This window comes from Apiospora phragmitis, assembly GCF_038363925.1.
Source record: "Apiospora phragmitis strain CBS 135458 chromosome Unknown utg000010l:1.0-9815664.0:1.0-9183399.0, whole genome shotgun sequence".
Lineage (NCBI taxonomy): Eukaryota > Fungi > Ascomycota > Sordariomycetes > Amphisphaeriales > Apiosporaceae > Apiospora > Apiospora phragmitis.
In genome coordinates this window covers 1-66,016 of record NW_027117409.1, presented here as the reverse complement: position 1 = coordinate 66,016, position 66,016 = coordinate 1, and the positions used below count along the sequence as shown (strand labels likewise).

At 55.5% G+C, this 66,016-nt stretch overlaps 20 protein-coding genes across 20 annotated transcripts; 9 read left to right on the top strand and 11 right to left on the bottom strand.

Annotated features, from left to right (window-relative positions):
- Nucleotides 1-2,616: 2,616 nt before the first annotated feature.
- Nucleotides 2,617-6,166, bottom strand: PG994_009860 (uncharacterized protein; the record flags this gene model as incomplete). Its single annotated transcript, XM_066861269.1, has 4 exons — nt 2,617-3,240; nt 3,282-3,395; nt 3,428-5,243; nt 5,310-6,166. 4 exons carry the CDS (start codon nt 6,164-6,166, stop codon nt 2,617-2,619), a joined length of 3,411 nt encoding a protein of 1,136 aa, XP_066710379.1.
- Nucleotides 6,167-8,958: 2,792 nt separating this feature from the next.
- PG994_009859 (uncharacterized protein) lies at nt 8,959-14,305 on the top strand (the record flags this gene model as incomplete). The annotated part of the gene is made up of 3 exons (XM_066861268.1): nt 8,959-12,496; nt 12,563-13,230; nt 13,310-14,305. 3 exons carry the CDS (start codon nt 8,959-8,961, stop codon nt 14,303-14,305), a joined length of 5,202 nt encoding a protein of 1,733 aa, XP_066710378.1.
- A 2,410-nt stretch (nt 14,306-16,715) lies between these two features.
- PG994_009858 (uncharacterized protein) lies at nt 16,716-19,400 on the bottom strand (the record flags this gene model as incomplete). The annotated part of the gene is made up of 1 exon (XM_066861267.1): nt 16,716-19,400. The coding sequence occupies one exon, from the start codon at nt 19,398-19,400 to the stop codon at nt 16,716-16,718; it is 2,685 nt and encodes an 894-aa protein (XP_066710377.1).
- A 5,035-nt stretch (nt 19,401-24,435) lies between these two features.
- Nucleotides 24,436-26,711, top strand: PG994_009857 (uncharacterized protein; the record flags this gene model as incomplete). The annotated part of the gene is made up of 2 exons (XM_066861266.1): nt 24,436-25,794; nt 25,893-26,711. 2 exons carry the CDS (start codon nt 24,436-24,438, stop codon nt 26,709-26,711), a joined length of 2,178 nt encoding a protein of 725 aa, XP_066710376.1.
- Nucleotides 26,712-27,357: 646 nt separating this feature from the next.
- PG994_009856 (Arginine--tRNA ligase) lies at nt 27,358-29,402 on the bottom strand (the record flags this gene model as incomplete). Its single annotated transcript, XM_066861265.1, has 5 exons — nt 27,358-27,775; nt 27,842-28,068; nt 28,137-28,850; nt 28,913-29,050; nt 29,124-29,402. The coding sequence occupies 5 exons, from the start codon at nt 29,400-29,402 to the stop codon at nt 27,358-27,360; spliced, it is 1,776 nt and encodes a 591-aa protein (XP_066710375.1).
- A 2,195-nt stretch (nt 29,403-31,597) lies between these two features.
- PG994_009855 (uncharacterized protein) lies at nt 31,598-33,580 on the bottom strand (the record flags this gene model as incomplete). The annotated part of the gene is made up of 4 exons (XM_066861264.1): nt 31,598-31,901; nt 31,945-32,075; nt 32,101-33,361; nt 33,429-33,580. 4 exons carry the CDS (start codon nt 33,578-33,580, stop codon nt 31,598-31,600), a joined length of 1,848 nt encoding a protein of 615 aa, XP_066710374.1.
- A 1,886-nt stretch (nt 33,581-35,466) lies between these two features.
- PG994_009854 (uncharacterized protein) lies at nt 35,467-36,357 on the top strand (the record flags this gene model as incomplete). The annotated part of the gene is made up of 2 exons (XM_066861263.1): nt 35,467-35,871; nt 36,079-36,357. 2 exons carry the CDS (start codon nt 35,467-35,469, stop codon nt 36,355-36,357), a joined length of 684 nt encoding a protein of 227 aa, XP_066710373.1.
- A 180-nt stretch (nt 36,358-36,537) lies between these two features.
- On the bottom strand, nt 36,538-36,777 carry PG994_009853 (uncharacterized protein; the record flags this gene model as incomplete). The annotated part of the gene is made up of 1 exon (XM_066861262.1): nt 36,538-36,777. The coding sequence occupies one exon, from the start codon at nt 36,775-36,777 to the stop codon at nt 36,538-36,540; it is 240 nt and encodes a 79-aa protein (XP_066710372.1).
- Nucleotides 36,778-36,836: 59 nt separating this feature from the next.
- On the bottom strand, nt 36,837-38,395 carry PG994_009852 (uncharacterized protein; the record flags this gene model as incomplete). Its single annotated transcript, XM_066861261.1, has 4 exons — nt 36,837-37,411; nt 37,859-37,870; nt 38,037-38,278; nt 38,340-38,395. The coding sequence occupies 4 exons, from the start codon at nt 38,393-38,395 to the stop codon at nt 36,837-36,839; spliced, it is 885 nt and encodes a 294-aa protein (XP_066710371.1).
- A 1,124-nt stretch (nt 38,396-39,519) lies between these two features.
- Nucleotides 39,520-40,741, top strand: PG994_009851 (uncharacterized protein; the record flags this gene model as incomplete). The annotated part of the gene is made up of 4 exons (XM_066861260.1): nt 39,520-39,725; nt 39,781-39,876; nt 39,942-40,573; nt 40,632-40,741. The coding sequence occupies 4 exons, from the start codon at nt 39,520-39,522 to the stop codon at nt 40,739-40,741; spliced, it is 1,044 nt and encodes a 347-aa protein (XP_066710370.1).
- An 821-nt stretch (nt 40,742-41,562) lies between these two features.
- Nucleotides 41,563-42,367, top strand: PG994_009850 (uncharacterized protein; the record flags this gene model as incomplete). The annotated part of the gene is made up of 2 exons (XM_066861259.1): nt 41,563-41,685; nt 42,107-42,367. 2 exons carry the CDS (start codon nt 41,563-41,565, stop codon nt 42,365-42,367), a joined length of 384 nt encoding a protein of 127 aa, XP_066710369.1.
- Nucleotides 42,368-44,885: 2,518 nt separating this feature from the next.
- On the bottom strand, nt 44,886-45,143 carry PG994_009849 (uncharacterized protein; the record flags this gene model as incomplete). The annotated part of the gene is made up of 1 exon (XM_066861258.1): nt 44,886-45,143. One exon carries the CDS (start codon nt 45,141-45,143, stop codon nt 44,886-44,888), a length of 258 nt encoding a protein of 85 aa, XP_066710368.1.
- Nucleotides 45,144-45,775: 632 nt separating this feature from the next.
- On the bottom strand, nt 45,776-46,698 carry PG994_009848 (uncharacterized protein; the record flags this gene model as incomplete). Its single annotated transcript, XM_066861257.1, has 2 exons — nt 45,776-46,557; nt 46,659-46,698. The coding sequence occupies 2 exons, from the start codon at nt 46,696-46,698 to the stop codon at nt 45,776-45,778; spliced, it is 822 nt and encodes a 273-aa protein (XP_066710367.1).
- A 776-nt stretch (nt 46,699-47,474) lies between these two features.
- PG994_009847 (mfs monocarboxylate transporter) lies at nt 47,475-48,814 on the bottom strand (the record flags this gene model as incomplete). The annotated part of the gene is made up of 4 exons (XM_066861256.1): nt 47,475-47,576; nt 47,654-47,981; nt 48,017-48,679; nt 48,765-48,814. The coding sequence occupies 4 exons, from the start codon at nt 48,812-48,814 to the stop codon at nt 47,475-47,477; spliced, it is 1,143 nt and encodes a 380-aa protein (XP_066710366.1).
- A 427-nt stretch (nt 48,815-49,241) lies between these two features.
- On the top strand, nt 49,242-51,563 carry PG994_009846 (putative Zn(II)2Cys6 transcription factor; the record flags this gene model as incomplete). The annotated part of the gene is made up of 1 exon (XM_066861255.1): nt 49,242-51,563. One exon carries the CDS (start codon nt 49,242-49,244, stop codon nt 51,561-51,563), a length of 2,322 nt encoding a protein of 773 aa, XP_066710365.1.
- Nucleotides 51,564-51,612: 49 nt separating this feature from the next.
- On the bottom strand, nt 51,613-53,424 carry PG994_009845 (glutathione S-transferase; the record flags this gene model as incomplete). The annotated part of the gene is made up of 5 exons (XM_066861254.1): nt 51,613-52,026; nt 52,147-52,223; nt 52,291-52,567; nt 52,611-52,735; nt 53,274-53,424. Coding segments are annotated over 5 exons (1,044 nt in total), but the record flags the coding sequence as incomplete, so codon positions are not given.
- A 1,444-nt stretch (nt 53,425-54,868) lies between these two features.
- Nucleotides 54,869-57,557, top strand: PG994_009844 (uncharacterized protein; the record flags this gene model as incomplete). Its single annotated transcript, XM_066861253.1, is given in 2 exon segments — nt 54,869-56,956; nt 56,973-57,557. The coding sequence occupies 2 exon segments, from the start codon at nt 54,869-54,871 to the stop codon at nt 57,555-57,557; spliced, it is 2,673 nt and encodes an 890-aa protein (XP_066710363.1).
- Nucleotides 57,558-57,758: 201 nt separating this feature from the next.
- Nucleotides 57,759-58,891, bottom strand: PG994_009843 (uncharacterized protein; the record flags this gene model as incomplete). Its single annotated transcript, XM_066861252.1, has 2 exons — nt 57,759-58,398; nt 58,437-58,891. The coding sequence occupies 2 exons, from the start codon at nt 58,889-58,891 to the stop codon at nt 57,759-57,761; spliced, it is 1,095 nt and encodes a 364-aa protein (XP_066710362.1).
- Nucleotides 58,892-59,762: 871 nt separating this feature from the next.
- PG994_009842 (fad NAD binding oxidoreductase) lies at nt 59,763-61,169 on the top strand (the record flags this gene model as incomplete). Its single annotated transcript, XM_066861251.1, has 1 exon — nt 59,763-61,169. The coding sequence occupies one exon, from the start codon at nt 59,763-59,765 to the stop codon at nt 61,167-61,169; it is 1,407 nt and encodes a 468-aa protein (XP_066710361.1).
- Nucleotides 61,170-61,945: 776 nt separating this feature from the next.
- PG994_009841 (uncharacterized protein) lies at nt 61,946-63,775 on the top strand (the record flags this gene model as incomplete). Its single annotated transcript, XM_066861250.1, has 3 exons — nt 61,946-62,234; nt 62,302-62,794; nt 62,857-63,775. 3 exons carry the CDS (start codon nt 61,946-61,948, stop codon nt 63,773-63,775), a joined length of 1,701 nt encoding a protein of 566 aa, XP_066710360.1.
- Between the last annotated feature and the right edge of the window lie 2,241 nt (nt 63,776-66,016).

The following is a 66,016-nucleotide window of genomic DNA, read 5'->3' as shown; positions in this document are numbered from 1 at the left end:
TCCGACATCCGACTCTGTGGGGACTCCGACTGGGGAAATGAGAAATACACAGAGCAACATACACAGAGCAACAGGAGCTACTGCTGGCAACAAGGGAGAGGCAGAAAACGGCATCGACAGAGCTAGCCATTAGTTAATGTTTGATTTTAGGAGCAGCGGGAAAAGTACAGCCCGTATCATGTCCTTCCCGCATGGGCGATCTACTCAAGCATCGTCTGGCGCGAGGCTTGGAGGTAAGCACCGTAAGCTGCTGGGCATCTCTTGGAAAAAAAACGAACCAAAAGACTTGGCTTGAAGATTCCCGCACTTGGCCATCACATAAGCCTTTTCGGCATCCATGCAATGGCAATTGAGGTTGTTTGATTTGTGAGGTGAAGGTTACACAACTAATTTATTACATACATCCGGGTTGGAACTGTCTGTGTCCAATGTTGACCGCTGACCTTGAGCAGTCTCGTCCATGACATGATGATATCATCTCACCGACGCGAGTGGATCCTATCAAATCAGAAACGAACGGCGGAAAAGGAAAAAAAGACAGAAAGCGTTCGAGCAGGCTCGAGGTGCGAGGGTTTTAACGAGCAGGCGCTTATCCCCCTTGGGCCCTTGTCCCGGTCCAGTCCCAGAGCCTCCCAGAATCCCCACTGACTTGCGCAGTGCTCAGAAGTCAGAATAAGACGAAACCCGCTGTTTTGCGGTCCTCCTTCGCTTCGGGCTGTTTTCCCCAGTTCGTTGCGAATTGACCACAGGAAGAGCCCATCTGCCCATGGGGCGAGGCAGCGAGGAGAGAAAATGCTCCGGGGATGGCGGCGCATTAATCAGAATATCAAGCTCGCAAGATATTCTGGTTTGGAGGTACGTACATTTTTGAGTGCTTTTGCTTTTGGTTCGAGGACTGCCGGCTGGTCGGCGGCTGACACGTTTTACTCGGTCTAATCTTCAATCGGTCGACCGTCTCCCCAACAACTCGAGTCGCATTCCAATTTGCATTCTGTCCATTTCATCCAGTTCATGTATTAAATTTGCGCCAGAAAGAGTCTCCGAACTCACTGAACATGCAAAAGGGCAAATGCCATTTCCCTTTTCCCATCTCCTCTCCATGTGTTCATGTTTCCTGTATTGAACCCAGCCACCAACCAGCTGCCCTGGCAAGCCTGGCAAGCGGCTTACCTAGAGCAGTCGCCAAGAGCAGCCTCCAGAAAGCTTAGGCCGTCTTGGCCTCGCGAGTCGCGAATCCTTATAATTCTTCATCCCGCGAACTTTTCGCTGATCCCGCCACTATTCCCGGCCCTGGCTCCTTGGCTGCTTGGCTGCATTCGGTCGGTGGATGGAGAAAAGAGTCCAAACAATAGGCCGCTAGCACTTGACAGGATTTGAATCTATCTCCATTTCCCATACTACTTTCCCAGTAATAGGAGCTTGATGGCGACAAGAGTCCAAGCGAAAAAGACCCCTAGGTTAGCTCTTGACAGGAATTGAACCTGTCTCCATTTCCCATGCTAATAATGGCAGCTTGATCCTGGCAACGATCAGCCTAGCCCATCTGTAACCCACCGAGGCCACTGGCACTATTTCCGTGTCCCTCGGCTGCTCGCGCTCCTAACGACAAAATGCACATAGCTAGATAGGTAACTTTCAACTTCATTGACTCCATCTATTGTCCAGATCACGTAGAAAGGCTAGGATACATTCCGAGCTTCTAATCAAATGGATCCTCCAGTGCTTGAAGTAGCGCACACTATTAATACTACTGCCACTATTTACGTAAACAGACAGCTGTTCTCGCTCCTTTGCGACAAAACTGCTCAAAAAATTGGATTATCGTCCCTTGATTAATTGACTCTGTATACACGGAGTATTTGTTCATGAGAAGTGAGAAGACGGAATGCATTCCGAGCCCCTAACCGAATGGATCCTCCAATGCTTAAAGTAGCGTCCGTTTCATCTAAACGAGCCGCCTGACTGACTACCACTTGTTCACCGTATGACTTGTCGGTCAAGACTCTCAAGACTATTAAGATCCTTCGGATGAAAACCGTACCGTCTTGAAAGTGTTCGTGATGTGTATAATAACTATGGAAGGGCTATAAAGTACAGTAACCAAATGCGCTCCTCGCAACCTAGGCCATTACTCGACCAGACAGTCTTCGCTATATAACGACTACCTATAGTTAAGCGATAGCCAACCAACCATGCGCGGCCGTTTCCTTTCTCCGCCTCGCTTGGGATAAGCCTAGAAGGAACATGGGAAAAAAGGAAAGAAGATGGAAAATTGCATGTCATCGCTCGGGGGTATATGTCAGTCAGTCAGTAATCGTGAAAAGAGTGATCCCAAAGCCTTCTTCTTCGTCCCGGTATAGACCATGAACAAGAGCCTTCATCCCAGTATGCGTGTGTGGTGCGTGAGTGTGTGTGTTTACCTACTCCCCTCCTGTCTTTCCCCCCAGCCTATGCCTTTTTCCCACCTCCCGTAGTAGTAGTAGTCCCGTCTCGTCTCATCCTTGCATCATTACGACGGGCACGTGTTCTGTCCCATCTTCTCGAAGTCATGACATGCATATACATCATCCTATTCGCCGACTGTCCTATCCTTCCATTTCGAACTTTGTGTCAACTTCACAGCTCGTCTCGGATATGGTCAATCGTCTCCTTGACGTACTCCGTCATGGAGCTAGCCGAGTCAGCCACGTTGCTGGCAGCCGACGCGGCAGCTTCCGTGGCCTCGCTCATGGCGCTCGAGGCCGTCGCACTCGCCGCCCCGTATACACCCGCCAGGCGTGCAAATACCGACTCGGTCACCGTGGGTTCCTTGCCCACGATGAGCTCGGACACCAGGGAGCTCACGACCGAGTACTGCGCTGCCGCCGCTTCCGTGGCAGAGCCGGCGTATTCTCCCGCAACCGAGTTGGCGGACGACAGGGAGTCGGCGGCACGGTCGCCCGCATTGGCGGCATAATCAGCGGCAGCACCGGTCGCCGAGGCAGCATAGTCGCCCGCCTGCGAGGCGTAGTCACCCGCGGCGGAGTACAGGTTCTCGTACCAGGGCGTCGGGGTGGGCGCGCCGTAGACCTGAGAACTGACTTGGCTCACGAGGTAGTCCCAGTTGGCAGCAACCGAGTCACCGGCCGAGGAGGCAGTATCACCCGCAGCCGCGGCAGCCGACGCCGCCGCTTCACTGGCCGCCGAAGCCACCGACGAGGCAGACTCGCCGGCGACCGAGGCCACGGAGCTGGCAGTACCCTGTACGTCGGTAGGGTGGGCGTCGCCGTCATGGAGCTCACGGCCGTGGAAGCAGCCGAGAGGAATTCGTTGTAGCGGGCATGTGCGACACCGAGTCCGGCATAGTAGTTGTGCTTGGCCTGGTCCAGCATCTTCTCGACGCGCTCGACGGGGTGCTGGGCGTGGGCTCGGCGGCGCCGATGGCCACCTTGGCGTTCTCGAACTGCTCGCCGGCCCAGCTAACCGAGTCCTGGTAGTTTTGCTGAGCGATAGACTGGACCCTCTCCCAATCGACCGACGGCATCGTAGGCATCGCGGGCATGTCAGGCATCCACTTGGTCGTGGGTGTTCCGTAGATGCCCTCCGAGGCGGCCGTTGCAGCGCTTTGGAGGCGCGAATTGGCAGTCGCCAGGGCGTCAAAGTAGCCTTGGGACACGGAGCTGAACATTTGCTCGTGGGCTGGCTTGGGCGTGCCGCTGACCTGCCCAGAGACGGCCGACATGGCGCTCGAGTACTTGTCGGCAGCTTGGGCGATGGCGCTGGTGTAGGCCGCCTGCGCAGCCGAGGTGACGCTCGCAGCCGCGTCCGTCGGGAGGGCAGACTTGACGTTGGAAAGGATGGGCTCGGCGTCTTCGTCGTCGTCCATGATGGGCTGTCGCGAGGGAACGGATTGGGCAGCGGCGCCGAACATGGCAGACTTGACGCTAGGGGTGGCTGAACCGGCCGAGGAGCTGGGCAAGTCGGGAGAGGCAACGATGGATTCCTCGGCTTGCTCGGGACCGTCAACTACCTCGGAAGTAGGGAGAGGCTCGACGGACTCGGCGGCGTTGGTGCCGGTGCTGGCCGACTTAGAAGAAGACAGGTCAGAAGCACTCTCAGTGGGCTCAGAGGCCATGCTTTCCATGCGTGGGACGGCCGAGGTCTCGGTATCAACTGCGTCATCTGATGCGGCGCCCTTGGATGGCTTGACAGCACTCGAGGCACCTTCGCTGATAGCTTCACCTGCGGACTCGACGCTCTCCTTGACCTTTCCGGCAGCCGAGTGCATAACCTCTTCAGCATCAGCTGCCGCCTCCTTCAGTGCCTCAGCGGCCTTCTGCTGCGCGGCCTCGGCCGCCAGTTTCATGGTGCTGGCGTCAAAGTCGTCGGTGTAGTCGCCGGCAATGGCCTTCCAGGCCGCCACCTGCTTCAGGCTGGCGAGCTCCTGCGCCGCCTCGGCCGCGACGGCCATGCCCTCGTTCTCGATGTCGGTGCCGGCGGTCTGGACCTTCGGGAGGGCGGGATGGGTGATGACCAACACCTTGAGGTCGTCGGTCCACTCGTCGAGGCGCGCGCGGAGCTGGTGGTACTTCTGCCAGTCCTTGTAAGTGACGCCGTCCATCCAGGCCCACTTCATGCCCAGCTTCTGCAGGGCCAGGTCGCGGATGCTCTCGAGGATGCTGATGTGCTCCTGGGCGATGGCGGTCACGGCCGTCTCGGTCTCCTCCTCGTACGTCTGGCGCCATGTGCGGATGGCCTGGGCCTGGTCTCTAATCTTCAACCCGGAGGCTCGCACGGCAGCGGCGACTTCTTCCTCGAGCTGAGATGCGTCGGTCTTGGCGCCGGCGTCTCTGTGCTTCTCCAGAATGCTGATGAGGTTCTTCTTCAGGCCGCTCAGCTCGGTCTTGACGGTCTCGTCGAGCTTCGACAGGTGGGACTTGCCGACCACGCCGGCTTCCTCCTGGATTAGTCTGTCGGCAATCTCCTGGACTCGGCCCTCGATCTCTTCGGCAGATTCCTCGGCGGCCTTGGTGAACTTTCCTTGCCACAGCTCCAGATCTTCGGCGACCGTCTTGGCGGCAGCCTCGCGAACATCTTCCTTGGACGGTTCGGCCGCGTCTGTGTCGATCTTCACCTCGACAGAAGGTTCGGCCTCAGGCTCGACAGATGAGGCGACAAACTCGGGCTCGGGAGTGGCTTCGGCGGCTTTAGTGGTGGCGGTCAAAGAAACGGAGACGGTTGGCTTCACAAAGGCCGACTTGACGCTGGATATGTCATCATAGTTAGTAACAGTCGTATATACTAGAACTAAATCCAGGGGAGTCTCTTACGGCTCGGTCTCGTCACTGAAGGTCTTGACCCTCTTGTCCTGGTGGCGCCCGAGACGCTCCATAATACGTGCCACCTGCGGGTCGACGGTTTTGATGTAGACATTCCTGACGCGGGGCCAAACCACACCGTCGAGGAAGACGTAAGTCTTGTTCCATGCCCAGAGGGTGGTCGGGACGGCCGTGTCGACCGTAAAAGTCGAGGCCATGTCGTAGCCCTGCAGAGCGTACGGCTGGACAAAGACATAGGCGGGGAGCATGACGTCGTGGTACGTCTGCTGGGCGTTGTTCTTGGCGATATTGTAGTAGGGCGCAACAGCCTCGGAGACCTTGGTGACATGCGGCGCGGCGTTCTTGTCGTACTGGACCTTAGCCAAGGCCTGATACTTGAGGAGCTGCGGCTGCACCGTCTTCTCCCACTGGGCGAGACCCAGAGTCTGGGCCTTCTCGAGCTGGGGCCCGCCATACTTGACGGCGTAGGTGCGCGCGGGGGTGATGACGGAACGGTCGACGGTGTTGTAGTAGGGCTTAGCGAGCTCGACGTAGGGAGCGGCGTAGGCGTCGTAGTACGGGGTCAGGTGCGGCGAGACGACCTCCTTGAGCTGGAAGTAGGGCTTGCAGACCTTGGGGGACGACTCGGTCAGGTCCTGTATCGAGGCCGGGCAGCGGAACAGGATGCTGATGATCGAGTACCAGGTCAGCAGCCTCGCGGTGATGCTGATGATGCGCGCGAGGAAGCCATTCTTCTTGTTGGCGCGCTTGATCGGAGGTGTTCGTTGGCGCGTCGCTGTGGATTTGCCGTTCATGTGGGAAAGGCCGTTGAGCGAGCCATTGGTATGGCTGTTCGTCTTTTCCACCATGATGGATGGGTGGAGGCAACAGCTGGCAGACGAAGGATGGATGCTTGTTTTTTCCCTGATCTCAAAAAAAGAAGCTAGTCTGTATAGCAGGTAGTTCTTTGATCTGCACAGGTAGCCCTCGACGAGATTTGAGAGCAGCTGCAGAGATTTCGAACCCGTCAAATTTGGGAAAGATGGGCGGGAGAAGTAGTTGACAGAAGTCCAAGTTGAAGTGCCTCGCTCGGGTCGTCTGGTGATGCCAGCAAAGCAAAAAAGGAGCGGATAAGATAGCGAGAGAGCAATCAGTCGATGGTGCGACAATGCTGGACGGCAGGGAAAGGGTGGTGTGGCAGTGGGTTGTTGCTGCCGGGGAGAGTCTTTGTCAGTTTCCGGAGCAGGCAAGGTAACCTTGGAGGTCAAGGTACTGTTAGGAGAGGAAGAGCTTCTCAAACCCCCTCTTTCTGATCCTGACCAGGTAATAATAATAATAATAATACAATTGTCGGAGCAACGATTATTCTGTGCATGTAGGGTATGAAGCAAGGAGTTCGGTGACAATAACAATTGAACCAACAATCACGAAAGAAGAGTCCCAATCATCTCGCATTCGTCATCTGTGTTTTCTTGTTCGGGCCAAACAAGCTGGAGCTCTCTCACCTTGGGAGGCCTGGAATTGACGAGGTATGACGCAGTGGGGCGTTCGCCAAAGCTGGAACTCCACAGATTGGCTTATGTTCACTACGTCGAAAGAACTGGGGTAGAGGGAGCACTTGGGATTAGGTGCATATAGATGATGTAGCTACTGTTGGTGATTGATTGATATAGGCTGGGTGTGCACACGCGAGGAGTTCGGGGAATGTGTTGAGGCCGCATGCAGGTATGTGTAAGTGACACCTGTAGAACTGTTTCAGGAACACTAAACTCTGACTGACCTTGATCAGAGACGCAAAGCCCGGCTGTAACCTTTGGCTTCGGACTGGAGCTATGACTTAGGTACTATCGACATACAGCTATGTTCGCTTACTGCCTGCTGTTGGCTCGCAGAAGTGGGCGACAAGCTGAGGGTACGTGCCGAGGTTCGCGAGAGACGAAGAGACGGATGCCAAAAAGCAGGTATCTCGAGGTTGGGATACCAAACTAGAAGGATAGAAAAGCAAGGCCTGCTTGATCTTGATTTATCTATTCTCACTTCCCACCTTCATCATCCCTTCATGTTATCTTCAGCTTCTCCCTAGCCTTGACGGTTGCAGCCTTTAGCGTGAGACCTTGCCGACACAGAGACGTCATTAGCCTGTGCTGCCGACCACTCTCACCCACCCAGTTTCTCTTGCTACCACCGATCCAACTCGATTTTTGATACGCCAAGCTCGGTGAACTGCATGTCGTGGGTGGCCAATAGTTCACTCGGGGTAGATGCCGTCAGATAACGAACATGTTCAATTCGACTAACAAGCTGACATGATTTGAAGGTTCGGAAGCATGCCCTGTCCTAGTGGTTACGGATTCTTGTTGAAACCGAATCCCATCTCATTTTCTAGAACCATACTGCTATATTCTGATACTCTTACCCGATGTTTCCCCAGGCTGTTGAGTGTTCTGGACCAGTGTGCCCGCATGAGAAGCGATCTTGACTACTGCTGTGCTACATGTTCTGCTTCAACGCAACGGTGTCGACCCCACGGATGCTGGAATAACCTGGAGCCCGAACAGTAGGGGCTTTGATAAGACCCCCGACAATGTCACCACCCAAATACAGACAGATATAATACAGGCTGGGAGAAGAAAAAGGTGAGATCTGGCTACACATGATCATACTATTCGAGTGTTAGGAGTGTTGCCAGCAAGTCGAAATGTATGGCTTTTGGTAGGTACTAGATCTGGTTCTGGAGTACTGTCAAAGGCACCCCTATCGCGACATAAGAACCTCTCCATGAGACTCAACTAGGGTTGCGTTTACTCTTTTGAGCTCATGTTTGCTATGGCTAATTGGTAATTTGCTCTAGATCCTTCCTCCAGTACAACAACATGCAGAAATTGCAGGTCAAAGTTGGAATCTGCCTCAGTGTGGTGGTTGTTGGTTGGCCTTGCAAGGCTGCACTGCTGTACATGTGGCTGGGCTTACGAGGCAATCCGAGAGGCCAACAGGCCTAAGGCTGATTGACAACTGGCCCCTGCCCCGCCTAAGTAAAGCCATCAATCAATTGTAGCCCACTACGGCCATGACAAAGATCTACAAGACCACCTGTAGATTTGTAGCCATCCCGATTGAAGACTGCACCTACTACTGATTGATCCGACACATTTTCATCATTCTGCATGTCTTTTGCACCACCCGCCCTTTGTCTCAGGTGGAAGTCGACGAAATAACACTTGCCAACACGCACAAAAAAGGTTTTCTTTTCGGAAAACGCCTGTCTGCTCGATAGCAATTCCAGCCCAACCAGACATAACCTCCACGGCAGCGGCTCTCTGCGCCTCCATTGATGGTTTTCCCGACTTCATGACGCGGCCCGCTGGCCAAGCTCCCTTGCGATATTACACACGACGATACAGCACGGCCCGACCCAACCCCCCTCAAAAGAACGAATAGACGCCCCGGCAGGGCGAAACAGTGGAAAAAGCCGGCACCATGGATAACTGGCCCCCTGCCATCGACCCCGACCCGGCCGAGTTCCCGAACACCATCAAGCGAAGACGCACATCAACCGCTCCATCCGACAGCATGGAGGGGACGCCACCGACAGAAGGCAATCCGCCGGCATCCCCTTCCTCCAAGTCTCAGATCCACACGGCCAACGACTCGGTCGTCGGCGATGTCGACACCTGCCGAATATGCAGAGGGGGAGGGAAGCCCTGGCGAGCCGCTCTTCTATCCTTGCAAGTGCAGCGGCAGCATCAAGTTCGTCCACCAAGACTGCCTGATGGAGTGGCTCTCGCACTCACAGAAGAAGCACTGCGAGCTCTGCAAGACGCCCTTCCGCTTCACCAAGCTCTACGCCCCCGACATGCCCAAGAGCCTGCCCTTCTACGTCTTCGCCAGCCACATGGCCAAGTACCTCTTCCGCAACATCTTGGTCTGGCTGCGCGCTACCCTCGTCGTCAGCGTCTGGCTCGGCTGGCTGCCCTACCTTATGCGGTCCGTCTGGTCCTTCCTGTTCTGGATCAGCGACGAGGGCTTCGGCCCAGGCCCCTCCACCTTCGAGGCCATCCGGAACCTGACCACGGCGCAACGGAACATGGTCGCGTCTTCGGTTAACAGCCAGGGGCTCGCGACGACAACTTGCCCAGCGGGGCCCATGTTCCCCGCCACCACTACGGCGGCTTCGCGGGGCGACATTGCCGAGCAGATCCCGAGACTGCTAAGGGCGCTGGGCGTATCCTCACAGCCGCACGCCAACTCCAGCAACACCTTCGTTTCCGCCATTTCTCGCATAGTCTTTGGAGGCGCTAGTCTGGCCAGCGAGGGCTCCTTCGAACCGCCGTCCAACATGACTAGTGCCGTCCAGTCTGGCGTCTCCGCTCGTCAGTACCCATACTCATCGCTGCTGAGCGAGGTCGGTTTCTTGAAGAATCTCACAAGGAACGCCGGCGTCAACCGAACCGTCATTGCTGTACTCGAGGGTCAGATCATTACCGTCTTGGTCATTGTATGCTTCATCCTCATCATCCTCGTGCGCGATTACGTGGTCCAGCAACAGCCCGAGATCAACATGAGGGCTGCGTTTGCGGCTCAGGAAAACAATGGCGGCCCCGCTCCCATGATGCCACCTCTCCATCACCACCATCATGGAGAAGAGCACGAAGCCGATGACGAGAACGAGGCGGGGGATAATGATTCCGTCATTGCTCATTACGACGAAAGGGACGACGAGCTCCTCGGCGGTGGCGCCCAGCAGAACGACACAAGAGAACCCCGCGACCCACAACAAAGACCTATTGCTCCTTTTAGACGGCGTTTGGCGCGGCAAAACACGACTGGCGAGCCAGAACGGGCCCAGGATGCGGCGGCCGGCCCCAGCCTGGACCAGCGGGCCCTCCAACAACAATTGGACGAGGCGACCCAGGTCAGCCAGTATCTGCGTATATGGCGCGAGGCCGACGGAGACCGCGAAAAGGTTCTCCGCATGATCCGCGATGAGGGGCTCGAGGAGAGACTCGAGAGCTACGTGAGCGCTACTTTGTCTACGGGACGGTCTACCGCCAGTACGACGCCCGGAGAGTCGCCCCATGGTCCGCCCCCGCATGACTTTGCCGGGCCGGCTTCCGATCAGACCCCTGATGAGGACAAAGATGTGAAGGGCAAGCGCAAGGCGACCGACGAGGGTCAAGAGGAATCTCGTGCCGAGCGTGGCGACCCTTCCTGGTGGCACTACGGTGCTGTCAACACTGGTGACAGCGGAGAACCGGAACGAGTTCTGCCATTATCAGATGGGCCAGCTTCCGATCAGACCCCTGATGAGGATGTGAAGGGCAAGGGCAAGGCGACCGAGGATCATGAGGATTCGCCTGCTGAGCGTAGCGGCTCTTCCTGGTGGCACGGCGATTATAATGATGTTAACACTCGCGACAGCGGGGTACCTGTAGTTCTGCCATTATCATTACCCTCAAATCGACCTCGTGCGATATCCGACGGCCCTCAGCAACACAACACCGTCAACCCTCTGGCCAACAACACATGGTCTTTTGCCAACCTTCTTCAGGAGCCTGCGACAGCGGAACGGGATGATACCGAGCAAACTTCGTCGGGTTCTGGTCAGATTACGTTTACTCCTTCTTCTGGCAGCTCCGTCGCCAACTCGGATATTCCTGGCCAGCAGCCTACAGCCAATGAACCACCTCCAAGGACATTGGAGGACCATGCTGAGGCCCTCGGGACCCCATTCAATTTCGCCCGCGGGAACGAGCCGGAGACCCCAACTGCTGGGGAGAACGATGGTGCTGATCACGAAACTGCCGGTGGCGCCGCCGAGCGTCTCCCTGGTGAGCTACGACAAGTCCAGGGTAACGCTGCCCGACAACCCGGCGGACTTGTGAATCGCGTAGCCGACTTCATGTGGCGCGACATTGAGGACGTGGATGATGCGGATACCCTCGAACCCGATGCCGTCGAGCTGTTCCTAGACAACCAAGATGCGCCGTTCGTTGAGGCCAACCATGGCGGTGACGATCAGAACCTTGACCCTGGTCCCGTTGAGCTGGCACCCGACGTCGTGGAGGCCGCCGCCGCCGCCGGTCTTGACCCCGAAGCGCTCGAAGACGCCGAGGACTTTGAAGGCATCATGGAGCTCATCGGCATGCGCGGCCCCATCGCGGGTTTGTTCCAGAATGCCATCTTCTGCGCGTTCCTAGTCTCCATGACCATCTTCTTCGGCATCTTCATTCCCTACAACGTTGGCCGAGTCGCCGTATGGGTGGTGGCGAACCCGTCGCGTCTTCTCCGCATCGTCTTCAGCTTCTCCAAGTTCATTCAAGACGTGGTGCTCTTCCTCGTCGGCTTCACCATGACGGCGGTCCTGGATCTCTGCAATCTGCTGCGGGCCCTCTGGAAGATCAACGAAGGCCGCGAGTTCCTGCGCTCCGCTGCCGCCGATGCCCGCGTGCTGACCAACAGCTCGTTCAACCGCCTGGCCGAGATGTTCGCTGGAGACGCCCCCTGGATCTCGCCCAGCGAGATGCGCAACTTCTCCGCCATCAGCCACCACGCCCTGATCGACGTCAAGACGCAGTGCCACGAACTCCTTTCTGCCTGTGGGACTGGCTTGGTCTATGTTCTTGGGGGCGACTACAGTGCCAAGTTGTATGCCGCCAAGTCTGCTCTGGGCGCCGCTGCCCCCGAGGCGCTGGACTGGCTGAAGAACGCCACAGCCCAGATCACGCAGCCCAACTCGTGGGTCATTAACCTCAACCTGCCCAACAACACGGCCCCGGTCGACCCTTTCCTGGCGTTCTGGGGAGCCAAAGACCGGACGTATGCCATTCTGGGCGGTTACATAGCCATGACATTCCTGGCCGGCCTCTATCTGGGACGCGGCACCCCGTTCTCCTCAAGCCAATCTGCCCAAGAGTGGGAGGCATCCATCATCGATGCGCTGAACCAAGCTAGCGGCGTCATGAAGGTCATCCTCATCATCAGCATCGAGATGCTCATATTCCCCCTGTACTGCGGTCTCCTGCTCGACTTTGCCCTGCTGCCGCTATTCGAGAGCGCCAGCTTCAAGTCGCGGCTCCTCTTCACCTACAACTTCCCCCTCACGTCGATCTTCGTGCACTGGTTCGTGGGTACAGGCTACATGTTCCACTTTGCCTTGTTCGTGTCCATGTGTCGCAAGATCATGCGTAAGGGCGTCTTGTGTAAGTTCATGTCCATGCTATCTTTCTACTTCTTGCCTAGGTTCCAACGCTGACTCTCCTTGCTAGATTTCATCCGAGACCCGGACGACCCCGAATTCCATCCCGTACGAGATGTACTCGAGCGCAGCGTGACCACGCAGCTGCGTAAGATCCTGTTCTCCGCTTTTGTTTATGGAGCGCTCGTGGTCGTCTGCCTGGGTGGCGTGGTATGGGGACTGTCTCTGGCCCTGCCGAATGTCCTCCCCATCCACTACTCGTCCAACGAACCAGTCCTCGAGTTCCCCATCGACCTCCTGTTCTACAACTTCCTCATGCCGCTGGCGGTCAAGTTCTTCAAGCCCAGCGACGGCCTTCATGCCTTGTACACATGGTGGTTCCGAAGATGTGCCCGGACGCTGCGCTTGACGTGGTTCCTGTTTGGTGAACGCCGCATCGACGAGGAGGGCATTCTGAAACTGACCGAGGGCGAGGTGGCGGATTCCGCACCGTGGTACCGGAAGCTGTTCCTCGAAGTCAACAAAGACGACGAGGTGGTCCCCAAGACCTGGCGCGACACTTTTGAGGGCGGACACGCGAAGCCAGCCTCGGAGATCAAGATGGAAGAGATGCGCCTCCTCAGCCAGTCCAAGGCAAAACTCGTCGAGTCGGGCCAGATCATACCCGACGGTCGCTTCGTGCGGACGCCCGCCTCGGACCAGGTTAAGATCCCCAAGGGCCAGCCCGTCTTCTTTGCCGTGACGGCCCGCAACGACCGGCTGGACGGCAAGACGGAATTGCCCGAGTCGGACCTCTACTCTAGGCACCAACTACCAGTTCGTCTACCTGCCGCCGCACTTCCGCGCGCGCGTCTTCCTCTTCATCCTCTTCATCTGGATATTCGCCGCCGTCACGGGCGTGGGCATCACCATCGTTCCGCTCGTCTTCGGGCGGTGCATGTTCAAGATCCTCATTCCGGACCACATCCGGACCAACGACATCTACGCCTTCAGCATCGGCATCTACATCCTGGGCGGCGTCGGTTACTTCTTGTTCCACGCGCGCTCCCTCCTCCACCGGTTCCGCGACTGGGCCTCGTCGGCGGCGGCGTCACTGTTCGACCGAGACTCGCTGCAGCGGGTGACCGTCGTGGCCAAGCAGGGCGCCAAGGTCGGCTATACGTACACGATGCTTCTGGTGGTCTTCCCCCTCCTGGCGACTTTGCTCATCGAGCTGTACATTCTCGTACCGCTCCACACTTGGATACTCTACAGTTCGGCCAAGGACCCGCAGCCGATCAAGGCACTCACCCTGGGCGGGCACACGATTCGCGTCATTCAAGCCTGGACCCTCGGTCTCCTGTACCTCAAGCTTGGCTCGCGTGCCCTGGTGCTACATGGTGGCCGTCCCGCGCAAGCCGTGCGGGCGGTGCTGCGCCGCGGCTGGTTCGAACCCGACGTGGCGGTGCTGACGCGGGCCTTTGTTATCCCCGGTCTGATGGCGTCGCTGGCGCTCGTGATGCTGCCTCCCTTGGCCACGCGCGTCGTCGTCGCCCGCGGGTTGCTGGGCAGCGGCCAGTGGGACGCTGAAACACAAGTGATTGTATTCCGGCTCGCGTACCCGTTCGCGGCGCTGTGCGGGTTCGTCGGGTACGTGATGCGCGGCGTGCTGGTGGTGCTGGATGGGTGGCGGGCGCGCGTGCGGGATGAGGCGTACCTGATGGGGGAGCGTCTGCACAACTTTGGCGGGCTGGTCGGTGGCACTGCTGCTAAGGGGGGCTCGATAGGCTCCGGGGCGACGGCGGCGGAGTGGAGGAATGGTGCGCGGTTATAATACTTTGAGGAGAGGGAGTGTATTGTATATAAGTAAGGGGGTGAATGAACCACCTGAAGCAGCAGCGTGAAGTTACCCCGACGAAAGCACTGCAGCAAAAGAGCTTGTGTCTTGTTGACATAGCGTGCATAATTAGATATAAGTATGAATAGAACATGATTTTGTAACCTACAATTTCTTAGTGAAGGGGATGTTTCCTGTCTGGGAGTCCTGGTATAACTATCATGCCTTGTGAGTTAGGCCGCATGATGAAGAGTTCCATGTTAGCTGCGTAATATGCCCAAAGTCCTGCTAGCTGGAAGGATCTGTCATCCCGTAGTGCAAATAAAGTTGTTTAGAGAAACATTGTAACCAAACGGATGTAGTGGAATTTGTTTTGCCCTGCAATTTTTCTATTGTAACATGCATGTCACAGCTTCTCTGTACCACTTCGGGGCCGATTTCTCTAGGCCTATAGGCATATGTTCTACAGTATTCTGCTTGATATGGCTCGAGGAACGGCAGTAGCTATTGCTTTTGTCCAGCGAGGGCATGTGGTGGTATTTGACACTGCCTCAGCTCGCTGAAAGACACTCGGTATGAAAGCTACACAGTCAGAATAATCGAGGCAAGGAGGTACTATACGCAGATAGCAAAATCTTTCGCCAGGACATCATTGCTTACTTGTGCTGACTATGTACGAATTAAAAGACAGCATATTAATACACTTTTCCAACCTCATACATAAGCACATAATTGCCAATATCTAAGATGGGTTATCGTTCATAGCAAGCATTTAAGTGACTATTATCGGCTGCAGCAACACTGATCCTATCCTAGGCATCCTGTGTAAGAAACGAAATTGCTACTGGCCCGTCGTGTTCAAGACGGCCCAGGGAAAGGGCAATGCGGGCGTCTTGATTCGCTCAAAAACATGAAGGTGCTGGGTTTGGCCGAAGTAAGCGATGAAAGACACTTACTCTCAAACGATATGAGAACTACTTTGGCTAGGCAGGCCGGGTTGCTGGGGTCCTCGGGGCAGCCGTCTCGGTTTCAGGAGATACATGGCTACGGAGCTGTAACGGCATGAAAGCCACTCACCCTCGCACAGTGCCTTGTCGAAAAGTGCTCTAGGCATCTTAGCCAGGGGGCTTGACAGGACTTTTCTCATGGCTGTCTCCAAAAAGAAGAAGAGGAAGATAAGGAAGATAACAATAGCCTATGAGCGCAGATCCTCACAGCGTATACGTCACGACGAAAGCTGATGACAGCAAGACTAACGAAAGGGGTCACGGGCCATGGGCATGCGGCACTTGGTAGTCACCTTGTCAGGGTCGGAGTGTGTGCAGAGGGGTGAGGATATTCATCCAGGGTGGGCGGATAGTGCGGCGGTTCAGGGCGAGTTTAACGAATTGTGTAGGGAGCCCCTCTGGATATGAGTAATTTTTCCATCTTGAAGTGGCCAGATATAACAGAGGGCAGCTCCATTAGACAAGAAAGGGTTTCTATAGGACTGTTCGAGAGCTACAGTGACTTACCTGGAAAGGATATGGATTCCTGAATCAAACCCAACTCAAAGCTCTGGTAAATTCCAGATTCAATCCTCGTGTAATAGTGGGACTACGTTTTTCTCATTATAATTCTGATCCGAGTTCAATCAAGTCACGACTATTACCTATGGTCACAATGACTCCAAAACCCCTTTACATGGCAACCCAACAGTTGACACCCACGGTTGACAACGTACAGCTTGTCGGACTGGTCATGCGCGTGGAATACGCAACTTTCAGATCGGCCCATGGTACACAATATTCCCGTCAAGTCTCACCCAAGACACAATAAGCTTTATATCAACTTGTTGGACTCTAACCGGGAACCGTCCGTCTACCTTATAATTATTGAGAGCGTGGACAATGAAGGCTCCAACACATGAAGCTGAACCTCAGGTGAGCCTCGTCCCACGCCAGACTACGCTTCAAGTCCCGCTAAGCCTGACTACATCCTAGACAAACCTTGACGCCACCACTCACCAGCTTTTCCACGGTTCACTCAATCTCTTGCGGGGAGTCCGAACAGTTCAAACAAGTCACACAAGTCGCAGAAGAAGGCGAAGGGCAATCAGAGAACACATTTTTCTGGGACAAAAGAGAGAGACGGTAAGTCAATTATAGGTGGGTGAAACTATTAAATAACAAATATCTATATGTAGAATCGCGCCACCAAAAAGAAAACTTGGTATCTTCAAGGCGCGACTTTTTGTAGGTAGTCATGTACATTCAAAAAAGAGGGCCGGCTCAAGTTTTTTTCCTTCTTCGATTGACTTCTCTCATTCGATTTTGTGAAAAGAACAAAATATCTTGGCTTCCTCTAGGGGGTATATCTCTTGAAACATGGGGACATGAACGTCAGAACATGAACCATCATGTTGTGCTTAGAGGAACATGGCAGCGAAGGCGACGGCGACGAGACCGGCGGCGCTGGCGGACAGGACCGACGCACCGGCGGTCACGACGGGGTAGCCGGGGCCGGTGGTGGAGGGGGTAGGGGTGGTGCCGTTGGGCTTGTTGCCGCCGGCCTGGGTCGGGTAGACAGGGACGGTGACCTCAGCGCCGGCGGGGGCAGTGCCGGTGGCGGTGGGGAGAGTGCCGTTGTTGCCAGTAGGGTAGACCTTGCTCAGCGTGGTGCTCTGGCCAGGCATGCCGCCGACGGGGTAGCCGCCGGCAGGCTGCTGGGGCTGGGCCGGGTTGGTGGGCTTAGGGGGCGAGGCCGAGGAGACACCACCAGCGGGCTGCTCAGGCTTGCCGGGCTGACCGGGGGTCTGGGGCTGGCCGGGCTGCTGGGGCTGAGAAGGGTAGCCGGGCTGACCGGGAGTCTGGGGCTGAGTAGGGTAGCCGGGCTGCTCGGGCTGCTGGGGCTGTCCAGGAGTCTGGGGCTGCTGGGGCTGGCTGGGGCTGCTAGGGCCGGTAGGAGCAGGGGGCGATGAGGAAGAAACACCGCCGGAAGGCTGCTCAGGCTGCTGGGGCTGACCAGGAGTCTGGGGCTTGCCAGGCTGGCCGGGCTGCTCAGGCTGAGTAGGGTAGCCGGGGGTCTGGGGCTGCTCGGGCTGGCTAGGGCTGCTAGGGCCGGTAGGAGCAGGGGGGTGGGCAGAGGCCACGGTAGGCTGCTGAGGCTGGGCGGGCTGCTCGGGCTGCTCAGGCTGAGGAGGCTGAGCGACGGGGTAAGCAGGGGGAGCGGGGTTGGGGGTAGCCTTCACGAGGACGGAGGTCTTGCTGCCGTAAGGGCAGTCAGTGACCTCAGGGCCGCAGCTCATGATGGTGTGGTAGCGGGTGCTGAAGACCGTGCCGGGCTGCTGGGGCTGGCCAGGGGCGGTGGTAGCAGGCTGAGCCGGGACAGTAGGCTGAGGGCCGTTAGGCGACTCGCCGCCGGTGGTCGAGGGCTTGGGGCCGTTGCCACCCTGAGTGGTAGGCTGCTGGGGAACGGCCGGGTAGCCGCCCGCGGGGCCGCTGGGCTGCTCACCACCAGCGCTGGTGGTGGGCTTGATCGTGATGACGGTGCTGGTCTGGCTGCCGTAGGGGCAGTCGGTGACCTCGGGGCCGCAGCTCATGATGGTGTGGTAGCGGGTGCTGTAGATGGTGCCGCCGTTACCGGGGATGGTGCTGGTGACCGGGATGGTGCCGGCGGGAGGCGTGGTGGCGGCAGCGGGCAGGGTCACGGTGGTGGTGCCATGGCCGGGGATGGTCATGGTGCTGGTGACGGGCTGATGGGGCTGCGTGGCCGGGACGGTCGAGGACTCCTCGGTGCACTCATCCTCGTCGGGGGAGCCGGGGGTGGTGCTGGTGCTGACAGCCGCGGTCGAGGTGATGGTCGACTTGCTGGCGCTTTCGGTCATCAGGGGGATGGTGACCGAGCCCTTGCCACCGCCAGTGGTGGTGGCCGCATGGGGAACCGAGGTGGTGGCCGGGCCGTGGGGGACGGAGGCGGAGGCAGTCTCCTCCTCGCAGTCCTCAGTGGTGGCAGTGGTACCAGCGGTAGCAGGCTTGGTGCTGGTGCTGACAGCGTCGGTCGAGGTGACGGCAGCGGGGGTGGTAGCAGGCTTGCTGGCGCTGTGAGTGGTAGCAGCCTTGGGGGCCGAGCTGGTAGCAGGGCCGTGAGGGATGGAGGCGGAAGCAGTCTCCTCCTCGCAATCCTCGGTAGTGGCAGCGGTAGCAGGCTTGGTGCTGGTGCTGGTCTTGACGGCGTCGGTGGAGGTGACGGCAGCAGGAGTAGTAGCAGGCTTGCTAGCGCTGTGGGTGGTCGCGGCCTTGGGGGCGGAGCTCGTAGCGGGGCCGCGGGGGATGGAAGCCGAGGCAGTCTCCTCGCAATCCTCGGTGGAGGTGGACGGCTTGCCAGCGCTGGGAGTGGTAGCGGCCTTGGGGGCGCTGTGGGTAGTAGCAGGCTTGCTTGCGCTGTGGGTAGCGGGCTTGGTAGCGCTGGTGGTCACGGCAGCGGGAGGGGTCTGGACACCGTAGCCGGGAGCAGACGAGGTGCTAGCCTTGGCAGCAGGGGTGGTGGCGGGCTTGGTGCTGCTGCTGCTAACGGCGGCGGTCGAGGAGACGGCGGCCGGGGTGGTGGCGGTGTGGCCCTCGAAGGTGGTGGTCTCCTCCTCGCAGTCGTCCTCCTCAGTAGTAGCACTAGTGGTGGGCTTGGCCGGCTTGGTGCTGGTGCTGAGGGTGGTAGCAGCCTTGGGAGCCGAGGTGGTAGCGGGCTTGGTGGCGCTGGTGCTCATGGGCTTAGGGGGCTGGCCGACCTCGTAGCCGCCGGTGGGCATGGTAGGCACGGCGGGGGTGCTCTGAGCCGCGGGAGGGGTGGGCTTGCTGCTGCTGATGGCCTCGGTCTCGGAGACGGGCTTGGGAGGCTGCTCGACCTGGTAGCCACCGCCGGGCGCCGAAGGAGTGCTGGCGGCCGGGGTGGTCGGCTGGTGGACGGCGTCGGTCGAGGTCAGCGCCTGGGGAGGGGGCTGCTGGACCTGGTAGCCGCCCTGGGGCTGGGGCTGAGCCTCGTACTGGCCGCCCTGGACAGCACCGTGAACGGCGGCGAAGAGCATGGCTCCGCCGGCGACCTGAGTGAGTTGAACCATTGTTTCGGTTGAGTGTGGATTTGTATATAAGCGATTGTGGTTGGTTGTGTTTGGTGTACTGGCGCGGTTAAATTAAAAGTTGGGTATTAGAAGTTGAGATGGCAATTTTTTGGTTTTAATGGCAGTACAAGCGAATGACTGAAGTTAGACTCGACCGACGGAAGAAAGGGATCTTCTCGTACAATTAAGGTGTGGTGAGGAAGGGAAAGGGAAAAAGAAGAGGGAATGGGACAGTGGCAGGCCGAGATATTAAATAATACCTCTGCCAGTTGTGTTAGGAGATGGGCGGTTCCCAGGAGAACGTCAATACGATGGATGATGTGTGGTTGCATCCACCGGCGGCGGTACAACACTGGGTCCCCATTTGGGCTGGGTCCTCCTCCGGCTCCATCACCCATCCAGGGCAGGGCACTGGGTCGGGTCTACAGGGGCAATAACAGAAGGGCTCTCTCTCCTACTGCCCTGCATAAGTGGCTATCCTAGCCCAGGGTACGGATCAGGGGTGAGAAGCACACTCAGCCTTCCGAATATAGACAAGACCAATGCCCGGAACGAACGGTTCGAAGCAAATCTCGAATGTACCAAGCCCGCACGTGGACTGCGACGGCGTGAGCGCCGCCAGGGGTGTGTTGTTCTTGGCCCTGCCCCCCCCCATGATGTGCTGGACCTGCACTGATGGCAGCCAGCCATTGAGTCAGTGTCGTCAGATCCGGTCTGCCCAGTTGAGGAGAGGTGGAGACCGCCCTTTGCCCTGGATAGCCCCGAATGGAAGAGAGAGTTGAGAGTGGTGAGCAGGAGACTCTAAGCATAAGTCCGATCGTACTCCGTACGCACCTCTTAATTTCGCGGCGCCTCCTAAGCGAACGTATAAAAGAAAGGGTGGGGATGGGTGGTTGTTATGGGGTGTCTTTGGTGGGAACGGTCTAACGCCATTCTGCCATTGGTGGGGGACTAAAGAGGTGCACGCAATACACCGTATTCCCTCGACGTGCGCCTTTGGCTCGTGGCTCACGCCGCTGGAGGCTGTCGTGGGTAGGCACAGAGTGCTTGCCCTGTTTCTGGTAGTCATGTTACTGGTCGTGTCTATCGTAACGACGGTAGATTGCTGTTAGCAGCTGGCGTGCCGATCTGCGATTATAGCGCGTACACGTTCGGTTCGTCTGGTATTATGTTTACTTCCAATTACCCTTGCATACTCCGTACCGGCATTGCCCTTGGCGGAACGGATCCCGCTTCTCTGCTTCTTTGGTCTCTAGCCTATTCCGTACCTGTCTAGCCCTTCCTTGTTCCTGGCGATATGCCCCACGTCGTATTCTACGTGCAGTAGTTCTCTGCTTTGGGGTCGATCCCCTTTCTGCTTCTTTTTTAGGGTTCGATTTTTCTAGATGACGAGTCATTCGCTGGCCTGTTTCTTTGTCATGGGCCATTGCAGTCCAGATAGGTGGGTTGCATTGGAATTGGCCCGAGGTGAGCCCCTGTCCAGGTACGTACCGTAACGGAGAGATTGGGTCACAGATCAGACTCATTACTTTAGGGGGCGGTAACGTAGAAGAATAGGCAAAAAAAAAAAAAAAAAAAGTGCGGGCGAAGAAAGGGCGGCGGCTGCTGCTGGAAGGAGGTGTTTTTAGGCGCACGCGAACATTGGCATTGTATCTACGCCCGGCATCTGCAATCTGCAGCGGCTACATCTAACGTCCATCTGCATCAAACACGGGCGGTAGAGTTCACCGACGGGCTAATCCAATCAAGCAATACAAGCGAGATTGACGAGCTGGAACAACCTGTAGCCGCAGCTAGACGACACAGCACTACAAAAAGCAAAGGAGATAGACGCCTGCCTGCCAGCTGCTGCCAGTGAAGTGATCGGCCAGAGCTGAGGAGCTGAAATCAAAAAGTCACATTACGTTTCCACTCAAGCACTGTGACACGCCCGCTCTTCGTTACCTGCCCTTCGGCTCTTCCATGCTCTATTACCAAATCCTTCCAGTCTTCTTGGTTCTATTGAACCACCCATTACGCATTCCCGGGTGCCTATCTCGATGACTGCCGAAACTGGCCCGTATTCGGCACGCTACCGCCCACGTTATTGTGCATTAAGCCTTGCTGGGAGCTAGAAAGGTCGCTGGCGTCTAGATTCCCCTTCTTGCCAATTTTGTTCTAAAGTGAGAATCTAAGAATACGACGCCGGTCAGGCCCCACCGGAGTTCGCCTCATTAAAAAGGGGGTAAGAATAACTGGGGGCGTGGGCTGGCCAGCGCGGACTTAACAATGCATGATTTGCTGATGGAAATAATAGGAAAACATGGCAGCTGGCGTGCTGGCAAGCTTTCACTTGATTTATGAATTATGCACCTTGGCACCGTTCTTCGCCGGTTGGTCACCAGTCCAACAGCGGGTGAGCTTCGAGAAGACTCTCTCCGTTCTCTCCGTCCGCCCCCCCATTGGGGCTGGCTGGTTTCGTGGCATTCTTCGCTCATGCCCGGTGTGCGCTGGACGACTCCGGTTTCTTGCCCTGGGCTCCAGCCCTGAAGCCTGTTGCATACCGTTACGAGGATGCGCGCTCGCTGGCTATTGGCCGTGCCAGTTAGGAGGAGGCTTGCTGCGCTGGCCAATCCACGTGGAAACCTCTGGTAGCACACACCCAACGGGCCAAGGTTTTGTCTAGCCGCTGCTCGTACGAGTGCGTCCCAGTCTACTGGGTCGCGGGCTTGCTGATCTTGCTGATGAACGAACAAAAACAAGCAAACACGAAACACGAACAAGAAAGCTGCATGACGATGTTGGGATGAACCGGTACTTGATTGCATAGCATTTGCTGTATCTCAGCTGTTCCCCGAGGGTCCAAGCAAGCAAGCAATCGGGAGTCTTTCCTTCTCGGTCATGCTCAGTAATACGACAGCAATGCAGTTAATATGATCGTAGCAGGGGTGGTGCCAGGGTGCATTTCATTTGCACTGCCCCCAGCCATTGACAACAATTTCCCGAAAACGGGCAGCTATCGCGACAATCACAAGCCGGGCGGGTGCACTGGTCGCGCAGAGTATCACGATCTTCAAAATAAGGATGGACGGAACGAGCTGATCAGTGATCATCTTTGGGTTACAGGTTAGATTGCCTTTTTCTGGTGATGCACACGAAGGCTTGCGCAGACTACCTACTCTGCTGCTGGCGAGAGAATGTCGTGCTGGGATGGCTCGGGTGGTTCCGACCATTCTCACCTGGAGCCATCCCTATCTTCTACTATATTAATTGGAAGCTTCACCCCAGGAGGGGGGCAGATGATACTTGAAAAGGGATCAGCGATAACGGTCCAACGGTCGACGATTAGGAGACAATTGACTCTTTGTTTTGGCGGAGGGGGTGCTTTTCAGGTTGAGGAGTCCCCAACCACCAAGCGCCATCACGGTCGCAGCCGTAGTGGGCACAGCACAGCACACATACGCAAGACACACGCAAGAAGGACCTGAAGGGTCGTGGTGGAGGATTTCATGACTAATGACGCTGAGTTCCGTAGCAAGTAGAGTGCGGCGAGTGAGTACATACATAGGATTCTCGGTCCCCTTCATCACTCAATGCCCACCCTCTCTGAGAGGTCAAAAAGCTTGAGGATTCTTTTCTTGGGAGGCGGTGGCCGGAACGCACCGAGATTCCCTCCGGCACCCGAAACAGAGGACAAGGCAAGACCCAATAGGTTTGTCGCTGACACATGCTCCGAGAGCTTCAGCCCAGCAGAATTCCGAGATCCCATGTGCCAAGCTGCCAAGAGTAGAGGCTCCCGCGTGTATCGGCGCTGCTCGGAACATTTATTATGAGTCTAGCTCCAGGGCGGTTATATTGAAATGCATTCGTTCGCCTCTTTTTGTTCTCTTTGTCGTCGCATCCCTTGCTAGCCTTCTCTAGCCGGCTTACTAAAGGGGGCCCTGGGGAGCACCTGACGTCAAATCTAGCTAAACATCCTGTTTTCCCTGTTTCCAAATAGGATTTGGGGGGAGGGGTTTGTTAATAACTTGTTTAAGCCTTGAGAGGGGTCAAGAGAGATGGGCGCGCAAGGGAAAAAAAGAAGGTGAGGGAGGGGCACAACGGCTTTCTTAAAACCACAGGGGCCGACCAGGGCCAAATTTGAATCATTAGCACTGAACATGAGAGTTGGGCTGATGGCAATGCGGCAAAGCGTGAGGGCGCAGAAGCGCAAAAAGTGAAGTGAAGATGGCCGGCGTGCCGTATAACCGCGATGCTGTCGCCGAACGCGCGTCTCACCAGCCATTTGGTGACCAACGGGCATGCATTCCTTAGTAGATCAGAGCATTAAATCAAACCATTATCAATTGATCAATTGCATGCTGTCACGATCGTCCATTTCCTGAAGCGACGTGGTTTTGAGAGACTTTGACTTCTTAACCGTCTCGATATCTTTTTTCGTCTGCCCTCTGTCCTCTCTGTCAGCCACGAGAATTCCTTAGAGGTGTGGTCTAGACTTTGGCTAATACGGATTTTGATTAGAGTCCCGGAGAGCACCAAAGCAAGCAAAGCAAGCCTTACATTGCATTTTACAACTGACATAGCGGCGTGCGCGCACAATCACACTCTACGACGGTCCTTACCTACTACGACGTATCTGCGACGTATACGCTTTGCCTGTCCGATTGAAAGAAGAGCCCCCCCAGCTTCCCCTCTTCCTCTTGGCACTTCATCGCGCTCGGGATTCCTTCGAATCTGGCTCTTGGCGACCAACAAAATCGTTGCATTCCAATACGCAAGCGACAAGGATTTGCTATTTGCGACGGCACGAACCACTGAAACCAATTGCGGCGGCTGCATACATACAATCTAGTCACGAAAAGTGACGAGTTCGATTCGCTGCCGGGCTATTTTTTGTCCTGTCTTATTGTTCCTAGTCTCCCGCCTGCCAAGAGATTTGGGCACCGGGGAGCCGTCGGCATCCGATCGCATCGAGCACGACTCGATACGCTGACATCATCGGCGCCGCGGCCTGTCGCAAACAACAAATAATACTGGACCCGCGCGTGCGCCAGCCATGTCGGCAGCAGCCAACGACAACGCCGCCGGCCAAGGTGAGGTGGGGACCGCGAACGGGGCGAATGCGAACGGTATTGGAGAACATGCGCATCATGCAATCCCGCATCATCATTCCAACCCGCATGCGACCGGAGGTGGTGATGTAAACCACGAAGCCAATTTCGAAGTCGTGACAGACGGCCGGCGAAAGCGGAATAACGACGCCGAGGCAAAACAGAAAGAAGAAGACGAGGCGCAAGGCAAGGACGAAAAAGACATAAAGGCCGAGAAGAAGAAGGAAAGGGAGGTGAACGGCACCAACAGCAAGCCCAACGATGCCAACGAAGACGCCGCCACCGCCGCGGCGCCGTCCGGCATGAACCCGCCGAAGCGCATCGGCACGTCGGGCATGAAGGACAAGTACAAGAACCAAAAAGACAAGATCAAGGCGAAAGCCAAGCCGGCGGGCGGTTTCGACACGACGCCCATCCCCGACGCGCCGCCGGGGTACACGGTGAAGTTCACGTTCCACCGCGCCACCAACCTGCCGGCCGCGGACCTGGGCACGCAGGCCTCGGACCCCTTCTGCGTCGCAACGCTGACGACCAACCTCCCCAAGCGCCACAAGGAGGACCCCAACCTCGAGCACCGCACCCCGACGATCCGCAAGACGCTCGAGCCCGCGTGGGAGGACTCGTGGACCGTCGCCAACGTGCCGGCCTCGGGCTTCAAGCTGAAGGTGCGCGTCTACGACGAGGACTGGCCCGACCACAACGACCGGCTCGGCAACGTGACGGTGCTGGTGCACTCGGTCAACGAGCAGTGGAAGGGGTTCCCGGTGGCCGGCTTCGAGGTCAAGAAGCGCGCCGGCAGCAAGCGGGCCTACCTCGTGAAAGCCGCGACCACGGCCCTGCACCGCGGCGCCTCCATGACGCCCCGGCTCTTCATGAGCGCCGAGGTGTTGGGGTTGTCCAACTCGCCGCCGCACGCGCACATGTACACGCTGGGCCCGACCTTCTACTTCCGCCACTTCTCGCCCATGATCGGCCGGCTCGCGGGCCTCAAGGTCAACCGGGACGAGGAGCACGACCAGAACTCGGGCGAGGCGACGGCGACGGAGCAGGCCGAGGCCCGCGACCACCCTGATACCCAGAATGTCAACGGCACCGACGGCAACGGAAACCCCGGCAGCAGCGGCCACAATAATGACCAGGCCGGCAGCAGCAACAACAAGACGCAGAAGTACGACTTCCAGGCCAACGAGATCCAGCTCCAGGGGCCCGTGCCGCCCAATCTGTACCACCGCTACGTCGAGTTCCGGCCCATGATCGGCATGATGTTCTCGCGGAGCGGCTTGCGGGGTCGCATCTTGCACAAGGTAACTAGCAGCAGTACCCAACCCAAATCTACCATCCCCCAGAAAAGAAAAAGAAAAAGAAAAGAAGAACAGTCAACTAACTCACTACCCACCCACAGGCCCTGTCCCACCAGCACCGCCGCATCTACAACTTCGACAGCTCGACCGAGTACCACCGCTTCGAGCCCTGCACCGAGGAAGCCAGCCTCCAATTTTTGAAGTTGGCGCACTACGACGAAGGCGGCCGCACCTTCACGTACGTCCTCACGCTCGACGGCCTCTTCCGCTTCACCGAGACCGGTAAAGAGTTCGGCATCGACCTGCTGAGCAAGCACACGATGCACAGCGACGTGGCGGCCTACATCGCCTGCTCGGGCGAGTTTTTGATCCGCCGCCTCAAGAAGCCCACGGCCTCGGCCGACCCCGACCCGAAGCAGCCCACACACCCGCGCGACGCGGAAGTACCCGGCGGCCCCCCGCACGACAAGCCGCCGACGCGCCCGGAGTACTACCAGCTCGTCATCGACAACGACAGCGGGACCTACCGCCCGGACGCCTCGGTCCTGCCCGACCTGCAGAAATTCCTCGAGATGAACTTCCCCGGGTTGGGGATCGTGACCCTCGCCTGCAACGACGAAGAGGACCAGAAACTGAAAGAGCAGCAGCGCGAAGTCAAGAAGAACGAGGGCCAGAACGTGCACATGGTCCTGAACCGGAGCCCCAGCAGCAGCTCGCTTAGCTCGGACGACATCAGCGACCTCGACGAGACGGAGCGCCACGCCAACGAGGCCAACCAGCAGAGCGCGCGCCGCAGCCGGAAGGAGCGCATGCTCGACATCATGTCGCAGGACAGCCCCATAAAGGCGCTGAAGGAGGAGTTCGGCAAGGGCGGGCACGATCACAATGCCGAAGGAGAGAAGGCGGGTGCTTCGAAGTGAGAGGGGGGCGGAACGATGTAATTCAAGTCGCTGTGGTGGCAATCTTGTTGCAAGTGGGAAAGCGAGGAGTGAGAGGTTGTAATGTGTGTGTTCTCGTGTGGGTGGCTGACTGAGCGATCGCCTAGACGGCGGTGGAAAAGCAGTTGGGGGCTACTATCGCATCTCTATAATGATGCCTTGCTGGATTTTCTACTTCTTTTTGATATCCCGATGCGTTGGCAGTTTTTTCTTCTCTTTGTTTTCACTCCAATACCAATCAATCATTTGCTATTTTGGTCACGAACCTGAGACACTTTCTGAGATTTGACTTTTGACTTTTGATTTACCTTGTTTTGACCTTGATCGTGTAGATCTTTTGAGCTACCACTTCTATCCATCTATCATGGCCCACTTCACTCGTAGAGCAGCATCATTCGTCGTTACTATCGTCGCTATTCCTTTAGATCTAGCTATCGATCGCCATGCACTTCTCGCTATGCCAAGCCCAAACGCCTCTCCTTTCTCCCGTTCATCGGAGAACCCAGGTATCATCAAGTTTTCTGAAGTATGTCGATAGCATCCGAAATGAATCACCTCACATACTGTACATTGAGTCAGCAATTAATTAGCAATTAATTCCGCAAACACAACAAGGTCAAGATGAAACTTACCGCTCCACCGGCGACAAGCCCAGCAGACGCATTCCATTGTTGAGCACTACGCGGGCCGCATCGTACAGAGCCATACGGGCCCGCATCACTTCGTGTTCGCTGCCAACCACGCGGAGAACATCGTAGCTCGAGCTGAGCGTATGCGTCATCTTGAAGAGGTAGGTCATGATCGTCGTGGGCTCCAGCGTCTTCAGCGTGTTGGAGACGACGTCCGGCCACTGCGCCAGCACGCGGACGAGGTTGACGGCGTGCTTCTCCGTCAGCAGCGACAGGTCGGCCGTCGCAATCTGCTCCTCGCTCAGCCCGGCCTTGCGAGTAATGGAGCACAGACGGGCGTGTGCGTATTGGAGATAGGGGCCCGTGTCGCCCTCGAACGACGTCATGGTCTCCATGTTGAAAGTGTAGTTGTTATTCCTGGATGATGTTAGTCAGAATTATCGATGATGATTGCCCAAAATGAAGGAGACCGTATAAATATACCTCTTGCCGGTCATGTCTTGCACCATGACACTGCTGATGCCGAGGGTGTCGGCCACTTGGACGGGGTTCTCGACCTGGTTGTACTTGTCCTCGTTCTTGCGCATCACGTCGTGCATGAAGTCGCCCACGTCGCGCAGGATGTCGTCGAGGAACTTGACGGTGCCCTTGCGGGTGCTCATGCCCAGCACCATGCCGAAGTTGATATGCTGCACCTTGGCGGCGATGTCCTTGTAGCCCATCAGCTCCACCACCTTGAAGAACTGCTGGCAGTGCAGGTCCTGCTGCGACGCAATACATAAATCATGTGGTCGAACTTGTACTTCTTCTCGCGGTTCAGCAACTCGCTGATGTCGCGCGTCAGGTAGAGGGCGGTGCCGTCCTTCTTGCGCAGGATGACCTTGCCCAGCGACTTGCCCTGCTTGCCCGGGACGTGCTTGGAGAAGTCGATGAGCTGGGCGCCCTTGTCCTCCTCCGTCAGGCCCATCTCGCGCATCTTGTTGGCGGCCTCCTCCATGTCGGACTCGGGGACCTGGCTCTCGCCCGAGTAGTCGTCGAAGTGGATGTTGAGGCGGGCGTAGGTCTGCTTGTAGCGGGTGATGGAGAGGTCGCGGAACCGCTTCCACAAGGCGAGGGCCTTCTCGTCGCTCTCGGTCATGAGCTTGAAGTAGCGGCGGGCCTGCTCGTCCAGCCCCTCGTCGCGGATCTTCTGGGCCTCCTCGGCCTTGCCTTCCTTCTCGAGCTCCTCAGCCTTGTCCTGCTCGGCCTTGATGTCGACGTTGATCTTGACGTAGACCTGGAAGAGGTGGTTGATGGGGTCCTTGGTCAGTTCCTCCTCGTTGCCGTACTTCTCGAACCCGAGGGCCAGCAGACCGTACTGTTTACCCCAGTCACCGAGGTAGTTGATGCGGACGACATCCCAGCCGGCAGCTTCATATAAGTTGGCGAGGAAACCTCCGATGATGGTACTTCGCAAGTGGCCGGCGTGGAAGGGCTTGGCGATGTTGGGGAGCTGAACTCGACAATGATGCGCTTCCGGCCCTGGGAGGGGTCGCTCTGGTCCTTGAGGCCGACGGCCTTGTTGGTGCCGAAGTCCTTGCGGTGCTTCAGTGCCAGAGGGATGGTCGTCTGGGTCAGGGGACCGGCTTTGAAGAAGAAGGAGAGGAAGGCGCCGTTGAGGACGGGCGTCTCGACGAGTGAGGAACCGGGCCACTGTGGGGGAAGTGTTAGTAAGAGAGAGAAGAGGAGCTATTTGGAGGTGAAGTAACATCAGAAGAGCACACACCTTGGAGAGCCACTCACTACCCAGAGCATCGGGCTTGCCCTTGACGCGCAGGGCAGGAATGGGCAGCACAATGTCGCCCTTGTCGAGAGTGGAGGTCCATTGCAGGGCCGGGTAGACAATCTTGGAGTCGACGCCGGTGATCTTGCTGAGGATGGAGGTGATGTGGGAGCGGTAGATGTCGACCGGGTTGATGTCGGGGAAGCAGTTGGGGTACTTGTCGAGGGCGGGCAGGTCTTTGAACTCCTTGGCCAGGTTGTCTACGGAGGCGTCGCTCGCCATGGCGTCGTCGGTGGTGATGGAGGATGAGGTATGGGAGGAGAACCTCTTGCTCGTGATGGGCCGGGAGGAATGCGCGTTTGGTTTTGCGAGGTGGGTAAGTCGAGGAACCAGGGACGAGGACGATGACTCGAAAGCGCAATGACTGTGACAAGGTCGGCAATGGTGGGGTTGAAGCGATCGCGAAGGAGAATGGCAAAAATTATGGCGGGGTGAAAGGCGCCAGGCGGAATCGGGCCTAGCGGGCTTGGTGGGTGAAACTGAATTTGAAAATGCGTACAGTGCTGATAGCGACGATAGCGTCCGCGGCTTCAGGGAGAAAACAGAAGAAGAGGAAGAAGGGATGGCGAGCCTGGATAAGCCATGACGGCTTAGAGCCGACATTGAGGCAAGTCTCCCACTTCGGGTACTCATACAGTTGCGATTGCGCTCTTTCGCTCTCGTTGGAAACACAGCATGGAGTCTATCCCAGGTCGACAACCAGCTCGTGTTGGTTCCTAGGTCGGACGCGCTGTTGACTCGATTGAATTGGGCGCTGTCGCATTGACTCACTCTAGCCCGTCGGTCAACGGCCCTTACTGGTCCCGCCCCACCCAAGGGTCCTGGGATAGCACTCACTGCTGACCACTTGCCGAAGCTGTAAATAGCATCTTTCCTCACAATTGCTAGAATATAGAATTTATTTTGATTAATATGTCTCAATGTGATGGGTGAATAAGTATACTTGAGGTGGCTGAGATTACGTGTAATTTGAATTTGTTGTCTAAGAACCTGTCCTGCGCCAGCTAAAGCAGCATTGAATATTTAATTCCACACTTTATATAAAAATAAGCCCTTAAGTCGAGAGTAATATTCTTTTAAAGCTTAATATAATAGTAGTTAATTTTTAATTAAAATAATTTTCTTTAAAGTTATAAAAAGATTAAATTATTATAAATTAATAAGAAATATTATATTTAATATAATAAAATAGATAAAAATATTTTAATATATTAAACTTAGTATTTATAAAATAAAGCTGTTGAAATATTATTATTTATTTTTAAATCTAGTATTTATTTTATTTTATTTCTTAAAATAAACATATATATTCTTTAAAAACTTAATATTAATTTAAAGCTTTTTATCTTTATGTAAAAAAATTAAAAGAATACAAGGACTTTAATATATTATAATATATACGTTTTATTATATAAAAAATAATTTTTTTTAATTTATTAGTAATTTATATACTATAGGTTTAAGTATTTAAAGCCTAAAGATTAGAAATATTAAAACTTAAAATAAAGTAAAGTTTTAAAATTATTTATACTTTAAAATATTTAATTATTATTTAAAGTTTTAAATAATACTTATTATAGCGTTAAAAGCGTATTATTTAAAGAATTAAAAGAATATGAGGTTTTGCGTTTCGCGTTATTTTTGGTGGCCCACTGTATTACGAAGCCCCTGAATGTCCTTTCTATAGAATTGCTTCGGCCGCCGAGCTATTCTGAATCTTCTCTCGAGGTATGCTATATCATTGAATTCAAGCTTCTCGATCGCAATGCCTTTCATGGCCTGTTCAACTCAGTTCCTTTTAGTCTGTTGCGTTGCACCATCTTCGCGACGACTTGCAGGTGTCGCGGCACCACTTATTACCCTCCTGTATCCTAAACTTAACACGACCAATGACCTGGCGTCTTTCGTGAGACTGGACGACCTGTGCTGCCAGTTTTTGACATCAAACATTACCCCTACTGCTTTGGCCAATGTCAGTTTTACAAAGTTGGTGCTTCCTCGGGGCCTCATCCTCATTCCTGGACTTGCTTGCAGTTGAATCTTCGTAAACATACGTCCAAGAAGAGCTTGGACTGTTCAAACTGTGGCCGCCACGTCGCTTCACTCGATGGTGAAGACCGATGTGACATGCATCCCGCTGGCATGATAGTAACGCCGCTGCTCTCAACGATGGCGAAATGTATTTGCTGTGCCGAGTTCCTCCTCATCCCGGGCACAGAGCCTCGATGGGATGCTTTATCTCGCCGGGGTGCATCGTATCACGCCCTTCGGCATGTACCTCGATCTCCCGGCCGAAAAAGACAGTCCAGCTGCTGCAAGTCTCGTCCAGTCTGTGTACACGCCTCCTCCAGCCACGTCGTACACTTTGCTCTCAGCACATGCCGAGTTGAGTAAACCAACCAACCGGCGGCAGTCCCTCAAAAACAATACTCCTCCACATGCAAATGAATCCCCTGCGCCCCCGTCCCTTGTGCACGCCCCCGCTCGTCGCTCAGCCGGGCCACGCTGGTCCGCACCCTCGCCACCAGCGACGCGCCGCCGCACACCACGACGCCCGTCTCGCCGCCCGTGGCCTCGACGGCGCTGCGCACGAATCCCGCGACGTCGGGCCGCGCCGCCGAGTGGTGGATGTGCGAGTCCGTGCTGTTGGTCCGCGACACGACGCGTCGTTGGCGGCTCTTGGAGCAACAACCCTCAGACGAACCCGGCTCAACATCTGCACTTTTCTCTCCTGCTGATGTCTTTCTCCTCCGTCCCATGGTACTCCTTGTCCAGGTCTGCCGCAGTTGACCGCGGAAGAAGGAGCGACTCCGAGATAGCCTCGAGCTGCCCATTCCCCGTCACCGCGATGGACACGGACAGCTCGATGCCCCGCTCCGCCGCCCTAGCCAGTGCCTCGTGCAGCCTCCCCAAATAAAACCCGACCTCGTCGCCCCTGCCGCGCCGCCAGCAGGAAATCAATGCGCTTGGTGCAGATCGTTTGGTCCTTGGCATCCAGCACGCTCTCCAGGATGGGCAGCGTAAACGACGCGCCCGTCGACGCCGAGATGAGCACGAGCGTCTCGAAGATGTCCCACCGCGGGGGCCGTCCGTAGGGCCCCGCCACCCACGCCGTGAGCGTCTGCTCCTTCTTCTTCTTCGTCCCCGACGTCTCCAGCCTCTTGGCGTACGCGTGCAGCCGCTTCGAGAAGCCGGCATGGGCCCGGACCACCAGCTGGATGCTGTTGCACACGCATGTCTCGGGCATCTGGTGCGCCGACGCGATGGTGAATGGGTGCGTCTCGAACGCGCCCACACGCGGCAGCCACAGATAAAGGTGCTGGCCCGCCCGCCACCGGAAGTGCACGTCCTTGATCGTCAGCACCGTGATCGAATCCCCGACCGCCGTGATCTGGGTGTTGTGCCCCAACCTCTGGCCCCCCTTGCATCGCGACGGATTCGGCCTGCTGAACTTGATGTTCTGCCACAGGAGCATGCCGAGCCGGAACGCGCGATCGAAGCTCAGCGCCGCGATGGCGAACCAGACGTTGTAGCGCGCGCTGGCCGGCACATGCAGATAAACGACCCACAGAAAGAAGATGGCGGCGACGACGTGCTGCACGACGAACACCTCGTACGCCAGAGCGCGGACCGGCCGCAGCGACGTCAGCACCATCCACAGCAGCAGGCCCCAGGCGCCGAGCCCGAACTTGACCATGGGCATCCACTGCAGGTAGTCCTGCACGAAGTTGGCCAGGACCCACTCGGTCCAGAAGTGGAAGCCGTGCACCGTGGCCGTGACGAAGACGGTGCGCGCGACCCAGCGGTGCAGCCAGTTGAGCCGCTCGTAGCTCGTGCCGGCCAGCAGCGCCACGAGGCTCGTCTTGGATGACAGGAGGTACAGCAGCGGGACCTGCGTGACGGTGACCCAGGCGTTGCGGAAGCCGATGCGCTCCCAGAAGTAGACGTCCTTGACGATGGCCCCCGCCGTCATCATGTAGATGATGACGGCCCAGTACGCCAGCAGCACCAGCACCCGGCCCATGGGCGGCGGCGTCATCCACGACAGATACTTGTGCGGCACATAGAGCTGGGGGTAGCTAATCTCGCGGGTCACGGCCGTCAGCGTCGCCCAGGTCTGCCAGTACCACGTCGTGGGTTTGGTGGGATACCGCATCGAGCTTGTCCGCGATGTCCTCAGCCTAAAGCCCCGTCCGTGATCAGCTCACCTTCTTTGATGTTTCTTGCGCTTGAGTTCGTCCTGCTTACCTCAACCAGTGCTGGCCCGAGTTGGCCAAACGTATCAGCAGCAGGAGTGCCAGCACCCCCGCGATGATGTACCAGTATGCGCGGGCGAGGGCCATGTTGTCTTTCGAGAACATGCCGCTGCCCATGTCCATCCCTCCTGTGCCCATGTCCATCTTGGCGGTGGTTTGCTGCCGCTGCAGACGACGGCGAATGTAAGTTGGCGCACTATCCAGATGTCAAGGTCGAGTTGAACAGACACGCCAAGCACTTGAATTGAAATCCAAGGAAAGGTTCCTCAATCAGGGAGCTCGGGTCGAATGACTCTGTGGTAGAGCGCGCGTTGTACAATATTGACGTGTTCAATCCGTTTGCCCAGTTCGTGATGACGCCAGACTGATTGAGATATTGAGCCGACACGAAAGAAGACACTTGGTCTTGGCCAGTTGATCCTTCGTAAAGCGTTTCGAGACCGCGCGGCCAATGCGACGCCGTTGAGTCCAGACTGAGGGTCGGAGGACAAAGACGAGATGATGGGCGTTCGAACGGTGTAAGACGGTCGTTACTAAGAACCAGGCAGTCGGGAAGTTCCACCTCCAAGATCCAGCCTCAGGAGCTAGGTTACTAGTTACACATGGAAGGCAAAGCGGAAACGTGCTCATGGGAACACAAGAGTGTCTTGTCTGCCGTCCTTTGTTATGTCAGCGGGTGTTGATGTCGCTGTCAACTTTGTTGTCCGGTGTGTGCTACGCCCAGGAGAGCCTCAAAGAACACATGCTTGGAATGAGCCACCCGCGGCCCCGTCCGTTCTCCTGGTGCTTCAGCTGTCCAGCCTCTCTGCCCGAGCAAGCCAAGTGCCGCTGCATCATTGGCGCGCAATCCTGAGTAAGTACTAGAGGCGCAAGTTTGAGCAGCTTTTTGGCTGCCGAGCAGTCTAGCTCTCGGGCCTAGCCTTAGCCACAACTTGCTCATATCAACTCAACCAGTCGCGCTTGGGACAAGCAGCTACCCCTCGCTTCCCCGCCGGTCGCACTAGACGGAGTCCCTTGTACGTCGTATATTCAGCTGCGCTACGGCAATGCTGGGTGTACGACTTATTCTTAATTCCGAGTTATCACAGTGGCTCAGATAAAGATGATGTCTTGTCAAGTTTCATAATGCGACAGCCATGGCTCATCGTCTGTATTCGTATGCTCTACATCAGAGAGGGAACTCGGTAAACAACCAACACACCCAGAAGAGCAGTCCCCTGTAACTTCTTCCCGACAGGCTTGGCGCAAAAGCTTGTCTAAGGCCTCCGAGCCAATGGTTCCACCCGATCTCTACTCGATCTGGCAGGTCGGACACCGGAAGCCCCTGCCGATAGCGTAGCTCTGGGTACCTTGGGATCGGCATCATCTCTCAGAGCCCAAGCTGACTACTCACAACTTCATTCGAAAATGGCATTCTGTGTATTCAAATGTCGCGCTGGCGTATGGTGCTCGCTTCGACTGGATAGCAGGGCAAGCTCATTTCGCAAGAGAGTTCAAGATAGTCCATGCGGAAAACCGTAAAGGGGTTTCTCGAAACATTTGCCCCAGGAGAAACTTGCTCACGATTGGCCCGCTCTTCCGCCTCCCCCCCAAACCTACTTCTTTGGTAGCTTCGCGGCAGCCATCTCCCTGTAGCCTGGTTCGACCCGACTAGACCGCCCCTTCAAACGTTAAAGAACGACCTAGACAAGCCCACCAGTCCCGACGCGCCGTCTTCTGGGTGCATGGGGGCGACTGTCCGGTGCATTGGGAAGTGGGAAGTAGCTACTGTAGTTGCAGCCAGCCGAGCTCAGATCCCCTCTGTGCGAGATGTGACATATAAGTAGGTAGGTAGATGAGTGCTGTCGGCGCTCAGCCCTGTCTCACTTCTTCTCTGTCCAAACCAATTGACGATCACCTGCACCAGTCCAAGGAACTGTGTCGGCTTTGACTCCGCAACATAAACCCAATCCCCATCTCTGCCCAGAACTCTCTTCCAGTTTCGCCTTCCCCGGGACAAATCACAACTCTCTTCTTCAGTCCTTACCACCATGGCCCCCCTCCTGTCCCTCGCGTCCGCGACGCTGCTGTTCCTGTCAGCCGCCCACGCCCACTTCCAGGTGCAGTACCCGCCGACCATCGGCCCCTTTGACGACGACAAGGAAGGCGACGCGCCCTGCGGCGGCTACACGGCCGATTTCAGCAAAGCGGCCACCGACTTCCACGTCGGCGGCGACGCCATCGCCACCAAGTCGGGCCACCCCCAGACCCAGTGGCTCTACCGCATCACCACCGACGACAAGGCCGCCGGCAACTGGACCGAGGTCTATGGCCAGGTTCAGCAGAGCGGCGTCGGCACCTTCTGCGTCCCAAAGGTCGCCGTCCCGGACAGCTACATCGGCCAGAAGGCCGTCTTGAGCATCGTGGCCGACGGCGACGACGGCATGCTGTACCAGGTATGTCATGGGAAGCCTCCCGAGCTATTAAATTTTTTTTTCTTTTTCTTTTTCTTTTTTCTCTTTTTCTTTTTCTTTTTGTTTTTTCTCTTTTTCTTTTTGTTTTTTTCTCCCTTTTTTTCTCTCTTTTTTTTCTCTTTTTTTCTCTCTTTTTTTCTCTCCCTTTTCGGAGCTTCAGACAGACTGACAAAGCAATGAAATATGTAGTGCGCCCTCGTCAACTTCGTCGCTGGCGTCAACGACAAGATCCCCTCGGCCTGCACCAACTCGTCCTCGGTCACGGCCAGCTTCAACCAAGACCCCAAGCTGGCCGCTCTGGTCGCCTCCTCCACCAACACCACCTCCGGCGGCGGCAGCTCCACGAGCAACACCCCCTCTTCTTCCTCGCTGAAGAGCGCTGCGGCTGGCATCTACGGGTCCATGAGCGGTGTCCGTGCCCTGGCCCTCGGACCGCTGGCGGCCGCACTGGCGATCTTGGTTTTGTAGTATGTAGATATCATATCTGAAAATTGAATCGAAGGCCCCTGTACTTAAAGAAGAAGAAAGCGAGGCCTGTTTGAAATTGAATACTTCGGGACTGGGTGATGAGGTTAATGTATATATATCCAGCCTAGTCTTTATATAAGATACCCATGCTACTGACTGGCCCAAGTCGGCGTCACCTCCCTACCACAACACCAGCCAAGCCAGTGTGGCTGCACTCAGTCCAAACCTCGAAACTCTGTCGATGGCGAGTTGCATAGTAGCAGCACCCTCGTCACCAGCCCCCTCCTCCTTGCTCTCCCAGACCGGCAGGGTGCTCCCGTTGACCGCCTCGGTGGGCCGTATGCAGAACAGCCCCGACCAGCCCGCGACGCCGCCGCCAACCCGCAGCGTGAGCAGCGTCGGCCAGGCGACGGTTCCCATGTCGTTATAGGAAGTCAGGTTGCCGGGGCCGCCGGGCGCGGGAGACGTAGAAAAGGTCATCAGCTCCGCTTGGCCCCGGGGAACTCGCGGATCGACTGCGCCGGCAGGACGCCGGACACGGACGACGTCCGGGATGGCCGCGTGTCGTCCTTCGCACAGGCGGGGATCTCGTTGATGTGCGGGTCCGCACATTTCCTCCGGGCCGCGGCCTGCACGTCACGGAGGCAGCCGGGGCTCAGGACGCTGGAGCAGGTGCCATCGTCGCGGCGCATGGCATCCGGGTAGGGCTCGTCAATGAGGTCCCAGTGGATGATGCATAGTTTCCACTCGTCCAGCACCGAGACGTTTTTCTGGCCGCTGCCCGCGTCGGTGATGTTGGTCAGCAGGGAGGGGGGCGTGTGCATGACGACCTCGCCGGCCGTGTAGTGCTGGCCACGGAATGGGGCACCGGTCCTCATGGTGACGGAGAGGGACCAGCCCGGAAGGGCGGAATTCATTTCCTCCGTGACTTCGCCGGTCCCCAGAGGGGCCGAGATGTTGGGCGTGGCGAAGGAGTACGTCCCGGTCAGGTTGGGCGTCTTCAGGGCCTCGAAGAAGCCGCCGCTGTCCTCACGACCCCATGGGGCGATAGTGCCTGATTCGCTGAACCATTCAGTCGGAACGCGTCGCTCGTGTCAGACGGTTTTGTAGCCCTATCTTAACCGGCTTGGCTCTGGACCAGACGGGACCAACGAAATGATGACTATCAACAATGAGACGTACTTGCAACCAAATCCGTGATCTCTCAGTGTTTCATTTCTGCACGCCAACATCATAGAAACGTAACTACATTGTTTAAACTTGGCGATACAACACTATAAAAAGCGTTCCACCCTTCGGCGCTTCCACCGCGCTACTTATTGGCTCATATAATACTTTGGGATCAAGCTGGTAAAACCCCGAATGCGGTACTATCAGGGGTCACCTGCCTCATTAGGCTATTACGTGAGATGGGTTTATGCAGCTGAATTGAAGGATAATACAACAAGTGAATGTCCATTGAATCTGCCATATTCTACCAGCATTTAAGAAAGCGACTGACACTCTACGAAACCTCCCCAGTATCCCGACAGTCCCGCCATTGCCGCTTTGCACGCGGTAGGCCAAAGAATCAGGTTTCCAGCCTTCTACTTTATGGGAATGATTCTTGCAGCCGCAATGACTTGCTACAAGGCCTCCAGTCAGCTTCTTCCCCATGGTGAAATCAGAGGTTTACTTACCTGCTGTCCAATGACTTTTGCAGCCATCCGTGGTAAACGTATTAATGGCAGCGTCCTTTGCGCACAGTGGGTCGGAAAAGAGGGTGAACTCCATGTTCTCCTGGGCGATGTTCGTAGCGACGACATTATGGGCGATGTCGACTGCAACACACCACAACTCGTCCGTGTTGGAGCCTCCGATGTAGCCGTCGGCTCCGGGCGAGTCGTCGTTGGGACAGCCAGCTTCGTAGAACTCGAGGGACCTAGCAAGCCAGTCAGAGTAAGTTGCCTCAGAAGAGCATTACGATTTGTTGCTTTACTTACAAATTGGCGGTGGCGAAGCCAAGGAAGCCAGCCAGAGTAGCAATGTGTAGTACCATGTTCTTTATGTTGAGCGTTTGGTAGTGGACAGTGAGATTGGAGTCTCGTTTCGTGTTCTCGAGCTGTAGAACGGATGAGGACAACAGGCTTTGTGAAAGTTAGATTACATTTATGAGCACCGCGGACGATGGAGATACTCGACCGATATTTGTAGTCCAGAGCCCTTGGTCATTATTCGTCCAGCTTCATTCATGGTCATATTGTATTGGAACGGACAGCCGACCTTCTCGACGTCCTTAACATGTGTGCTACTTCCCAACAACCTAGGCGGCCCCCTCGGTTGGCTTGATTGACCGCTGCACCTGCTCGGATTCGGATTTCTACATCAGTAAGAATCAACCGAATTGGAGAACGTCGTATGGTGAGACCAGCAGGATTCAAAACAAAAACCAACAGTGCCTTGGCTAATGTCAATACGACCTTCCAGAAACGAGGAAAGAGGCCATGATCTGCACACTTCGTCCTCCCGTGGACTTTCTTTCGGTGTGGTAGCTCGCTTGCCGACCCGGGGTTCATACGTGACCGGACTCCGATTGGCACTGCCACACATTTCGGACCGTTATTTACGCCAGATGCACCTCATCACAGCTGCCTGCCACTGACCTGACCTATATTTCAATATACACTGCTCGTAAGCATACCACGACCCAACCTTGACGAGGCCGTACCAGTAGTAAACTAACTGCATGTCAGTCCACCAACTGCCTCAAGAGATGAGGGGTGATATTCATGGGAATCGAGAACTATGGCTATGATCGAATCGAGTGAAAGATGTGAGGACAGATTACGGGTAGTTCTGGGGACTGCGATGGTGGCGTGTTGGTAAGCATTGCGTTAGGGGCTTCCTTTTAAAGAATATATACATCATTCATATCTTGGCAAGAATATCAGTCTCTTCTAGCCGAGAAGACTCACATCGGGAGATGAATCGAAGGGGGCTTCATCCAGATTATTGTTTTTAAAGCACCCCTTGCATTGCTATAAAAGGCCCCTGATATCCCAAGGTTCCTTTAGCAATTTGACAAAACGTACTACACCACCTTACCCACCAAACCTAAGTCGCTGTACTCTTTGTTACACATATATCCCTGAGTGCAGCACCTTCTCCCATTCCTTAGCTATCATGGCTTTCCGTTCCCTCTGGGTCCTGGGCATATCCATCACAGACATTGGCCATGTCCGCGCCGACGACTACAGCATGTGTCGTGACGAGGAATGCGGTGACTGCCCAGTAACCCTAGCAGGTATTGGCACTGTATATCCCGAGTGCATAACGTACAACACCGAGGATGTTTTGGGGGGTCAAGATTTCCCGCCCTCGGATGTTAGGTATCATAACACATTCCACCTCAAAAATCTGTCAAGTATACTGAGTGCTATCCAGAGACTTCCGTGCCTACTTTGATGTCCCGGAGCAGGACGTGGCCGAGAATTGCTATCTTATCGTCAAGAGTCCCGCTCGGCAAGGTCGCAAAGCCTGGTATGTTTTTGCTAGAAGATGGGACATCAAGGCCCTTACGGTGGCTAACGAACACATGAAACCAGTGGGTTGGTCCGAAATACTTACCAACAGGCCACGTGTGGCAAGCTTGACCTTGAAGAGACCTTTATGGTCCAGTTCTGCTGCGGCTTCTGTGACTGCGGCGCGGCGGGCATTCCGAATCAGCCTGAGTGCTCGTCCAAATTTGGCGCTCTCGCGTCCGGAGGAGGTGAGAGTTATGGCGCAGTGCGCCTCCAGCGAAATGGCACCTTGATCACCCCAGCCTACGAGGGCCCAGCTGACGCCGTAACCCCGGAGACGGAGGCCACACCTTCTCAGCACACCCGGGCCCAGCTTCTGGCGGCTCGGGAGGACGGCATCTGCAATGGGGACTGGAAGCCCGGCCCCAACGAGGGCGATGCGTCGTATATCCGCCCTGCCGATGGCGCGACGATCGTGAGGACCGACGTCGACGGTGGCACCTCCGGGTCCGAGGTTGAAATCTCGCACTCCAGATCGCAGTCCTGGAGCACGACGATAAAAATGTCGCTAGGGATTGCCGATATTCTATCTCTCGGCTTGAGTTTCTCCTCGACCTTCGAGGAGTCCATCACGGATACTGCGACCACTACCATGAACGTCCCGGCGGGCGAGATAGGTTATGCCATCTTCACAGCCTATATACGATGCTCTGTTGGTAAACGCAAATTGCCCTATAAGCTTAAATGAGTCCCACCCTAACAATAAATGCACAGGCTCTGGAACCTGCAACGGTGAGACAGTCGAAGGCGAGGTCTGCACGCCCTACAGGCAGAGCAATGGGGAGATTGCAGGAGTGTTTTCTGTAGTTATTGACGGCGGCTAAGGCACGAGTGCTGTGGCAAAAGTTACTTGCGTTCCATACAAAGAGGCATTGATTGATCTTTTCGACCTCTTCTCCCTAAGCTTTCCTCCTGTAATTACCCTTGGAAGAGAATGGTGGTAGGCAACATGCGCGCTTAAGGTCTTGAAGTGCAACCAACGTTCATTTCCGGAGGAAGAAGAATATGCTGTTTCCATTTGGAGTCATTTTGTAACATTTTCATCTCTTCGGCTCGGCCGTCGAGATCATCCATTCATTAAGACGAGGTAAACGGAAGAGTTTTATACTTGGCTGGTTATTACACCACAATATAACATCCTGTATTATTGGTTAACGAATACTGAAATGGAAGTATACGTAATAGTAAAATATTACAAGTAGTATAATAAGTCCGGAATCTAATATATAGAAAACCAAAAAGCACAGAAAGCAGAAGAACCCAACCATTGCGTACTACACAATGACGTGGTCGTTAGAGGTGAAGGGACATTAGAAGAGGAAAACAGCGGCCGCCACGGCAGGGATCAAGAACGCAAGGCCTCCGAGGTTCTGCTGGAGCCCATCCGACGACTGCTCCGTCGAAAATACATCGCCAGCCTGTGCCGACGTGGACGAAGCTTGGGGCCTATATTACTCGACTGTCAGTTCTGTACATGGATCATAGTTTCTGGCGTCCACGATGAAGAGAGAAACCCAATGTGTGAAGGACTATAGAGGTTTGCACTTACGTTTCCTCCGGCGCAGATTCACTCGAACTCCCGCTGCTCGGTGCGGCCGCGGAGCTGCCGCTGTAGACTCCACCGCTGTAAGTCGTGAACGCCGTGATGCTCGCGCCACCCGATGCCGAAGGGTACGACAGCGAAACCGGGGCGGTCACGTTCTTGCCTAAAACGATGCCAGGAGTACCGGTAGCCAAGGGCAGGACCGTCGTCCGCGCGCCCGTCATGGTCAGCAGCTGACCGCTGTCGCTTTGGGAAAGAAGGTAGGTTGTGCTGTATAGAGATCAGAGTGGGTCAGTATGATATCTTCTTATCGTCGCGCGAGATAAATCCGAGCAGATGAACAGGGGGTAGGTGAGTACTCACGTGTAAGTCATAGTAGAAAAGCCGGTTGTCTGAGGACCCTGGGTGCCGTTGAGAGCAGCCCCCTTTCCGCTTGCTAATTTCACGTTGAAGCCGCCTCCAATCCCAGCGCCTCCAACCCCTGAGCCAACATTTCCTGAACCACCGACTCCTGAACCGCCGACTCCTCCAGCAAGACCACCAGTCGGCAGAGCCCCGGAGGAAATTGTGAACTGACTTCCACTCGGAACACCGCCCGAGACGAAAGCAGACGCGCCCGCTGTGGCAAACGCGCCCGAGTTCCAAGCCGTGCCAGCCCCGTCCAGCCCGAGCTGACGGTAAACACGCCCCCGTTGCCGTACGACAGCACATCGCCAGAGGTGACGGTGACGGCCGACCCACCGGGGAAACTGTAGGCCCCGCCCGTGCTGGCCGTGAAGACGCCCGCGCCGTTGGAGGCGAACGGCACATTTCCGAACGAGCCGGAGCCCAGGGTGACGGCGGCATCGCCGGGCATGGACGTGCCCCAGTTGGTGGCGGATGCACCCCAACCGCTGGTGCCGAATGAGCCCCAGTTGCCGGGGTTGGACGAACCCCAGGTGGACGAGCCCCAGTTGTTGGCAGTTCCGGTAGTAGTCCAGGGGCCTGCAGAGCTCCAGCCAGTAGTAGAGGCCGCCTGTGCACTCGTAGCAGCGGTACCGTAGACGGAGTTGCTAGGGTATACCGAGCTGGCATCCTTGCCCTTAGCGGTCTCGGGACTGGCCGCCTGAGTCGAGTAGTATGGAGAGCTTGTGGGATATGTTGACTGAGAAGCCTGAGCCGGCGCCGCGGACACAATGCTGGACTGCTGGGCGCCCGCCACCGAGTAGGTGACCCGCTCCGTCGCCGTCTCGGTCTCGGTGGCCGTCACGAGGATGGTGTATGTGTTCGTGTTCGTGTACGTGTTGGTATCGGTCTCCGTGGTGGCGCTGTTGGCCACGGGCGCGGCGGCTTGGACCTGAGTGACTGTGGCATAATTGGTGACGGTGTTTGGAGCGGCGGCGGCGGCAGCAGCAGCAGAAACGACGGGTTGATAGTTGGTGACTGTGACAGTCCCAGGGGCAGCGGCAGCGGCAGCGGCGGCAGAAACGACGGTCTGATAGTTGGTAACCGTGACCGTATTAGGGGCGGCAGCAGAGACGACGGTCTGGTAGTTGGTAACAGTGGCAGTGTTATAGACAGTGTTGGTGTAACCTCCAGCAGTAACGGTGTCATATACGGTATTAGTGTAAGGTCCAACGCTGACGGTGCTATAGAAAGTGCTGTAGTCGGTAACGGTGGCCGTGTTGGACTCGTAGTACGTCTCATAATAAGAGGCTGTAGCGGTGCTGTAGTACGTGACGGTGTTGGTGCTGTAAACGTTGTTGTAATAAGTTGCAGTGACGGTGTCAGTGTTATAATCTTCGCTGTAGTATGTGGCAGTGACAGTAGCAGTGGCGGTATTGGTGTTATAGACGTTGTTGTGCTGAGTTACCGTGGCAGTGTCCGTGACTGTGGCCTCTCCTGCTGACCAAGTCCATGTGTTGCTGGCCCATGTCAGTTGAGTCAAAGTCGATGTGGCGCTAGGTGCCCAGTTGTCGTCTCCATGGCCTCCCCATCCGTGACCGCCACCCTTGTCGTCACCACCGTGTCCGCCATACCCGCCGTGTCCTCCGGGACCTCCCCAGCGAGCCTCGATATCATCAGCAGAATCGTCGGAGTACGGAGACCGAGGCACGTTGGGTGCTGTATCAGCGTCAGCGACACGCCTTTCAGGGCTCCATCGCGCCGCTTCAACGCCTGCTACTGCAAGAAGCAAGCAGCTGATGTGGCCGTGCATAGCTATGTATGCGTCGGTATACAGTTGGACAGAACTAGACTGAGGGAGGAGAAATAGATTTGCCAGTGATAGGCGGTAGTTATGTAAAAGCGAAATGCTCTCAGACGTCTCGAGAAGATTGAGCTTTGATATGTCAGACCAAGGCTCTTTTGGAGGGTGAATGGACCGAGTGGAATAAACTGATTCACAAGAGCGGGTGTCTGGCCAATTTGAGCTTCTATTGCTACGACTTCTAGTGAACCTGTTATCAATGATGGTGCAAGTTCAGGATTCTGTCACCTCTGCCTGGGCGGGCTCGCAACGACGCGTCTATGCGTAAGCCCAGTTCTATTTCTATAGACTCGATCCTCCAGGGCCCAGCTACCTTAATCGGTCGTGGCTCGGACGTTGTTGGGTGACGATCCAGCCCCGATGAGGTCTCGTTGACCACAGTTTCCAATTGCCAGGGGTCCTTCCTGCACCTTAATGGGTCAGTGGTTAGCTGCGAAGGATCCGCGAGTGGGTGGTCCCGTTGGTTAGTGCACAGATGATGTCTTGAGTAAAGCGATCCTATACACTTATCAGTCCCGGGAATGGGAGGCGATCCGAGAGCTTGTCGGCCCGCCATCTTCTTCCATGTCTCACAACCGATAGAAGCGTAAGGTTTCTCGACACCAAGAGCTGTCTTGCCACAGCAGACGTTTAGTTTGGCACCCAGGCAAGGGTCATGCCAGCTATCTTGACATGAACCGCGGAATATGGCAAGAAGCTTTACCTGAAACCACTTGATCGTGATGCAAGCAGCTGCATATATGTTGAATTGGCAGGCTGCCATGATGCAACAGGTGAATCTGCCGCTCAACAGCATGCAACCCCAGAGATGCAAAGCAGTGGTGGGAGCGAATGGCTGTAGGACTAAAACGATTTGGCTTTTGTGCTTCACCCAGTAGAAGCGAATGCATATGGATAACACGGCGTGCTTGAGTCATCTTCATTGGTAGGCTGGCAGTATTGCATTTGCCGTACAATCCATGTCATGACCCGTCTTGATGACGAAGAGCTTGTCTTCGGAATCTAGGCTATGAGTAGATAATGGTTTATGGTTCTGTTGAATGAGGCCACACTAAAGCAAGAGGGTACTGGAGGACACAGCTTGTTCCAAAGCATGAGTTCAGAGGTCCGGTACCAATCCCTCTGCAACAACATCCAAACCCCGCCCCGGCCATGGTGAACAGGAAAGAGGCCTCCTTCACGCGATCCAGCACGTGATCGGCGGTCGAACGGGCCCGCTGAAAGCCTTTGCGGACTCCATGCAGTAGCAGGCAACGGAGTGGAGCACGGCGGACACCCCGCACTGCACCTGGATGAGCACATACCTCACAGAGAAATCGTTTACCGCTTCAGGAGCAGAGGAGAGGAGGCGCGAGGAAATGAGTAAGATGTAACGCACGTAGATAAGGTAGTAGGCGAGACACTCGGGGCTCTGGGGCAGCACTAACGAGGCCATGGTAACTCTAGACGAGTAAAATGCATTGTCGCGCTGTGGGTTCAATTGAGTTGTCCTGTAGTTTGAATAGGCTTGGTGGACACCCCGAAGCTTGGATGTCTTCCCGAAGCTAGAACCAACAACCAACACAACCATCTCGGCTATCCGAAGCGGTGGTAGCTCAATCGCCGGCTTTTGGGCGGGGTACAGCCGTCAGGTAGGGGACCACAGCGGGCAAAAGATCAGTGCTGCTAGCGCAGCCTGTCGTTAACAAGCTGAGTTATTCTCACGCTGCTTTCTAGACTGTTGCTTGCTGAACGTAACATTCCCCAAGCTAGGTACATGAGGAGAAATCTGAATTGAACTGTGACAAAAGAATATGCATGCCCGAAACGCAAAAAATGGAATTCTGCACTAGCCGCGAATCGAACACAAGGGCCCATCGATGGCAACGATGGATTTTACCACTAAACCACTAGTGCCTGCTCCTCTGTCGGTTCTTGGATATAAAAGAAGTTGCGCTATCCCACTTTATGATTCGTTCATGATCTTTAAATTATAAAAGTAATACAGAACCCGATAGCCAGTCCTCTTCCCATAGGTGCATTCATACCAAAACTCTGCATTCCGTTTCCACTCTCCCAGTGCGTAAGTCATCTGCCAGGTCGCCCCTCGTACACCATCAGATGCTCTATGTAAGCCTGGCCAATATAAGAATAGTGACCCGCACCTTTCTCGTCGTTCCCAGTTCTCTTTCTCAGAATTACAGGCGTCTCGCAACCCAGGGCAACATTGATTTCATCCTCTTCCAGGAAGTCTTCGGGTCCCAGACCGAAACTTACGCACTGAGTTTTAAAGAACTTCCGCCTCGTGTAGGCCATCTTCCGCATATCATCATGAAGCTGATTCGGTACCTCGGCTGCCACTAAGTTCTTGAAGGCATCCCGTATCCATAAATCCCCATCCCTCTTAGTTGGGCTCGAGCCATTGTCTGATAGAGAAGCTTCGGAAGACTCTTCGGCGAGTCTCGACCAAGTACCGAGCACGCTTTCTTTGCCCAGGAAACCCATCAGAGAAGACCGCATGCTGACAGGTGTGCCGTTCATCGCATCCAGCAACTCCCGCTTCGAGCTGCCAGCTGAGGCATTGTATGCGGGCCCGACCAATGACACAGTTAGACGGATGTGCCGGAGAATCTGCACCGACAATTGGCTTTCAAAGCCAGCAACATCCGTGTCAAAAGACATCGGAATCGCCAGATTGCCCGCTGCTGAGTAATTCCCGAACCCGTCCTCATCGGGAAGCCCAGTCCAAAGAGGCTTAAGACGCAACCCCTGGCGCACGGCGTCACGGTTTGTAAACGGAGGGCACCAACTTGGGAAAGTGTCGATCTCGTCCTCCTCGGTAGTCTTCAAGAGACTATGGCGGGCGCCGTCTAACGTACGTTAACGTTGAACGAAATGCGGCTCGGATAATTCTGCCCAAAGCTGCCAAAGCTGAGTCTGAGATTGCCTTACCATACCTTTCGTCTCTCACGTAAGCTGAAGGGTGCCTCGTTATGACATAAGTGGCTCATCCTTGCAGGGGTATTCTGCTTACAGCGTATCGCTCAAGATCCAATCGAGTCAGCTGACAACCAACCGACCGCTGCATTAATGCTTGTTTCATCTACCAACTGGCAACGCACGCATACACGGAAGGAGCATACTCTCCTCTGCTAGTGATGGTTCTTAGTCATCAGCGGCACCATCTACAACACCCAAGGCACACGTCCCGAAAGAGTAACATTATTTCGATAATGGCTACATAACGCGAGGAAACTGTCCAGATCAAAGTCAATCCTTTCAGCGATCCCTGACTGCTTACTACAGCGTGTTTCACACTGACCGCTTATGCTACTTTCAAAGTCATGAACTTGAATTCGGTAGTTGTTTAACTTGGGATCGTCTTTGCGTGTGAGTCTTGAATGTAGAACTGTGCTGTGAGTCGAAATGGTTGCCATTTGCCTTTTCATGGGCATACGCGTAGCCAGTCCTGTAGACGCTCCTTCAGAGCTTTTATCTATCCCCCAATCAATCTTCCACATTATTACGTCTATTCCAATACTGCTGTCGCCAACGTCGATCTATTTCTAACCACTCGATCTAAAACACCCCAGTCAAGTTCGGGTTTGTCACGAACCGTGCAAAGCCAAGCACCCCACCCCCTCCAATCAGAGTAGCACCCGTCCACATGGACAAGGCCAGATATCCTGAATGATCCAATATCTGTCCGCTGATGGGTGTACCGATAAGAGCACTTCACCACATTGTGGTTAGCGTTCATATTTCTGTAGAGTCGCCGAACAGAGACTTACGCGATGGACAGACAACCCATAAGGAAGCCGACGGCAAGGCCCTGGTGTTGAGGAGGAGCAATCTTGCCCGCACATGCGCCTTGAAGACTCATGACCGCCTGCATGCGATAGTCAGTCAGCCACAGTTCGCTGGAAGAAGTCAAGGGGTTAGGGGACTCGAGCGCCCAGTACTTACACCCGAGGTGAACCCGTATGCCACGCCCCACACTATCAGCCCAGCCAGACTTGTGGCCTTGGTCCACGTGAAACCTACGAGACCCGACAGTAGAGTGAAGAGAGTAAGGAGGTTGTAGTGACCGGCAACGTCAGCCAAGTGGCCCGGCACCACCCTGCCAGAGAAAGAGGATGCGTTGACGGCCGACAGGAGGTAGAAGGCAGTAGAGGTGGCCTGGCCTTGGGCAATGGCGTAGGATGATATGTAAAAGAGCGGCGTGAACAAGCCCAGGTACGCCAGTGCGAGGCCGCCGCACAGGAGCATGTAAGTCGGCTTCTTGAGAAAGGCCCTGGGACCGGGCTTCTTCCCGACGAATCATCGGACCCGTCACCATTCAGCGAATCGGCTGCGGCGGGCCTTAGAGCTTCGCCGCCGTCGGTCTTGATGTCAGTGGCATTGGCTGTTGTTGTGGGTGACGGCTTCTTGGCTGGTTCGACAATGGTGAGGCAGGCGAACGCCAGCAACGGCATCATGGTGAAGGCGACGGCCCGGATGGTCCATCCGAAGCTGACGTGGTCCTTGTTGAGCAGCTGCTGGAGCATTATGGGCCACACGATTCCGCCGATAGAGGAGCCGCCAATGGTCAGGCCCATGGCGAGCCCCCGGCGGTGGGGCATGTGGCGCAGGACGACGCCGAGCGGGGGGCAGAAGACGAGCGACGCGCTGATACCCAAGAGGAGGGCCTGCGCCAGCATGAGCTGCCAGTACTGCGTGCACAGCGAGGTCATGAACAGGACGAGCAGCAGGCCCACGCTGCCGACGCACAGGGGGATGGTGGGCCCGATCCGGTCGACCAGGACGCCGCCGAAAGGGGAACCCGCGTAGAGCAGAAAGATGGACAGCGAGCCGATCCATGAGATGTCCGAGGAGGAATGGCCGTGGAGGTAGGTCGTGTAGTATTCTTGGAAGACGCCGAACGCGTTGAGGAAGCCGACAGTGCAGAAGAGGGCGAGGGATGCTCCTAGCAGCGCCAGCCAGGCCCGGGCACTAGTTGGTGAGTTAGCAGCCGACTTTGGGGCTGAGAGAGAGATAGGAAACTATTCAATTGGTGGATTGGACGATCTTTGCTTACCTGGTTTTGGGATATGGCGCAATAGCGCTGGGGTTATCAGGGGTCGTCATTGCGGGGGATCAGCAGTCAGTCTACTCCGTATGGTCAACGGAATGGACGCTACTGTGTTGAGACACGAACTTGCATTTGTGGGTAAGGAAAAGATCGACAGAGATAAAATCCCTCATTCTTATCAACTATGATCAGGAAACAAATATCGACAACTGTTTGAATGTCTGCTTGCTTTGGAAACAGTTTCAGTGACATCGGAGGATCCGCGGATTATCCGGCCACTGACCCCGCGGATTATCCGGCCACTGACCCCGCGGATTATCCGTGGCCAATCCCGGCTGACTGGCTTTGTGCTGACATCAAGCCAACACCGCCCTGCCGTCAATCACTCGGGCCACTCTCGCAGGAACCTCCACGGAGCTCGGAGCGCATGTCACCACATTACATTGGGACGTATCACTGTTTTACGCATTTCCGATTGATGCAATGAAGCGCAAAGCCGAGAGCGGTGCGACGCAACCCTCTCGCAGGCAGCCGCAGGTCTCGTGCGACTCGTGCCGGCGAAAGAAGCTCAAGTGCGACCGCGGACAGCCATGCGGCAGTTGTCGCACCCGCGGCATCGCCTGCACGAACCCATCATCCACGTCCGGCACTCGAGATGATGTCAGTGGAGTTGCTGCAGTCCATCCGCTGGGTGTTGCTGCTGTCGCCGAGTCGGATGTATCAATCAAGTCTTTACTCGCGAGAGTTTCCGTCCTCGAGCAAACCGTCTATCGAAGCGCCGCTGTTCCTACTGCTGTCTATCCGCCTGCGCAACCTACTCCGGCTGCTTCTAATGAGTCGTCGTACAACACGCCCTCGCCGCACTCGGTTCTGGACAACGAGCGCCGCCAGGAAGCCAAGTTTCTGGACTCGGCCATCGACAGAAGCAAGTGGGTTGACGAAGCAGGGGCGCAGACCATGATGAATTTCCGCATTGCTGCCTCTCCCACTCAGCACCAATCTGTCGCTTCTGCAGACAGCTCGCAGTCCGTGTCCAAAGATTGTACTTTCAAGTACCAGGTCCCTGGCGGTGGCAGCCACGCCGGCCAGCAGGGTCCGACATGGCTCATGTCTCGAAAGGAGGCTCTTTCTCTCTTCCACGACTTTGTCGACAACGCCTACCATCTATTGCACATTCTGCATATGGATGCTATGCGACTGCTCATCAACCGGTTCTATGACCAGATCGAGAGCGATCAGACTGCGAGTGTCGACCCGGCCCATGCTGCCCTCATCCTCGGCATCGGTTCCACTACGGCCTTCTTTTGGGATGCGCGAGTGCCATGCCAACACACCTTCGAGTCGGAGAAGGAGGCCCATCAGGCCTCACTCACCTGGCGCCTCTCAGCACTTGACCTGCTGGGTGTAGTGCAGCAATCCGGCATGGCATCGCTCGAGGCGGCCCAAGCTTACGCCATCATTGCTTATCTGTATTTCAACGTGGATGGCCAGTCGGCCCAATTCCGATTCCTTCATGCCTGCTCGGTCGCCGCCTGCCGTGAGATCTATATCCACCTCGTAGACAGCCCATTTTCGGATTCAGTCGACGATGTCGCCACTAGAGAGGTCCAGCGTCGGCTTTGGTGGCACGTCACCTCAACGGACTGGATGCTGGGCCATGGTGGCGGGCCACTAGACGGTACCTACACTATTCATCCCCGCCATATGAGTGTCGCCAAGCCGCGCAACCTGAACGACAGCGACCTGGCTCTGGCCGTCGATGGTCTGACCCATTCACCCGAAGTGCCGACACAGATGAGCTGTTTCCTGCAAAGGCTCCAGCTAGCCGAAATCTGCCGCGCTGTGGTGGACGGATACCTTCCTGGCCAAGCTGAAATCAGCGACTATGGACAGGTTCTCGCCCTGGACCAGCTATTCGAGCAGTTGCTTGTCACTTCCCCGCCCTGTCTGGCCTTGCACGCTCCCGTTCCACCTGGGGCCCCGCGGCTGCTATGTCTACAGCGAGCGACGATTCATCTGGGGTTTCACTCACGACGCGCGCGACTGCATCGCCCTTTTCTGATGAGAAAGGACGCACACGGCCGTCCCCGGGACGCCAAGTACCACCGATCCAGGGAGATCTGTATTCAATCGGCGCGAACCGTCCTCTATATCTCCATGGCCCTGCTGGAGAAGTCGCTCTCGGTGCCTCCCGATCCAGAACAACGGATGCCGCATATCCTGAACCACGCCAACCACGAGCAATGCCCGGGCTCACCTGTCCACCGCCTTGGTATTGTCATCAATCATTTATTCACGGCGTGTGCCGTCCTGGCCTTGGACTCGAGCGTACGCATGAACCGCACTGGCGAGCAGACCAATCAAGCGGCAGATAGCGATGTCCAGGATGCTTTGACTTGCGCCTGTCGTTTGCTCGCGGCCGCTGGTAAAGAGTCACCGGTGGCCGCGGATCTGGTGCGTGGATTGACAGGTATGCTCGGGCGGTATCGGATCAAGATCAAGGGAGCCGAGAAGTGGTCAGAGGGCAGTGGTTCAGAACCTCAAGATCATGACCCAGAAACCCATGCCGCGCGAGGGCAAACACCAAGTACAGGTGTAGAACAGCCAGTAGAGGACAGACAACTCTTAGGGGGTGACATGGGGGCTGGAATCAGTACACAGCCTGTCGAGAACGATGGCGCAGTGGAAAACTTTGGTTTGGATCATTTGTGGGACGACTTTCTCGGCTCCGAGCTGATGAGCGAGGACTGGGAGCAGATTGTCATGGGGCTGGATTCCTTCTATAACACGACTCAGTTTGGATGAAACGGCTTCCTCGGCATGGCTAACTATTCAGAGAAATATATGGCTCGTGCTACGCTCTCTCTTCTGAAACGGACTCTGACCCCTCTGCTCCTCTGGAGGATTGCAAATCACATCCTACTGGGCAGCCCCTCCATCCGCATAGTTGGCATGGTCGGAAGGTAGAGACGACCTCGCCCGGCCACTGGTCCGACGCCGCCTTGATGACCTGGGTAACGTACCGCCGCACCATCTGGAGCGTGTCCTGGCGGGCCGGGTCCACCACCGCGTCGTCGCTGATCATGTACGGCGTCGGGACCTGCAGGCCTCGCTGGACGGCGGGCCTCTGCGCCAGCTTCTCGCGCCACGTCTGGACGTGGAGGTAATTGCTAATGTCGACGCCGCACCACTTGGCCGAGTGCGCGTAGATGAAGACGGCAAAGTCGGCGATGGTGGGGCGGTCGCCGGCGACGAAAGGGGAGATGGACTAGGGGAAGTTCTTTGGGTCAATAATCATCATGCGCGTCTCGCTTCTCAGGGCATCAGAGAGAGGCTCACCAGCTGCTTCTCCAAGACGTGGTTGAGCCGTCGGCACTCGGCGCCGTACCGCCAATGCACCGTACGGGACCGGCTCGGGCGTGTACCGGTGGAAGTGGACGGCCTGGCCCATCATTGGGCCATATCCTGAAATCTGCCACGACAGGTGGACGATGGGTGGATAGTTAGATGGAAATTCTCCTCATAGACGAACTCTTTTCCCATAGACTCACCCAGGACAGCTGTTTCCAGTACGCTGATGTGCCAACGGGGTCGTGAAACTGGTGCGCCTTATCAAACTCGTGGACGAGATACAGCAAGCAGGCGCCGGATTCGAAGATGGTCTCGGATGTGCCGTCTTCTTTCACATGTACGATGGCCGGAACCCGGCCGTTCGGGTTGATCGCCTCATGCCAAGGCTCCTTCATTTCGGCCAGGTTCATGTTGATGAGGTTGTAGGGGATGCTGGTCAGTGGGTAGACGTCAGTTATCTATCTATATGACAGGTCAAGTTGTTGGGGTGTCTCGTCTTACCCGAGGCTCCTCGGCCATGATGGTCAGCTTGACTGGGTTCGGGGCGGCGGCACCGTAAACGTTGAGGCCCGGGGGCCTTTCCGGGGGGCGGGGTATTCGGCTATTGTAAGAGCTGTCAAGTGAGACTGGTTAAAGAAGTTCATAAATAGCGACAGTAGTGTTGAGGAGGAGATTTTGTCCAGGCCGGGCTTCTTATATCATGGTTTCCTATCGTCCCGAGAAGTTATTCCGACAATGCCCACCGTGACAGGGCCGTCGACTGCACAGCTGTTGCGGGAAAAGCATCCTAGCAGGGGTCACATGCTCACTGACCCATTCCTTTTGTCTATATATAGCACGAGAACACTTCTCTCTTTTGTACGTATTCTTACCTTCCTTTAGATAGCACTTTATGTATCATATATTGCTCTCGATCGTGGCAGTCTCGCCGGGCTAATCAGGATCTGATTTCAACATTTGGGAGGCAAGGGGTAGAACGGCGCCTAACTGCCTAAAGTAGACATGGGTATCCATAGGCCGGACGATTTACCAGCCAACCGGTGCCAATCCCCGGGCAATATTCCCACGAAGCCTTGTAGGTGAATAGCGGGCGCTCAGCCGTAATTGCCCTTTCCGGCATTCTCTATTCTTCCTCTGGAAGAGACCCAAGCTTCTTGCTGGAACCAAAACTCGGTTTTGAAGTGAGCTTGCCAATAGTGACAGATGACAGAGCCTGTGGGATGCTGGGGATGGTGATGATCAAAAATCCACAGGTCAGATCGGCGGCGCCGCAGCACATGCCGGTCGAGTAACCATAAACAACATCCAGGAAAACACTGTGAGGTGTCAGTTTGCCATATCGTTACAGTCACGGGAACGAGCATTCTGTTGTTCCATCGTCGTGTGGATAAAGACCGCATGACGGCTGATATATTTTGGCAGGCCGCAGTTGAGCAACGCCGTCATACGCAGGACATGATGACTGCTGCTTGGAGCCAAGTAGGGCGTTGCAATGGATGTTTGTTGCGTTCCTGGCTGTAAGCCATGTCGCTTGTCAATGACCAGAACCAGTCTAATTACCCCACGATCTGGTGCAGCATCACGGGTGGCGTCGACATAATTTTGCGCTAAAGTAGGTACGGGGACCGGCTCCGTATATTGGGGAAGGGGACTGTGGGGTAATAAATATGGCCGCAACCAGCAACACGATTATTGAGCACATCGTTCGTGTTTGTTAGAGGGATGCTGATGATCTACAAGGCCAATCATCACGGCCTCCGGGTAGCCGGGCTTGGTGGACATAGAAGCAATTGGAGCACAATGGATGAGTCCGGCAATAGATCGGCAGAAGGGATTGATCAATTGCGAGTGCTCACCAAACAAGGGTTGCTTGCAGGAACTAACGTTACATACAGTCTGTCCCCGATAACAATGCAGCTAGCCAATGTCCAGAAAGTTACACATATCAGTGATCCTGGGGAGATGGACCAAATGGTAAGAGAGGTTGGCTAACATGCAGGTGGTAGCTACGTCTGCAAATAGACCTCCGTCTACACCATCATGTTTGCCTGCCAGAGTAACACCCTTCATGATGCGTAGATAGATAAGCATATGCATAGACACAGAAGAGGCGACGCACAGAAGAAGCCATCAAGTCTTGACAAGTGTTGGTTTCAATTGAGCTGCACACTTGTCGTGGCTCTTTATCTTAGACTTACATCAACTCGCCACTGAATCGCCACTGAATCGCTGCATCGGCAAGCACCGTCCGAGCCCAGAGCTGGCTACTGACTAGAAAGGCTCTTGATGGAAAGACCCTGGATCCCTTAGCCAGAAACCAAGAATACGCATCCAATCAGGCATATCAGAGACAGTTGACGGGTGGGATCATGAGCGTTACGCGGGCCAGTGCTATGGCGATTAGCGGTAGGAAGTGGTCACCCGCTATAAAGACACTTCTACCCCGCATCGCCAGACACGGAAGGTGCTACCACGATACTGGATTGGAATGATCTAACTCGGCTACCCGTCGGCTATGTCACCGGAAGCTGCGTCCCTTGCTGCGGGCAATCTTGAATCAATCAGTCAATTGGACATTGGATGAGGGCCGATAGATCAGTCTAGGGCAAGATGACCGGCTCGAACGCCAAAGTTCGTCTGATAAAACCACGGCCGTGGAGGAAGCCTTGAACTTTCTGATCGATCTTCCTTCCTTTCTTGATTCCTGTGTCTTCTTGTCCCTGCGTCGGCTACTGCATTGCCTTGCAGTCAGCCCCAACATGGCCACCAACGTGGATTATGTTGGCGAAAAGCCAGATGACAAGCTCGAGGGTGTCGCAGAGCAAGACGAGAAGAAAGCTCACCTAAACCCTGAGAAGAAAGGCGGCACTGAATCACCCGCCCTCTTCCCTCCCGCCGAGTGGCTCGATCGCCTCAAGGCCGAGTACACCGGGGAGCATGGCGGCGAAGCCCTCCCCGCCGGCGCAGACCCTGACCGCATGGTCGAGTGCGTCCTGACGCTCAACGAGGGCGAGTCCGTCCAGGTGCTCAAGGAATTGCTGGAGAGCCAGAAGGAGGACTACAGCATCGACCGCCAGATGATGGCCCGCCTCGCGGAGCTCGTCGAGGGCGGCGAGGCCTGCGGCATGGAGCGGGGCGAGTGGGCCTACGAGGTGTGCAAGCGCGCCGGCCTGTACCACAACTGGTCGCCCTACACCGAGGTCCGGGCCGTGACGCTGCCCTACGACGACCCGGACGAGGCCTGCGAGAGCCTGCGTGCCTACTTCCTCGGCTTCTTCTGGGTCTGCGTCTGCACCGCCATCAACACCTTCTTCGCGCCCCGCCAGCCCGGCATCACCATCCCGAACTCGGTCGTCCAGCTGCTGCTGGTGCCCATGGGCCGCGGCCTGGCTTACGTTTTGCCCGACTGGGGCATGACCATCCGCGGCACCCGCTACACCCTCAACCCCGGGCCCTGGACCAGCAAGGAGCAGCTGTTCGCCACCATCATCTTCTCGGGCGCCTCGACCATCGGGAACTTCACCGGCCTGCTCGTCATGCGCCTGCCCGTCTTCTTCAACCAGCGCTGGGCCTCCTTCGGCTTCAACATCATGCTGGCCCTGGCCAACCAGGTCTATGGCCTCGGCATGGCGGGGATCCTGCGTCGTCTGACCGTCTATCCCATCGAGGCTGTCTGGCCCAACGTGCTACCGACCTTGGCCTTGAACCGCACCCTGATCAACAGCGACAGCAAGCGCGAGAAGATCAACGGCTGGCACATGACGCGATACACCATGTTCGGCTGGGCGAGCGTCGTCTTCCTCGTCTACTACTGGATCCCCAACCAGTTCTTCATCTCGCTCCGCCTCTTCAACTGGATGACGTGGATCTCTCCCAACAACTTTAGTCTCGCCACCGTCACGGGCGCCTACGGCGGCATGGGCTTCAACCCCTTCTCGAGCTGGGACCCCAACGTCTCCGGAAAAGACGCCATGAACTCGCCCTTCTTCGCCCAGCTGCAGCAGTACGTCATGCGCGCCCTCTCCGGCCTCATCATCCTCATCATGTACTACAAGAACGCCTTCTGGGCCGCCTACATGCCCATCAACTCCAACGGCGCCTTCGACAACCAGATGGGCCAGTACAACGTCTCCAAGGTGCTCGACGCCACCAACGGCGTCGACGTCGCCAAGTACCAGGAGTACGGGCCGCCGTACTACGCAATCGCCAACCTGTTTGTGACGGGGGCCAACTTTGTCTACTACACCTTCTCCATTGTTTATGTTTTTACCAAGTTCTGGAAGCCCTGCAAGAAGGCGTTCGTCGGCATCGTCGTCAACACGATCAAGCGCCGCAGCGTCTACACGGGCTTCGCCGACGGTCATACGCGCATGATGCGCATCTACAAGGAGGTCCCCGAGTGGTGGTACGGCCTCGTCTTCGCGTTTGGCTTCGTTGTGTCCATCGTCAGCGTCACGGCCTGGCCGACCCAGACGCCCTGGTGGTCCATCCTCGGCGTCACGGGCGTCGGTGCGCTGCTCACGATCCCCTGGGTCGTCATCGAGTCCATCGCCAACACGGGCATCCAGCTCAACACTATCTGGCAGGTACTGCCGGGCGTCTGGTTCCCGGGCCGGCCGCTGCCGCAGCTCGTCATCCTCATGCTCGGCGCCGCCTTTGAGCAGATGGCCGGCGGTTTTAGTGCGGATCTCAAGTACGCCCACTACGCCAAGATCCCACCGCGCGCCGTCTTCCGCGGCCACGTGTCGGCGTGCGTCGTCAACTGTTTTATTTATTGCGCCATCCTCGAGGTTATGATGGTCTACGCCAACCAGGACAGCACGCTGTGCCAGTGGGAACAACAAGCAGTACATGGTGTGCCAGTACGCGCACTCGGTCTGGTCGTCCGTCATCTTCTACGGCGCCTTCGGCACCAACAACATGTTCAAGCTGTACCCGGTGCTGCCGTGGTGTTTTCTGCTCGGCGGTCTGTTAGGTGTACTCTGGATGGTGAGCGAGAAGCTGCTGCCGCGCTTCCGACTTGTGCTCGAGTCGCGCATGGAGGCCGAGCGGTTCGCATCGTTCGACCGGTACTTCTGGACGCCCGCCGCGGTGACCATGGCGTGCCTCAACCCGGCCATCGCGCTGTCGGGCGCGCTGACGTGGGCTGGTAACAACAACCTGAGCTACGCGACGCTGGGCATCTACGTGGCCTGGTTCTTCCAGTACTACCTCAAGCGCCGGTACACCGCATGGTGGGGCAAGTACTCCTACCTGGTGTTTGCCGGTTTAAATGTTGGGGTGGCCATTTCGGGCCTGATCATGACGCTCGCGTTTTCCTTTGGCGCCGGCAAGGACGCCTCGTTCGCGTGGTGGGGCAACACGGTGGCGCAGGCGGGCGTGGACTACCAGCTCTACAACAACAATGCGTCGATGTACCCCGTGCCTGCGGCGGGGTACTTTGGCTGAGTTCGGAGGAGTATCCTTTGGATTGGTAGGGCGACGCTTGAGATGGCATCTAGTTGTGGTCTTTTACTCAGATGAGGTAGATGATTGATGAATCAACGGTTGCTTGTTTGCTCTGGTAGAAAATTGTGAGATGTGATTTCAGTAATGCATTAGGTTGCAAGCCGTCCCTGGCTGCCTCTCTTTCCACTGACAGATTACCAATTACGCGCCACTGCCAATCGGCTGTACTAGGGTATAGCTTGCTGAAGAGTTGAACTCTTGCACCCCATTGATTAAATACAAAGGCCTCAAGAGCCCATCGTCACTGAAAAACAGCTTGGGCCTTTCGCGCCGGTAGTAGTCGGTGTGGCCGCCGTCGGTGAAGTGGACGGTCGTATTGTAGACCTCCTGCAGCTTAAATGCCCACTCTCCCGTCAAATTCCGTGAGAACAGATGCCCGCCGACGCGTGGATACTTGACGCCGTGCACCGCGATGTCGATCATCCAATGACACAGAATATGCCAGTTGCCGCGCCTGTCGCGCCACAGGAACGGGTCCTCGGTCCAGTGATCGCTGTAGTCGGACGTGTTCCAGGCCATGGTCTTGACCAGGCCGTACATGCTGTCGTTCCAGCGAGCGGCGGTGAATATATAGTTGTCTTCCACCGCCAGCATGATCTGAGAAGTGGGCGACCCCTCGCTCCACGCCGGCCAGGGGGCTGGGTTGTTGCTGTTGCTGACGACGAGCTGCGGCGGCGTCCAGGGTCCTCGCACGTCGGCCGCGCTGGAGACGGAGATGTTGTTGCGCCACTTGCACGACGCACAATGGTCCGGCAGGGTCTCGGCGGCGTCGATGCCGATGCTGTATAATAAGTACCTCTGGTCCCCGGGGCTCCAGACGACGGCGGGGTTGTGGTGGAAGGTCCCGAAGAGCTCCTGGGCGTAGTGGTGGCCCCGCCGCCCGCCGGCCCCGTGCGGGACTCGGCGCGGATGACGGTGCTGAACGGCCGCCAGCCCGCAAGGCTGCAGCCACGGGCGAACTGGGAGGTGATGAGGTAGAAGAGGGATTTTTTTCGTCGGTCTTGCACGATCTGGCCGCCCCAGGAGGGGTTGCCGCCCTTTGTGCTGTAGTAGTCCGGGAGCGTGACGTTGGTGTGGTTGTAGCCCGTCCCTCTCGTGGCGGGTTGGAGATTTAGTTTGTTGCAGTCGTTGGACGTCCAGCCGGGATCGCATTTGCAGATGCTACATGGTGTGCATATTCCGTTGAGGCTGCAGTCGTCGTCGCTTGTGCATCGGTATGTAGCTGAAGCTAGAGTCGGGGATATGATCGCTACGAATCTCGAGAGTTGAATCATGCTGTGTTCACGGAGATGGATGGACAGGCGTGACTATTCCGAATGCCTTGCAGTGTCTGTCACTAGAACCGCGAGCATGGTTGCAATAGTCTATTCTAGAGACTCTTGATATACTAACACTAGATCGCCAGGCATTTCCGTGTAATTATGCTGGCGAATGCAACATCCATTGGAGATTCTCCCCCGAATGACGAGGGACGCATTGCAATTCCCCGCGGACCCCAACATGAGTTCAGATTGGCAGATGAGACAGTTGCCGATGGGTAACTCAAGTCCCTTTCATTGAATGCACGTAGTCATGATAATAATCGGCCAAGGAGAAACTCAGAGATATGTGAGTTATATACTGGAGTAAAGCAGCACGGAAAATGGTACGTGACCTTCGTCCTCAGTAAAGTTCCAGGTACCATCTTCGCTAACTAGCGGCTGGGCTGTTCAATTGTCGCCGCCCGATCAGCACATGCTTGGCCGTCTAATCCCAGCATTATACCATCTCTGCAGTTCAACTGAAAGTCAGGACGAATTCAAACCTCGAAAGAACTGCTTCCTGTTTCAATACATCCACCAAGTAATTGACAGCACTTACTCGGTTGTCGCAATGACTTGTACATCGACGGCCTCATCGCGGCAGTGCTTCAAGTCAGTTGCATCATTCAGTGACGTAGTAAATTGGAGAAGTGCCCCGCCAATGGCAACTCGAAAGACACTGAAGAAATACAGCTGAACTGCCCCTCCAACGCATCTTGCAACAACTCAACCTTCAATTCCAGTGACTGTCGTCCTTTTGTGAGTTTTTACATTCTATTTGTTCATGCTGAGATCCTTCTCTCGCCTGCATTCGACTTGCCACTTTCCGAGCCAGGCGCACACCATGGCGGCACAGCAAAAAGACATCACCATTGTCGGCGGCGGCATCATTGGCTGTTGCGCCGCCTACTTCCTCACCCGCCACCCCGCGTACTCGGCCGACACGCACCGCATCACGCTGCTCGAAGCCTCCTCGACGTCCACGGGCGGTCGCACGCCCGACAGCATCCAAGACCCGGCCACGCTCCTCCCGCCCGAGTCTGCGTCGAAGCGCAACCCCGCCCACGGGGGCATTGCCGGCGGCGCGAGCGGGAAGGCCGGCGGACTACTGGCGCTCTGGGCTTTCCCCCAGAACATTGTGCCGCTGAGCTTCAAGCTGCATGATGAGCTGGCCAAGGAGCATGGGGGCAACATCAAATGGGGCTACCGACGGTGCTACGCCAGCCAGGTCGACTGCAGCGCCCGAGTGCCCCTGGGCTTCGCTGGTGGCAAAGATGAGAACATGACGGCGGCCGACAATGCACAGAAGCACGGTAATAACGAGCAAGGGGCCTCTAAGGGGCTGCACAAAGATCACAAGAAATCGGCCAAGGCGCTGAAGAGGCTGGGCGCCCCCGAGGACCTTGACTGGCTCGACACGGATGCCTTGGGTGGGTACGACAACATGGGAACACCAGAGAATACGGCGCAGGTGCACCCCGAACTGTTTACGCGCACAATGGCCCAGCTGGCCGAGGACAGAGGCGTTAAGATCGTGACGGGCGCCAAGGCCACGGCCATCAACAAGAGCAGCGACGGAAAGAGCGTCGTCAGCGTCACCTACGAGAAGGACGGCAAGCAAGAGACGCTGGCCACGACCGACTGCATCGTGGCCGCGGGGCCGTGGACGTCCAAGCTGCTGCCCCGGATCCCCGTCACGGCGTCGCGGGCGCACAGCGTCGTCATCAAGACGCCCGCCACCGTTTCACCCTACGCCCTGTTCACCGCCATCAACCTACCCTCGGGATTCCCCTCGCCGACGCCGCAGGATAGTGTGGGATCGGCGTCCACGTCCGCCCCGCGGCAGGCCTTGAAGCGCATGCAGATCGTGGAGCCCGAGATCTATGCGCGCCCCGACGGCACCGCCTACGCCTGCGGCCCGACCGACCAGACGGTGCCTCTACCCGCGACCAACGCCGAGGTCGAGGTGGACGAGGCGCGCTGCCGCGACATCGTCGACCAGGTCGGCAGCATCAGCGACGACCTGGGTAAGGACGGTCAGGTGCTGGCGCGGCAGGCATGCTACTTGCCCCAGGGCGGGCCCTTCGTCGGGGAGGTGGGCGGCACCAAGGGTCTGACGGTGGCGGCCGGCCACACGTGCTGGGGCATCCAAAACGCGCCCGGGACGGGAAAGCTGATCAGCGAGATTGTGCTCGAGGGCATGGCCAAGAGTGCGAAACTCGGTGGCTGCGATGCGTCGCGGTTTACATGACCGGAATCGATTTCATCCGCGGCGATGCGAGGGGTAGCCTGCGTTATGTAGTCGTAAGCTTTACGTAGGCTGTAGGCACTCAATTCCAAGAAACCAACACTGTTCAAAACATGGACCGAGGGCCTGGGGTGTGTCTGGGGCGCTTGGGAGCCTATCAGGGGAGCTTCCGGCAGGGGCTCTGCAAGCAAAACACAGATCAAACCATTAATGGGCTCGTCGATCAACCCCAGCTAATTCGTGATTCAATGCGACGTGAAATATGCTAAACAATTGGGCCGCCACATGGTCCTATCCGTTCTAGACCTGGTTTACCTCTGGCTTCCACTTTATTAAGCCAGAAATTGAGGGGCCTCCAGCCGGCCTTCCTGGTTTCACCATGTGCCTGATCGCCCTAACCCCTGGCGCCCATCACCAACTTTTCTGCCATTGGACGATCTGGTCTTCGTTCCCCATCCAGCTGTCCATCTCAACCCCTGCCCAGAAGAAAACATGAGATTGCAAATATGGGATTGCTATCGGAACGTCAACGCAATGGCTTTTTCAGCGCAGCATGCTTTATTTCTTGTCTACATACTCAGCAATTTGGGACGAACCTCTGTGTCGATCTCTAACTTAATCGTATCCTACATCATCTTCAGAAACACCATGAGCTTAAAGATGTTCTGGTGCTAATCTCCCTTAGATAAGGACATTCTTTTCTCCTGTTATTCTTTAATAATATGCATAATTCTACTATATAATTCGACAGTCTTTTCTTTCTAATCATCACGACGACCATGGTCCGAATACACCCCCTTTCGCTCCTCGTGAGCGCCCTCGGGCTGGGGACCCAGGCGCAGTTCGTCAGTCCACCGGAGCATCTGAGGATGGTCATGGGCCACGCCGGCGTGCCGGTGCGATACAAGGAGGTGGAGGCTGGCATCTGCGAACTTGACCCCGACGTCAAGAGCTTCTTGGGCTACGCCGATGTGGCGGAGGACCAACACATCTTCTGGTGGTTCTTCGAGGCGCGGCGCGATAGCCCCGAAGAGGCGCCCCTGACGGTGTGGATCAACGGTGGCCCAGGTGCGTTACTCTTTCTTGTTCTGTTGACCCTACTCACTGTCCAGTCCCTGATCCTCGTATGCAACAGGCTCGAGCTCGATGATGGGCCTCTTTCAGGAGGTGGGGCCCTGCGGCGTCGACCCCTACGGCCAGGCGTACAGCAACCCCCATTCGTGGTCCAACGTCAGTAACATGCTCTTCATCGACCAGCCCACCCAGACCGGATTCTCGTACACCAAACCCGTGCCGGCCTACAAGCAAGGAGGAGAAGTGGTCGAGCTCCCCGACAACACCTGCCCGGACTACGTGGCCGACCCAGCGTCGTGTGGCACCTACACCTACCCCAACTTGACCCTGACGGCGAACTCGACCGAAGCCGCGGCGAAGAACTTCTGGCTCACGCTCCAGGGGTTCATGGGCGCCTTTCCGCAGTACACGAAGAATGGGTTCAATCTAGCGACCGAGAGCTACGGGGGACACTACGGGCCAGTCTTCGGTGCATACATCGAGCGCAGGAACGATCACTTAACACCTAGCACTGTGAGGATTCCGCTTAAGACGTTGTTGGTCGGCAATGGATGGTGAGTTCTCATTCGATGAGCAGCAGGACATCTTAACTGGGTACTGACTTGAACTCCTCCAGGTTCGACCCCATCATCGGCTTCCAGGCATTCTACAACTTCACCGTGAGCCCCGGCAACACCTACGGCTACGCCCCCTTCACCGACGACGCCGCCGCCGCCCTGCACGACAGCCTCTACGGCGCCGGCAATTGCCTGGACCAGCTGCGCGAGTGCCAGCGCTCCGGACTCGACAGCATCTGCGCCCGCGCCGACGACTTCTGCGCCAACCACGTCGAGTACCCCTACGCCGACCTCCTGGGCCGCGACGAGTACGACATCCGCCAGCTGGCGCCGGACCCGTTTCCGTACACCTTCTTCGAGGACTATCTCAACACGCCCCGCGTGCAGCAGGCGCTCGGCGCCTACACCAACTTCACCAAGAGCAACGGGCTCGTGGCGCGCGCCTTCCACGGCACCGGGGACGACGCCCGGGACCTGAACGTCGCCGAAGACCTGCAGTTTTTGTTGGATGATCGCAACGTCACCGTCGCCCTCTACGCGGGCGACGCCGACTTCGAGTGCAGCTGGCTCGGCGTCGAGGCCTTTGCGGAGCAGCTCCTCCCGGCCCCGCACGCGTACGCCACCGAGGCCGGATATACCGACCTCATCACCGGCGACGGCGTCACGCACGGCCAGGTCAAGCAGGCGGGCCGGTTCAGCTTCACGCGCGTCTACGAGAGCGGGCACATGGTGCCGTTCTACCAGCCCGTGGCGGCCCTGGCGCTTTTCGGACGCGCGATCGGTGGGCTGGACGTAGCCACGGGGACGGAGCGGGTGGCGGGCAACCCCGGGTACCGGACCAAAGGCACCGCCCGGAGCACCTTCTGGAATGGGGAGGCGACGATGCAGTGGGAGGTCGTGGCGGCGAACCGGACTTACGACGTCCGGACCAACGGACCTGGTGCGTTTTGGGATGATGTCGTACAATCTCCGAGATAACAAAGAGGAAAAGGTGCTTTCTTTTATGCCTGAAAGCATGGCAACGTTGAAGAAGGTTATGAGATCTCAAGTGCAAGCGACGGAGACATTCGGATCAACAAATCATTATAATGCCCGAGGTCATTTTCAAGGCAAGCCCCCTCTGCAGTCTGCTCGGCCAGGACTGGTTTTTCTCGTGTGGCCCTTGTTGCCAACGCCAGCACTCGAGCCGGATGGATTTGAGGTAGATGAGCCAGCTTCTAGACGAGCCATAGCCTTGCGGGTGTCATCTATCCAGCAGAAGCATTACGCGCTGACGAAGATCCATCATGCTTACTGCAGAGTAAGTCCACCCAGCAGCAGAACCAGATCACGAGGTCCAAAGCTGACATGCACAGACTTACAAGGTGTCAGAACCGAAGATGTCACTTAGATGATATTTCCCCTGAGCGTGCTTCCATCACTGACCTCCTTGTGATTCCTCTTCCTGCCGGCCACGACCAGCTTCTTGTTACCGAAGACGAGCACGTAATTAGAGAAGGTGCAGGTCTATGCCTTGTAGAACATGAAGGGCGTTTTGATCGACAATCGAAGGGCCATCTGAGAAGGAGCCATTAAAATATTAGTGGCCAGTGATGTTACGCTTTCGGTTGATATCGGGATGATTCTAGAGGCAGGATGTGAAACTTGCCGAGTGAATTGAAAAGATGGTTACAGAATAAATATGGTCATCTAAAGATTGGATTCATGTGAATAGTGTCGTCGTTTAAGTTCAGACCTGGCAAACTTATAGCCAGCCCACTAAGCCCGCTGCTGCCGCTGCGCACTGTCAGAAGATGTATATAAATATATTTACTTCATAATCCTACTGCTAGTTTTTTACTCACCTACTTAATTATGCGCGAGGCAAGCCTCTAGGCTTTAATAGAACTATCACTAATCTCTATGAAATATTTACTAATACGCTAGTACTTCTTAAGTCTCTTTTCACCTCTTAGCATTTAATTCATTAATTATATATTATAACTACTTAGCCTTAAGGTTATTTAAGAGTTTTAAATCTCTTTTTTTATTACTCTTAATAAATAGCATTTAACTTTTTTATTAAGCTACGATATAAGCTCTTTCGCTTAAATAAAATATATATAAACTAATTATAATAAATTATTTATTTTAATAATATATTAATAATCTTTTTAAATTTATTTATAAGATTATTTTATTATAAAATAACTTAATATATATTATATATGGAATCGTATAGCGATTCTATGAAATATACCTGTGCGGCGTAAGGTAGCCGGAATTTCAAGGGTAGGATTTTATATAGGAATCGGAGTAGGATTTTATATAGAAATAGTTATTAAGTTTTATAAAATTAATACCTCTTATATAATATTATAAATGAAAATTTATAAAAAAGGGATCTTAATTATAATAAAAATAAAGTTTTAATATAAAAATATTATAATATTTTTTTAAATTAATTATATATTATAAATTAATTTTATATTATTTATTATACGACGATATTATTATAAAAAAATAAATAATAATAATAAAAATAAATATTATTAATTTATATAAAATTTATTAGTTATTATTAATATTATCGTAATAATTTTATTATATAACGTATCCTACAAGCGAATATCCTACACAAGCAAATATCCCACTTTTATAAATTTCCTCATAGCCTTAACCTTTTTTTATATTTTTTTACGTCCGAAAATATTATAACTTTAAAAAGAGAGTAATATAATTTTAGCGCTTTAAGCGTTTTAAAAAGACTTAACTTTAAATGTACGAAAGGCTGTATTAATTTATTACGTCCTATCGAAAACCTTATAGCGTAAACGAAATAACTAACCTATATAACGCGAAATATTTACGAATTCTCGAAAGCTTTTAAACTCCGAAAAAAATACGATTATTCGATATATTATTAATTTAAATACGCGATCGTTTCTTCCCTAGCTAAGTAATATAAAAGATATAGCGAATCGATTATTTAATTTACGCGACGCGGAACGCGTCGACATTAATTAGGCCTTTAATTTCGTACGATAATAACCAGACCTCCGGACGCGTTTTAACCGAAAAATCGATTATTAAAGAGTCTTTTATAAAGATCCCGACGCGTATCGCGCGTGGTTTATTTTCGTACGGAATATAATTTATAAATAGGAGATTTAAAAGGAGGATATCTATAACTTCGACGAGACCGGCTTTTTATAGGTTAGGGTTAAGGTTAGGGTTAGG